A 72,089-nucleotide genomic window follows, 5' to 3' on the forward strand; every position below is an offset into this window, starting at 1 on the left:
TTCTGCGTTCTGGTCTTATCTAAAGGTTCTCAAATAGAGGCCTGAAAATGCGGCGAAATGGTTCCAGTAAAGGATGGTACGGCAGTGTTTGCTTCGCGCTCGACTTGGCGGGGGCACTGCCGTGCCCCCAGATAGTAAAATGTAGTTTTAATCCTTGTTGAATGAAAACTAAAAATATTACCCGCAGAAAAAAAAAGAGTAAAGTATTTAATATTGCTTATTTGACTAATAATAATTATAAAAAGGATTTCATGAGAGTTAAATTATGTGGAATTAGATTAGAAATAAAGTTTAAAAATTCAAATAATAACTTATAACTCGTACCCCCTATTTTGCATAAATATCCGCTATACACTTCCTTTGGATAATTTCAGACAAAAACCACATTCAACATGCTCACACGCAGAGCAGCGGCACAAGCCATTGAGCTGAAACTGAAACAGAGTCAAGAAAGCTGTAACCAACTCATTAGGGAAAGAGAGGAGAGCGAGGAGGAAATTACTTATACAATAAGAAAGAATACAGAACTAAAACTCACGTATGTAAATAGATTTTGCCATAGTACAAACTTGTTTAAAAACTTTTGAGTATTTTTTTACATATTCTACAGGGTGTTTCAAAAAAACCCCTAATAACTGAAGGGTATTTAATAGACGTCTATAAAGAGTCCCTTGTTAATTTCTTACAGTCATAGCGACATATTCAAATTTCGGGTAAATTTATGTAAAATAAAAATATCGATTATAAAAATTCCCATCACTAATTTGGGTTCATTGTCCTACCAGGAGTGACCAGGAGCAACTTTCTATGTTCACGCCCCCGGCCACGCCTCATTAAAACATTCTGTGCGCCTAGTATTTACTAGGTATTATTATTATTTAATACCTACGGAGAAAAAAATACACGCACGTCGTTAACAAAACAACAAGCATTCAAAATTATGGTTAGGTACATACCTACAAAAGTGGCTCAAAATGACGTCCTCCTTGCTGCACGCATATTCTTGCCCGTTTTGTTATTCGCGGCGCAAAGTCAGTAGGAATCAATTCCTGTGTGCGGCGGTAGTGGTACGGATGTTGACCATCTTCTTTCAGTGTTCGCCAAACTGAAACATGGTTCATTCCAAGTCGCGCCCCGGCGCGCCTTGTACTGGTCGTCGGTTCGTCTTCAAAGAGTTGCAGAACTTCTTCTGCACGCATTTCGTTTGTATTTGGGCGTCCACTAGAACCCGATCGATGAAAAGAGCCCGTAGAATGGAGACGTGTTACCATATCATGGAAACACTGATACGACGGAAGCCGTCGCTGGTCAGCCGCCGGTCTACCTTCGATAAACTGTTCCCGATAAAGTTCACGGGCTTGAGTTAAATTTCCATCAGCTCGAGCCACACACAGCATCATCTCATAATATTCGGAATTAGAAAACATTGCCATTGTAGCAAAACAACACAAAACACAAAGCTTTCGAAAGTAGTTAAACGATAGGAAAACACACCGATCACGCACGAAGCATATGAACGACTAAATCAAAGAAGAGCCGACGGCCGGTGTCGCGATCTTTCGGCGCTTCTGCACACTGCAAAGTGGTGCGAACGGGATCGTGCCACATGCCAAATTTTTGCAACTTCTTATTATGACAATGCAACATTTCAACAACATTTTAACAATGATTTTAGTACGCTAATTTTTATTTCGCAGGTAAAGGAATGTCGCAATGTCGTTTATGTACCTACTTTGTCTACCAAGTTACGTCTCATTTTAAAATAGAAGAAATGTTAATGAATTCTCAGATTTATTTTCATATCAACATTCTAAAGCGTCCCTTAATAATTTTCACTTTTACAAAAGCAGCCTAAGACTGATTTACACGTATTAAGTAGTTAAGTAGGTAACTAAATTTTAACTTAATTTTAAGTCTATGTCCAAATGTCTCATAATTAGTATGAAACTGCTTATCAAAAGGTGTCAAGTGATAAGCCCCATCCACCAACTTACCCGAAAAATGAAGGTAAAATTTAGTTATCTACTTATCATCATCAATCATCCTTTAAGACTTAATTTTAAGTGATTAAATTGCATTTAAACGACATGCAAATTCAAATTTAGTTACCTACTTATTACGTGTAAATCAGCCTTAATCATTTGTAAAACTTGATGTGAACGCCTCTGTACCTACTAATATCTAAAGATAGAACACTATTCAAATTCCGAACCTTGATGATCTCGTGTGGGAATCGAACCCGCGTTTTCCGCAATCCCGGTGGCTAACCTTTGAGCTACCGAAGCCCCAATGGACCGAACTAATCTTTAACCTCCTTAATAATAATATGATAAAACATGCAGCGTCCCATTGTCACTTGATGGTGAGTGACGTAGACAACAACGGGACGCTGCACGTGCTGTCAGCAGTTACAGTCGGCAGCTCGGTTCCAAATAGTACCTTAATTTATTCATTTAAGAAAAACACTACAAATTACAATCATGAAAAGACATTGCATTGCAGACTTGTTAGACAGTATTGTACTAGATAATAATCCTAAACGTGTTTACACGGGAACATTAATTGCATCTCTGTTAATAATAAACTTTCCTCTTAAACTTACTGCAACATCAGAAACATGACTGTTCTACAATTAATGTAAAACCAGAATCAGCTAGCCAAATATGCATTCCGAAAACAGATGAGTATGCAATTCAAATAGTTGTGCTTAGACGAAAGCTGATGCCAAGTTTGAATTACATAGATTGCGTTTTTCGTGTAAAGGTCAGTTTTTTTTTGCTATTTTTGATTTATTTTGTTTGACAAAGAGATAATTACAAAACGATTAAATACATGCCATTAAGTAGGTAGTGGCTAAACTTAAATTTAACAAAACATTGAGTGAATGTGTTCAAACACGCAAAGTAAATAATAGGCTCGGCGAGTTAAGGAACAAAGGTCACCTTCTCTTTGACTGAGCCTCAATGTTTACACGTTCTGATATCAGTGCAGTGTCAATAACGCGCACCTACTTAGTATTTCTCCCATACCATTATTCAGCCGCCTTGTTTAGTTTAAGCATATTAAAGTAATGGCATCCCGTGATTATGTTCTAGCATTACCTTTGTAATAAGTTTACGTTTACAGTAAGAGTTTGCTGAATTAGAATTACATACACAATCTTAAGAGTATTTGTACCACCAAAAGTTTAACATACAAAAGGCATAATGTTTAAAATTATTTGTGTATAAAAAAATATTGTTGGTCCGGAATTAGTACGCAATGCATATTTCGGCCCATTGTGTACCAGGCGCGCAGCGCTGCGCACGAGTTAGCCGTTAGAGTGGGCGCCAGGGCGGGGGGTGGTGGGCTCCAGGGCGGGGGGTGGGTGTTCCCTAGCCCACTCACTAATGAGGTTGCCAACATTTTCTTTGGGTATTATTTTAATTTTTCATTGATTTTTAAGATTTTAAGTTTAAAAGTACGAGACGATTTTGAAATTTATTAAAGAAAGGTTTATGAGTAAACAAAAGCATATTTTTTAAATGAATAGTTTAACAATTGGCCGCGATCTCACCTGATGGTAAGTTAGTATTACGATATTGTATCATGCATGAATCATGCCTGACTAGTAGACTAGGCATTTATGCGTTTTGAAATAATGATTATGGATGTGAGTAGTTAATGTTTTTTGATTTTCTGTTACGACAAATTTTATCGAATGGAGGGAAAAACTTACACGGAGTTGTACGATACGATGCTGCAGTATGACGTCATGTTCTTCATACCAACTTAAAATTTCATTTTTGGGATATTTGAAAAATGTAATAAGGCGCCCCACTCGCCCCCGCGAACGCGCGGGTTTAAAAGGTGCCAACCGTTACTATGCAAATGTGCAAACTCAAAACATGCCACCAAAAAAAATTCTAAGTAAAAATGTTTACAATCACTGTCTATTAGGGTTTCGTAAAAGAAACTGAAAACCCAAAATGCTTAAGCTCAAGCACTGATGTTTCCCTAGTACTTTTGCTTCCACGTTGGCCTTTCTTTGAGCACTTGCCTTACTAAATAAAATGTTTGTCAAAATGTACCTACGTTTTTTTGTTGTTGTTATTATTATTATTTTAGAATTGTTTTAAATTCTCAGCATTTTTTTAAATGCCGCTATTAATGTTATTATTATTGGCAAATTATTACAAAATAATAATAATGGTACAGATGCGTTCACATCAACCTTTTGCTGCTTAAATAAGACCCATTTTGCAAGGATTTTGTAAAATATGATGTGAACGCCTCTGTATCCAATGACTACTCAACAAATTGTTAAAATAAAAAAATGAAATAAAACTAAGGCCTCATTTACGGAGACGCCGGGCATCTTACGCTGTGCGACCAACTGAGTTCAAACATTGGCATTGTGTGTGCTTGAGTGCTTTTACGGAAAAGCGATTTAAGACGCGTATTCTTGAAATGGAACGTTATTTGCAGCCGAATCCTGCGGATGGCTTCGATGCGTCTCACACGGCGTTTATTGTTGCGGCATCCGTGGCAATACTCGCTGAAGGATTCACCGCGGGAAGAGAGGCTGGCACCACCACTTCTACCGACTCGCATCAATATTTTTTGTGTTTACCATGCGCTGCGGCTCCGTAATTATGAGGCCTTATTGGTGCTTATGGTGAACTTACAAACGGGTTACTAAATGCTTATTTTTATACGGAACACAATTCAATCTTACTCCTGGTGGTACCAGGAAAGGTACTAGGAGTAAGCTAAAGAGGGGCGGAAAGATGGGCGGAAATGCAATTTCAAAGATTAAATAATAACAGAATTCGACTAAAGGTACGGTAACGTAACCTACCTGGAATTTCACGGATTTTTTTTATTTTTTTTCTGTTGTCTAAGAATGTTTGAAAACTATCATTAGTAGTGATGTTGCTATCGGAAAAAGTTATTTACTTACGATTTTTTTTCCATCAAGTGGCCTGGTTTCGATAGATGAAGTTTTCACAAAATTTTTCAAATGTACGTACTATTGTTGTTATGGGGTTTAATTAATAAAGCGCCATGATTATTTATTTCAACTTGCTTGTTTATTGCAATCTTACACATGCAAAATATAAATTACAACGGAGCACATCAAAACAAAACTTTTCAGTCGGCCATTTTTCCACAGAGAGTGACCATAGACTTTGAACTAGCTTTTTAAACTCTAAACCATAAATAAATGTTTAGTGTTGTCATTACTCAACACTCTTCCTCAACATAAACATTTATTTACATATTCATACAGTCCCAAACCTTCAATTAAACTATAGAATACATTTTTACTTAAAGGCTTAGTTAAGATATCAGCTAACTGATTTTTAGAATTAACATAAACAATATTTATCAAATTTTCTTCAACCTTTTGTTTAACAAAATTAAATTTTACATCAATATGCTTTAATCGCTTTATATCACAACCTTTCAACGATTTAATTGTACTCTGGTTGTCTTCAAAAATAGTTACAGTTGGAACATCTACATTTAGGTCATTTAGTAATTTAATCATGAAACAAGCTTCCATTACAGATTCACACAAACTAACATACTCAGCTTCAGTTGTACTAAGTGCAACACTACTTTGCTTTTTAGATTTCCATACAACAGTATTGTTATAAACTTTAAATAAATATCCAGATGTTGACTTTCGATCATTATCTCTAGCAAAATCAGCATCTGCATATCCAACAAGTGGTTCACTTAAGTCATTTTTAGTATAAAGTAATACAAAGTTAATTGTCTTTTTAACATATCTCAATAATCTCTTTAAAGCACGCCAAAGTTCGGCATTAGGTTTTGATTGAAATCTACTTAAATAATAGACAGATGTAGCTAAATCTGGTCTTGATCCTACAGTTGCATACATGAGAGAACCTATGAGAGATCTACATTGTTTTTCATAAGACAAGTCAATTTCCAAGTTTTCATCAAATTTAAAGTTATGATCCATAGGTGTGTTACAGCCTTTACAATCTGACATATTAAACAGTTTTAAAATTCTTTTAAGATACTTTGACTGATCAATAAAAATTCCTTCAGAACTCTTTCTTATAGAAATACCCAAGTAAGTTAAATTATTATCCCCTAAATCTTTCATTTTAAATTGAGCTTTCAAAAAGTCTTTTACTGAATTGATATCTTTAATATTTTGTCCAAGAATTAATAGATCGTCTACGTATAAAAGTAAGTATGTTTCCCCTTTAATATATAAACAATAGTCATTATCCGAGCGTTTAAAACCATAAGAAGTAATAGTCTCATTGAATTTTTCATACCAATATTTAGGTGATTTCTTCAGTCCATATAACGATCTCTTGAGTTTGAGTACACAATTTTCTTTAACATTCATTCCTTTTGGTGGTTTTAGGTATACATCTTCGTCAATCCTCCCATACAAAAAGGCTCCTTTCACGTCCATTTGGTGTATAGTATAATCCCTCTTAGCAGCTACTGATAACAATGTCCTTAACGTTTGTAGTTTCAATACCGGTGAATAGATGTCTTCAAATTTCTCTTCCTGTTGGAAACCTCTAATGACTAATCTAGCTTTACATAATTTACCTCTTTCTGTCTCTTTCTTTGTAAATACCCATTTTCCATCTAATATCTTCTTATCTTTCGGTTCTGGTACGATTTCAAATGTCTCCGTTTCTTCTAAAACTTTAAGTTCCTCTTTTACAGCTTTTAACCAATCATTTTTGTCCTCTCTCTCTTCAATGTCCTCATATCTTACCGGTGTATCTTCATGTTGACTGCTTAATAATGCAAATAGAGCTTCATCACTTTCTTCGTCAAAATCCGCAACATAGTCCTTCTGCCATAATGGTTTCTGTCTTTTCCTTTTTTGTCTTTCTTGTTCTTCCTTTTCCAGTTCTTCACTTTCTTGCTCATTTTCATTGTTTTCAGAAGTTTGGTTCTTTTCTTCTTCATTCTCTATACTAGTTTCTCCTCCTGTTCTGTCTGGTTTCTGTTCTTCATTTTCACACTCTGTATAGTCAGGGATAAAAATTGTCTTTTCCGGTTTCTTTAGGTTTTCATCAAATATCACATTTCTTGCCGTCACTGCCATGTTATTTTCTTCATCAAATAATTTGTATCCTCCTACATTATATCCAATCATTATCATTTTCTTGCCTTTGTCATCCAATTTCTTCCTCAATTCTTTAGGAACGTGATTGTAAGCAATGGATCCAAATACTCTCAAATTCGAAACATCAGGTTTTCTTCCTTCCCATAATTCACTAGGTGTAGTATCTCTTCCTGCAACTGGACTCCTGTTTGTAACGTACGTAGAATATAATACTGCTTCTCCCCAAAATTCTTTTTTCATTCCTGCATCTATCAATATTGTTCTCGCTTTATCCATGAGGGTTCTGTTCATTCTCTCCGCCACACCATTCATCTCCGGATTATAAGGTACTGTATGCTGCATGACTATTCCATTTCTGTTACAAAAATCCCTAAACTCATTAGACAAGTATTCGCGCCCATTATCCATTCTCAATTTTAAAATGTTACTATTAAAATGTTTAGTTACCATGTTATAATAATATAAAAACTTTTTGAAAACTTCAGATTTATGTTTTATCAAAAATACCATAGTGAAATGTGTAAAGTCATCAATAAAAGTGACAAAATAATTTTTGTCATCCCAAGTGGTTGGTGAAATTGGACCACATACATCAGTATGAACTAACTCTAAAGGTTTCTTGGCTCTATAGCCTTTATGATTGAATGGCTGTCTAGTACTTTTACCCAATAAACAAGATTCACATAAATCACTCTGTGTCGTTTTATTTTTTAAGTCCGATAAACCTTTTACCATGCAATTTTTCGCCAATAAATTTAAATTACTTGAACCCAAATGACCAAAACGTCGGTGCCACAATTCATAAAGATTTACATCAGGTTTATTAATTAAATAACAAGATTTTACTGAAGTTACTAAAACATTCACTGTGTACAAAGTTCCAGAATTATTACCAATCATTAGTATGTAATCTTTTTCAAAAACTCTTACTTTACCTTGAGAAAAACTGACAGTCAAACCAGCATTTTCCATTTTTGATACAGACAATAAATTTTTTCTTAAGTCAGGGACATAGTAAACATTTTTAATTATGCATTTATATTGCCTGTTGCCTACCTTACTAATTACCTCTATGTTGCCAATTCCTATTGCTTGTAAATTAATACCATTTTTGGCAGCAGCAATGAGACGTGGTTTTGTTAATTGTATATAGTCCACAAAATGTTCTCTTGTGTTAACTAAATGATCTGAACACCCTGAGTCCACACAAAATTGTAGTTCGCAATACTTTTCTGCACACTTATATTTTTGCACACTTTCTTCACACTGATTATTTTCACTCACAAATGCACTAGGATTATTTTCCGTATAATTACTCTCCTCTCTCCGTTCTTGACTCTGGTAGTTTCTCCCTCGGCCATGGCTCCATCCTTGTCCTCGTCCTGTATTGTTGTATCCTTGTCCTCGTCCTGTATTGTATCCTTGTCCAGTATAGTATCCTCGTCCTGTATTGTAGAATCCTCTTCCTGAATTGTTATTTCCTCCTCTATATGTTTGTCCCGATCCAGTAGTATAATTTCGCCCTGTAGAATAATTGTTTCCTTGTCCTCGACCTCTGCACTGGTATTTCTTATGGCCTGGCTTCCCACAGTTGTAACAATTGAAGGCACTCGAGCTCGTCTCTTTGTTGTTTTCATTAAACTTTTTCTTCTTTTCTTCCTCTGCGAGAAGTCTTTCCATGACTGTGCTCAGTTTCAGGTCTCCCATTGTCTCTAATGCGGTGACTACGCCCTCGTAGCTTTTTGGCATAGATAAAAGTATGTAGTTAATTTTTTCCTCGTCTGACAAAACTGATTCTGCCTCCTCCAACTGAGTGCAGATTTCTTGAATTTTGGTAAAATGTTCTTTCAGTGGTTTGCTCTCTAGATACTTTATTTCGTTCAGCTGTCTTCTCAAAAACAATTTTCCTCTTGTACTTTTTTCTTTGAAGTTTTCCTCTAAGTTTTTGTACATTTTAAATGCACTTTCTTGGCGTACATATTGAAGATGACTATCAGCCACTGCGCTAATTATTAGAGCCTGTGCCCTTGCTTCGAGGCTCTTATTTTCGGCTTTCTTGGAGAAATTTTCGTCAATCACAGCGCCCAGGCAATTTGCCTCATTTAGCATACTTTTCATTCTAAAAGCCCAATTCGAAAATCCTTCCCCATTGAATTGTGCAATGTTATATTTGTTGTCTTTCGAACACGACATGATGACGATGATATTCGTAGATGTAATTTTCGGTACCATAAACCTTTCCAACAATGTCCTCCACTCGTGGATGCGATTGAACTTAATTTCTTGTGACAAATTCTTCTGGGCCCATAACTATTGTTGTTATGGGGTTTAATTAATAAAGCGCCATGATTATTTATTTCAACTTGCTTGTTTATTGCAATCTTACACATGCAAAATATAAATTACAACGGAGCACATCAAAACAAAACTTTTCAGTCGGCCATTTTTCCACAGAGAGTGACCATAGACTTTGAACTAGCTTTTTAAACTCTAAACCATAAATAAATGTTTAGTGTTGTCATTACTCAACACGTACACATGTAAAGTGTTAGTGAGTACCTATTTAAAATGTTTATTTAACGAACAAACATGCTTTGAACACATCGATAAAGGAAGTAGGCAAAAAATGCGGCTAATTGACATTCTGAAAAATACAAAGTCTATGATTTGCGTTCGATGAACCCCGCTGCAGCTGATCGATAGTGAGGGAATTCATATCGATATTTTTGGAAACTTTCGATGTACGTTATTTCCAAAACCGTTCAAGATATGACAATAGGAACAACGGCTTCTATTTCAGATTGTTTCAGTTTCTGTGCCCTTTCAGGCTTTAGGGGGTATTTTGAAACACCCTGTATAAAGTCCGGGTCGCTACTATAGGCTTTTCTACCATATAATTCAATCATTTTTTTCCTACTAATATAAATACCTACTGTAGCCCAGTCACTGAATTTAGTTTTATTGTTTTTAATAATAATTGTTTTCTTAGGAAAAGTTTTATTGAACTCATTTTTAATTAATTCAAATAATTGCTCATATAAAATATTTATACTACAGTTAAAGTAATGCAAAAGTGGGACCTTATTAGATATTTGAGATTTAAATTTGTCTTTCTGGGATGCAGTGACTGGTCTATATTCTATTTCCTTGCTCGATGGCACAAAATGGTGTTGAAATGACGCTATTTGACCGCAATGATCAGAATTAACAAAATTTATTATTGATTTCTCTAGCACTAAGCAGTTACAGAATATATTGTCTAAGCAAGTAGCTGATGTTGGAGTCACCCTAGTTGGTTCAGAGAAAAGATTTAACAAGTTAAAAGATTTGAATAAATTTAAAAACCGTATTGAAAGAGAGGAATCTTCTATTATATTGATATTAAAGTCTCCACATACAACTACTTTCTTTGAACTATTACACACTCTTCTAAGTACCTCTTCCATTGTGGTTTCAAATAATTCATAGTTACTAGATGGGGGTCTATATACACATACAATAACATAGTCGTCCAGTTCTGCACATGACAGCTCAATAGTTCGTTCAACAGAGAGAGTTCGTTCCCCTTTGTATTATTGAATAAAGCACTTTACGACTAGAATTATGCTAGCAGTGCTGGTATAGAATGAGTGTACTCACTTGTAATCTCAAGTGCAAGATCGGTGCTCTCAAGGGTACTTGTGATGGCGTCTATCCAGCGGGTTGGCGATCGACCGCGTGCTCTCCTGCCTTCCAGCTGGCCCTGAACTACCAGTCTCTCCATCGAGTTCTCATTTGTAGAGACGTGACCAAAGAATTTCAGTATTCGTAGTTGCACAGTTGACGATAGTCTGTCTTTAGCATCTTTAACATGAAGCTCTTTGAGGATGGATACATTGGTGCGAAATGCCGTCCACGGGATCTTTAGGAGGCGTCTCCAGCACCACATCTCTAATGCATCGATTTTACAGCGATCCTGCAATCTCAGAGACCAAGTTTCGGCTCCATAGAGAAAGATTGGGAACACAAGGCATCTCATCAATCTGACTTTAGTCTTCTTGGTAATTCTCCGGTCTCCCATATTTTACTGCAGATGATATATTATAAGACATCAACCCCAGATTCTCCCATCGCCTTGAGGACCTCGATTGGGATTTCATCGCAACCTATGGCTTTATTGCATTAAAGGTGTTTAATTGCTGCTCGTACTTCATCCCGCATGATTTCGGGTTCACGGTCATGTATGTTGTGGGAAAAACATGTGAATTTTGGTGCTAAATTGCTGGAAAATAGTGACTGGCAATATTCCTTCCACACATTCACGATATCCTATAACTCCGTAACCGTTGTCCCAACGGTGTCCTCAATAGCCCACGACTTAGGTTTAAATTGACGTGTAATGTATCGCACCTTATCATGCAGATCTTTGGTTTGATATTTATCGGAGTGCTGTTCCAATTCATCACATATCCTACTCAGATGGTTATTGAGGTCACGTCGGCAAGCGGCCTGTATGATAGCTGACTTGGCATTAAGCTTTGTAATGCTAGCACCACTGGCTCTGTTTTCGGCGCTCTTCAAATGATTTATAAAATAGTCTTAATGCCGATGGGCCATGTGTCCTTGATTTTAATTATGAAGTGTTAGCGGCCAAGTGTGCCGATGGGCTAATGCGTCCTTGATTTTAATTATGAAGCGTGAAGGTGCGTCCATAGTTGGTATTAGTTTCTATTTTTAACTTGCTGACTAACTTTTAGCCTTTTTAGTTTTTATATAATGAATACCCGCCTAATATTGAAGGGCTATGTATGCCCATTTAGGAGACGTACTGGGTGTGCTTGTAGACTTCCAGTAAGATTTTGCTGGTATGTCAAGCGAGCCATCCAGTCGACATAAAAGTTGTGTATGAAGGTTACACTGAGTAAAACACAAACATAACATCTTTATTTGTGAAGAATCAGTAAAATAGTTACATGTAACAGTAGAATTACCATGATTTGCACAAAGAGCATAAAATAATTGTCCAACAATAGATTATTAGATTCTTATGTTGATCTTGGATCAAACTTGAGTTTAATATGATGTGAACATAGCCCCAATAAAATGTTGAGTTGATGCTTGTCGTACAGTTTATTCCGTCGAGAACTTTATTTCACAGTTGAGGACAATGACGTCTGAAGATGAAACCGGTACAGCAACCGGGACGCCCGTCAGCTGACGACGAAATAAGCGAGCCAAGCCGATGAAGCTATCTTCGTCGTCCAGTAAGAAGGCGTCACCACGATCGTCTTCCATGGGACGAGGGTCGCAGCCGCTGCCAGCGGCTGGGCGCGCGGTCGAGCCGCGAGGATCGCAGCCGCAGCAAGCGGTTGGACGCACGATCGAGCCGCGAGGATCGCAGCCGTAGCAAGCGGCTGGGCGCGCGGTCGAGCCGCGAGGATCGCAGCCGTAGCCGTGGCCGGGATCCGTTACCACGCCGTGGCAGGTACAGCACTGCGTGTCGCAGCGCACGACAAGACGAGCCGCGGAGCCGGAGTCAGAGTGAACATTGCAGCCATCACAGAAGGTTAAAAGTCCATGTGTTTATAGTGGGCTCGAAATGATTCGAGCTTAATGTAAACAATGGCATGATTGTAAGGCTGGTTATTGTGGGCATGCCGGGCACTAGGATGTGCCGCCTAATGAAAATCAATAGCCAGTCCTTGCAGTGATAAACGTGGGATCGAGTGAATAATTAAGTCCATGTGTTCATAGTGGGCCCGAAAGGATTCGAGCTTAATGTAAACAATGGCATGATTGTAAGGCTGGTTATTGTGGGCATGCCGGGCACTAGGATGTGCCGCCTAATGAAAATCAATAGCCAGTCCTTGCAGTGATAAACGTGGGATCGAGTCTCAATATTTAAGTCCATGTGTTTATAGTGAGCCCGAAAGGATTCGAGCTTAATGTAAACATAATGGCATGATTGTTAGACTGGTTATTGTGGGCATGCCGGGCACTATGATGTGCCGCCTAAGGAAAATCAATCACCAGTGATAAACATGGGATCGAGTCCCTAAGCTAATGAATGATATAGGTCGGGAACAATGATGTGTCTCGTATTTTTGATTTTAGAGACTATGGCCATAATTGGGACAAGGACGTCCCGCCCAGGGATCAATGATTAATATAATGAATTATTTTAATTATGATGTTTATAGAATTATAAGTTAGTAAGGTCCAGCAGTGGACTGTAAAGGGCTGTTGATGATGATGATGATGAAGGTTATAGATTTATATTGATAATATCTCCATTTTAAAGTAATATAAACAATGGCATGATTGTTAGGCTGGTTATGATTGTTGGTTGATTGTTAGGACATGATTATTAGGATGTAGTGACGACGGTACGTACGTGTTTCGTTCGTTCGTTTCAGCCAAATGACGTCCACTGCTGGACAAAGGCCTCTCCCAAGGTTTTCCACAATGAACGGTCCTGCGCTGCCCGCATCCAGTGGGTACATCAACATCAGTACATCAACGTACGTGTTTAGTAATATTTATTATAAATGAAATATTTTCATTTGGAGCCTTGTTTTCAGATGTTTATATAATTATAAGTTAGTAAGGTTATAGATTTATATTGATAATATAATATCTATTTTTTATTTAAAGTTTATTAACCAACGAAGGGACTCGTTGGTGATCGGATGGCCGAGTTGTTACAAAAATACCTTTGTTACTAAATATCGTTGTCAAATTCCATTAGTATTCCAAATACCACTATCAATTTATTTTACTGGCAACTGTAACAAAATAGCGTTGCGGAATATTTATAATAACGATAACGTTTCCGTTATCGTTATTTCACTACTGGTAACACTTTCTCCCCTCCTAATATCACTGTTTAGACTCAATAGTCTCTGGCTGCTCGGGCATTCGATCACTGGCGGTCGATTAGTACGGTCGTAAGTGAAATACTGTGAAACACTGGGTGGCATTGAATGATTTTGTGAAAATAAAAGGTGTGGTATAACCAAACGAAGTTCTTTCTTAAACGACACCTTTCAATACTTATAACATTTGTTGCATCATTCACTTCCATGCATTATTTTGCTCAAAAGGAAATATTGTTGCTGTTAGAATATTCGATAGCAATAATGAATCGTACCTGCTCTGGGGCCATCGTTAGTCAAATTGTTCACCACTTACGTGACCACAAGCCAAGTTACAGAGGGAGTATCTTCATAATTTGCGTCCATCATTTCTCGTACTTAAATACTTTTCTGCATCTCACACCTTTGTCAGCGTGGTTTCCTTGACATTCTCTCTTCATCATATTCAATTATAACCATAGAATCGTGGGCGTTTTGTGATAACATTCGTGACAAATAACACGAAACATTGGTCACCTGGAACACTTTGAAATCACGTTTTTACTATCATAGGTTTCAGATCTCACTTCTGAACTATTAGAGGCCGGTAGATCTATTCTCATAAATAAAACACTGGATACTCATCTTTCACATTATATTGCCTTATTTTAGATACAATTCATCACTTAGCACAAAAGCGCGCGGAGTCTGTAATGGTTGGCAACACTGCGGCGGCCATATTTAATCTGAACTGAGAAGAAGCGAAGGATAGACATTGTTGATTGTACAAGTTGTGATATCTTACGAAGAATAAAACCCCAAGTGTTAATAATAAAAGCAGCATTTTATTTAAATATCAGACCTACATATAATACATGGCGCAGTCGTCTTCAAGAACCATTAAGAAGTTATGAAAACTGACGAAAATCACGATACGAAAAACCACTCCAAACACGTGCAAGAAACCGAAGAAATGGGCACTCCTCTCGAATTCAAAATGCCTCAACCACTTCAGATGGACTCTGTAGGTGACGTGCTTACGAGGTGGAGAAATTTTAAGCAACAATTATCAGTATTCCTATTGGCATCCGGTTTGGAAAAAGTCACAGAAAAAAGAAAGTCCGCCATTTTACTGAAGTGCATAGGCGAGGAGGGACAAAACATCTACTTCAATATATTAAAGAAATCAGAAGAAACACCTAAATATGAAGATTTGCTAAGAGAATTTGATACTTACTTTGAACCAAAGCAGAACGTGATCATAAGCACCTTCAACTTTAACAGCAGAAATCAGGAAGACGGGGAATCCTTTGACAGTTTCTACTCTGAATTAAGGAAATTGGTAAAGAACTGTCACTATGAAGACCAAGAAAACAGAATGCTAAGAGACAGAATTGTCATGGGTATCCGAGACAGGAACCTGCAAAGAAAACTCCTAGAAACTAATAACTTAACCCTGGAATCAGCACTGGACCAATGCAGAGCTGCGGAACTATCACGGGAACATATCAAGATCATTCAGAAGCAAGAAGAGTCACTCAAGGTCGATGCAGTTGTCCCACAAAACCCTAAAGTTAAGTACAATAGGTACAATTCACAAAATAATTACAACAAAACTTTTTATCATTGCAAAAAATGTAACAGGGAACATGGCCCACGGCAATGCCCCGCTTATGGTAAAACTTGTTCACTATGTAATAAACTTAATCACTTTGCTCAAGGTTGCAAAAACAAAAAAATTAATTCAATTGAGACAACCAGTACTGATGATAACTATGTTCATAACTTATGACTAGTTAAAGCGTGTCACTCCATTGGAAGTAAAAAGTTAATTGGTGGAAATGAGTGGCAAGTAATATTAAGAACAGAAAATAAAAAAGTTCCTTATAAATGTGATACCGGGGCTCAAGTAAATGTGATCTCATTAAAACACTTGCAACAAATTGTCAATGATGAGAACCCTAAGTGGTCTGAGACAAACATTTTATTAGAAGCATTTGGGGGTTACAAAATTAAACCAGTAGGTAAAATAATATTAACAATATTATTTGAATGATGAGTTGGGTAAAATACCCACTGAATTTCTAATAATAAAAGAAAATGTTTGTCCAATACTCGGTGTTAATTCACTACTAAAATTAAACTTGTTAAATTCAAATAATATCAATCTATCACAAACAAGTAATAACTGCATAAACAGTGTAAATGCTCAAAGCAAAGATATAATTATTAATCAACTAGCTTTCCGCCCGCGGCTTCGCCCGCGTGGAATTTTGTCTGTCACAGAAAAAATTTATCGCGCGCGTCCCTGTTTCAAAAACCGGGATAAAAACTATCCTATGTTCTTTCCCGGGACTCAAACTATCTCTATGCCAAATTTCATCAAAATCGGTTGCGAGGTTTAAGCGGGAAAGCGTAACAGACAGACAGACAGACAGACAGACAGAGTTACTTTCGCATTTATAATATTAGTTGGGATATCCCGAACTTTTTCAGGGCATAGGACAATTTGACACACCGCTTTAACTGCACACTCAACCAGATGCACAAATTGTAGTGAAACCACCGCGACGAGTTCCACAGGCACTAATGGATCGCCTAGCTCAAAAACTAAAAAGTTTAGAAGAAAATCAGATTATTGAGAGAGTTGAACATCCAAAATCATTTGTAAGTAATCTTGTCATAATTGAGAAAAGTGATGGTGATTTGAGAATTTGTTTAGACCCTCAAGACTTAAATAAAGTTTTAATAAGAGAATTTCACCTCATTCCAACTTTGGATGAAATAGTAAACAAATTAAGTAATAAATCAATTTTTTCAGTACTAGATTTATCGGATGGGTTCTATAATATTAAACTAACAGAAAAATCAACAGACTTGTGTTCATTTAGTACTCCCTTTGGCTGTTACAAATTTCTCAGATTACCATTTGGTTTGTCAGTAGCATCTGAAATTTTCCAAAAATACACTGAAAGAACCTTTGGTGACATACCTGGTGTTGTAATATACTGCGATGATTTGTTAATATGTGCTGAAAACGAAATTGAACAAGATAAAATATTAAAATGTGTACTAGAAAGAGCAAAAGAAAGCAATGTTAAATTTAATAAAAGAAAATTTCAATATAAGCTGAGTGAAGTAAAGTATTTTGGTCACATTTTTTCTAAAGAGGGAATGAAAATTGATCCGGACAGAATTAAAGCCATTTTGAACATTAAAACTCCATTAAACAAAAAAGAACTGCAAATATTTTTGGGAATGATTAATTACTTAAGAAACTTTGTTAATAAACTAGCTGACTTGACAGCACCATTAAATACCCTCTTGAAAAAAGATGTGACATGGTTATGGACGGAATTGCATGAAAAATCTTTTAATAACATTAAAAGTGTATCAGTACAGCACCAGTATTGCAAAATTTTAATTCTTTATTACCAATTACAATTCAATGTGATGCAAGTAAGGATGGATTGGGTTGCTGTTTAATGCAGAATGGAAAACCTGTATGTTATGCTTCAAGAATTCTCACTAGTGCAGAAAGAATTTTTTCCCAAATAGAAAAAGAGTTACTAATTATTGTCTGGGCAACAAAGAAATTTCATTACTTTATTTATGGTAAAAAGTGCACTATACTTAATGATCACAAACCTTTAGAGAGCATATTAAAGAAAGGTATCCATGAAATTCCGTCAGCTAGATTGCAACGAATGAAACTAAAATTGTTAAAATATAATATTGAATTTAAATATCTAAAAGGTCGTTTAATGCATATAGCAGATCTATTGTCTCGTTCATATTTAGAGGAAACTGACGATGATCAGTCTTACATGTATGAGGTAATACACTGTATAGGTCTTGCAAACTATTTACAGTGCTCTGATGAACAAAAACAAGAATTGTTGATAGAAACATTTAAAGACGTAGAATTGTCAAAATTATTAGAATTCACCCAGAATGGCTGGCCAGATAAAAACATACCAGATAACTTAAAACATTACTATAAATTCAGAGACATTATAACAATTGATCAACAACTCTTGTTCATGAATGATAGATTATTAGTTCCGACTTCTCTTAGATTAAAACTCCTACATAAAATGCATGAAGGTCACCTAGGAATGACAAAAATGAAACAACTGGCTAGAACTTTATATTATTGGCCCAATATTGATTCACACATAGAAGCACTGGTTAGGAAATGTATTACCTGTCAAACTTACCAGAATAACAACACTAAAGAACCTTTATTATCACATGATGTATGTACCTAAATTACCATTCTCAAAGATAGGCATTGACATTATGGACTTTAAAAGGAAGAGTTATTTGATAATCTATGACTACACTACAAAATGGCTAGATATAAAATTAATTAATAATAAATCTGCAAACACTATAATTAATGTATTGATAGATATATTTGCTTGCTTTGGCATACCATCTGAAATTGTAGCAGATCACATTCCATTTGATTTCTTACAGTGTAAACAGTTTGCTAGTGAATGGGGTTTTAAATTTACATACTCTAGCCCAAGATATCCTCAATCAAATGGTATGGCTGAGCGTGGAGTACAGATAGCTAAAAAAATGTTAAAAAAGTGTAATGTAGATAAAACAGATTTTAGGATTTCCTTATTACAATATAGATCATCACCAGTATCAGGCACGCACTTCACACCTTTACAGTTGATGATGAACAGGAATTTAAAAACAAAGTTACCATCCACTTATAAGTACTTAATACCAAAGTTAAATGATAATGTAGAGACTGAGATGGCTAAGACTAACAATAGAAATATAAGAAACTATAATAGAAATGTAAAGGAAAAACCTAGCTTTTAAGTTAAACCAAAAGATATGGTTTAAGAAAGATCCAAAAAGTGACCAATGGTTACAAGGTATAGTGATATGTAACAATAATTATAGATCTTATGTAGTCAAGGATTGTAATGGATGTATTTATACTAGAACCTCATATCATATTCGCTCTCAATAATCTGATGGTACTGTTTTATGTATGAGTGTGCAGTTACAGAAATTATTCAGTTACTACAATGATAGTAACTTTTATGTTTATAGAAGTATAAGTACATAGTGACAATATAAGTAAGTAAACTTAAGTCTTAGTTTGTTTGTAAAACATAAACAATGTTACATAATATTCCATAAATAGTTAAAAGTCTGATATATGATAAAGTATATAAATGTTTAAGTTTGTAGTTGCATAATATGTAATTATCTTTTTTTTTTGTAATTTTTTTTGGAAAAGGGATATGATGTAATGGTTGGCAACACTGCGGCAGCCATATTTAATCTGAACTGAGAAGAAGCGAAGGACAGACATTGTTGATTGTACAAGTTGTGATATCTTACGAAGAATAAAACCCCAAGTGTTAATAATAAAAGCAGCATTTTATTTAAATATCAGACCTACATATAATACAGAGTCATCTCCGCGCGTCCTTCTATTCTAACGTTTGATGCTAGCGTGACATTGACGTATTGTCAATGTCACTATGACAGCATCTCATTGGCCACAACGATACCGTTATTTTAACTTTTTAGATTTTTCATAATTAACAGTTATAAAATAGTTTCTAGTAAGTAAAAGGAGTTGTATTGACTGCACCGAGACAGGTCGGGCGCTACCTGCTAGCCGGTTTGGGTTGGGATGGCTGTATAAAAGAACGAGCACGACCGTAGTCGTGGCATTCTGGCCTTACCCGCCGCTCGGTATTGTTGCCTCGGTGCTGTCGTGAGACTGCTCGAATATTATTATTGTTATTATTGTATTCTCACCGAAATACAACAATCTATAGTGTAAAAGCTATGCATCGTTTTATTTACCTTCCGCCAGGCATAACAAAGAGCTACACTAACACCTATGCTGGTGAAACATAATGTCCTGCCCCTTCTGACCGTTCTCCGACAAATATTTAAATTTCATTTCAATTCATATCATATTTTTTAAATAAATTAAATTCAAACAATTCAAACAAATCAATTTTTACATTTTGCTATTTGGGGGTGTAGTTGTTCGCGTCCGTAGGAAGATTGCCCTCTGTTACCCTACACGTGTCCCCCGGGTGGCGCCAAACGAACAACAACGCCGAGCAACGGGCGGCGGTTAATTAACCTGTCAATGGCCACCACAGGCCCTGAAGAACTAAATAACTTCTCAAAGTGTGGCAATGGGACCTTGGGAAAGTACCATGAGATCTCTCCCATCTCTTTTTTAAATATGGAAGGTCTTATAAACGAATGCGATTTGTCATGCGCCCCGGCTGACCCCCGGCGCTCTCTGGTACCCGGGCCGGAGAGTGTGAAATTGGTTACCGAAGACTGCATAGAAGTGGGTAACCAGGCTTCTGTGTCAGTTACTACTACTGGTAACACAAGAAAATTTGTCCAGCAGGCATTCCACCCGAGCTTATTTCACAATCGACCAAGAAGTTCGTCAGTTGGAAACTCTCCCATACCTGGTAGATCCTACCTACAACCAACAAAAGCAGATTCAAATGAAATGCATAGTCTCCCTACAGGATCAAACACTCCGTGTCCACCAGAATGGCAAAAAGTTCCCAAAGAGAGTAACCGTAAGAGGAAGAAAATAGCACAAAGCCCTTCTCCTGAGGCGGTCAAGACCTCAAACAGGTTCAGCAACTTACCAGTTGATCTCACTGAGGATGATGTGGTTCCAAAGATTCACAAGCCCAGCAAGCCCCCACCAATTGTACTATATGGAGTGGAGGATGTTAGAAAGCTGACAGAACTGCTTGAAACAGTTGCTGAAAGAAACCAATTCACTTATAAGATTGTCAACCAAACCCAATTGAGAATCAGTTGCCAAGAACTGGATGTATACAAAAAACTCATTACACTTATTCGTGAAAAGGGAATTATAGGCCATACATTCAACAGAAAGGACCAAAAACTCTACAGAATTGTTATTCGCAATCTACACCACTCAACTCCGCACATAGCAATTTCAGAAGCTATAGAGGATACTGGAAATAAAGTAGCAGGCGAAATAATAAATGCAACGTATGGACCTGATAAAAAACCAACTTCAACTTTCTTTGTGAATATTGAACCTGGACCGAACAACAAAGCCGTATAAGATATTAAATACATACAGGGTGTTGATTTCAATACTCGCCATATTTATTTAGGTGATCTATTATGACTTACATAAACGCATTATCCACCAAAAAAAAAGGCATGTATTTAAATGATCTTTTTAAATTAGCAAAAACGGCAAATAAAAAAATCTAAATGGTCATCTATTTTAATGATTGATCCTCTTTCTTTGAGACATAAAATAAATAAAATCGATCGATATTTTAACCTCTTTTGAACTACGCAAAAAAAAATTGAGATGTAAAAATTATATCTGATCGTTACTTGTTGGTCCTCAAAAATAAAAGAAATGAGCACCAAATATTCAATATTGTGATACTTTTTTAAATAATTAGATTTGTATAAATTATTTTACATGAAATATATTTTCAAAATAACTATCAGGGGGTGATTAGTGATCGATACTGATGCCAAAAATGCAATCAGTAAAATTTTTGTCTGTCTGTCTGTCTGTCTGTCTGTATGTATGTTCCTTATAGAAACAAAAACTACTCGACGGATTTTGACGAAACTTGGTACAATTATTCTTCATACTCCTGGGCAGGTTAAAGGATACTTAGGAATTCCCACGGGAACGGGCATTAGCGGGAAAATCCTTTTGTATGAAAAATCTAAACCGCTTAAGTTAGACGCTTGAAATTTGGCAAGCAGGTACCTTAGTAGACTTAAAGCTTAGCTACAACAGGATATTGCAAAATTCTCACGGGAACGGGAGTTAGCGGGGAAAAACATTTGTATGAAAAAATCTAAACCGCGTAAGTTAAACGCTTGAAATTTGGCATGCAGGTCCCTTAGTAAACTTAAAGCTTAGTTACAACAGGATATTGCGAAATTCCAACGAGAACGGGAGTTAGCGGGAAAAAACATTTGTATGAAAAAATCTAAACCGCGTAAGATAGATGAAGGGGGTAAAACGGGATCCACGCGTACGAAGTCGCGGGCGGCCGCTAGTATCAAATAATCTTCAAACTATTTATGTTATGGTACTTATTTTTATTAAGTTGTAGTCAAAGGATGGAAACTATTTAAAGGCACTTGATGTTCAAAGATTTTTTTTTATTAAAAAAGCATACTTAACACGTTCACACTGCGTTATCGGGTCGAATTGACCTTAGGTGCTGGATGCGTTGGTGCGGGATGGATATATTCGGTCTTTTCAGTAGTACGAAAGATAAATATTGACACAGTAAATATTTGGAAAAAAAAAACTTATCAGGTCCTTACGACCCGATGTCGCACTAAAAGTAAACAAATATCGTTTAGTGCTTTTATCGTGTCTAGTCGACCCATTGACAGATGACTTTATGGTCACTGATCACGGTCGAGATCGGTATACTAAGAGAAAATCAACCTTGCGATTTGAAAAAAATAAAGATGTAAAAATTATGATGTCGGGTTCAGGGATGTTAGAAGTAAGAAATTATTTTACATAGCGCCTCTAGTCCCAAACTAAGCAAAGCTTGTAATTTAAACAAACATGGCAATGTACCATTCTGCTTGTTTATTGGCCGCTAAGCCCATGGCCAACTCAGTAACCAATGACGGACGATTGTCACTCAACCACAAAGTACCGCGTAAATTAAAAGATATTTTTTAATTAAAAATATTAACCAATAATATTTTTTGTTAGATCAAACATATTTTAAAGTTAAGTTATACATAGATCGAAATGTATTTATTAGGTGATCAATATTAAAAGGCAAACTTGATATAAAAATCATCAAATTAACAAAATTAAAGATCAATAACTAAAAAAGAGGATCAAATATTATTTTTGTTTACCAAATATTAAAAGAGTAGGATAAACATAAATATTATGTTACCTTTAATGAAGATCATTCATAATTTAGCCGTAGATCAACTAATATAGACCCAATAATTAATATAAAGATAAAATATAATAAAAAACATCATTTATTTTTAAAAGTGCACATACAAAAAAGATCAATTAGTTTTTAGAGGATCAAATAATATTGTCCCAAAAAAAAAATTACAAACAAATTGGAATTTTTAGCGAATATTTTCCGTGCAACATCAACTGTACTATGGCTCGCAATAATGCAATACGTTTACATTGTGGCACCCATCGAGCTACGCGGATCGCTCGCTTATCATATTTGATAGTCTACTGAAGGAAGCCACGTAAAGTAGGTAGTGTAAATAGGTATTTTTCTTTGACTAACTAAAGTTAAAGTTCGTTTTAAATTAGTTTGCTGTTTCCTATGTGTGTGTGAGTGTAATAGTGTATTGGAGCGCTTTCCGCCACTACCTACCGCGACGGCGGGAGTATTTTCTACACAAAATTACCAGATTATTCACTTCCTACATTAAAAAGGAATGTCTTTTAAGTTTAGAGCTAGGTACTTACCGATGCGACTTCAGATGCGTTTCCACGTGCCCTCCCGTAACAGTAAACCATGTTTACGTATCTACTCACGAGCACTGTACGTATGGTTAGGCATATTCCTAACACTCACTCACTATTACCACACTCACTATCACACGTTCACACACTAACTACTCAAAACCGCACGAGAAAACAATTCGAAAAAGCACATTCGATGACCGAAGATCTTTGTTAACTAAAGATCCGTCCTATCATAATTAATGCTCTTATAGCAAGCTTCCAAAATACTCAAATGCAAATGATTTGTAGTAGCTCAATCATTATTATTAAAACGATAAGAATATCAATACATTTTGATAGGTATTTCGTGTAAGTAATGAAATTAAGTTCATTTAAAATAATCACGAACATGATGATGAATTATTTTATGTAAGTTATGAAGAATGGCAGTTTAACCTGAACCTAACTAACAGCCTAACAGTCGTTCAGGGAATTTAAATTAAACGCCGATAGAAATTAAATTACGTTATTATTTTAAATCAAATTTTTACAGAGATAGAACACGGTAGTTAGAAGTTTATGTACTAGAAAACATTTATCAAGCAGAGAGGAAGAGAAAAGTTGAAATTACAAGGCAAGAAATAAAGAAATAGCGATTGAGTACTAGGAATTCTAAATACGAGCTAGATTTCGCGGAGCGTGCGCGCAGCCTCTCGACGTGGGAAGCAAAATCGGACTGATGAATGGAGAAAATCGATGATCCACGATTGAGCGCCGATGACGCCCGAAACACGAAGATGAGCGAAGTATGTATTGTATTGTATCAGTGCGAGCCCGATATCCGTGCGGCGGTATTATTGTATTTAAATGAAAGAAGTGCTAAATGATAGAAATTTTGTTTAGATACTGAAATCAATCGAGTTTAAAAACAAAATCTTGTCTTATCTCCTATCGAAAGTGAAGGAACAAGAGTTTGCCAGTGTGTTATTTCTAGGTGTTCAGTTTGCGGTTTTAAGTAAGTTAAGTTTTATTTTAATAATTACTATCGTAAAGACGTAAAAGTTATTAAGGTAGAGAGCTAGAAATGTAAGGAATAACGAACCTGTATGGAAGAGCATTATTGTCATCTGTTTACAGTACTTTTGAATGATAAGTAGGTACAAGCTTATCACACACATAAAAGCATGGTTTAATTAAAAAAAATGTAGGTTCTGTAAAAATTTTTATTTTGCGGAAGGAAGCAAATTCGTGTAAAAGGTTTTTTTTATTAAAGAGTACTTAATTAATTAGTTTTTAGAACAAAAAATAAACTCGTAACATGATAAGGTGTAAGTAACTAATTTACTCATTACATTTTTAGGGTAGATTTGGATTAAGCTCCGTCCAGTAGTCGTCGTTGAACTCACAGCTGATTGTGGCTGATAGTTGACTGACTCATGGGCGAGCGCGGGTAGTGGGGCGCGGGACGGGGGGCGCAGCGTTTGCCCGGGTCACCGGGTGAGCGCCGCGCGCCGTTTGCGTTGGGGGACTATTCTGCACTGTAGTGGTCGATTATGGAAATCGTAGATATTTAAAAAATAATTTTAAAAAATTTTGAAGTCAGTTTTTTTGCTGATTCGTGATCAGAATAAGCTACTTAATCAACTCCCTAAATATGGCGGGTATTGAAATCAACACCCTGTATATCACCAAACAGTCATAATAGAGGACCCAAAAAGAAAAAAAACCTTGGTACAGTGCCAAAGATGCCAACAATATGGGCACACAAAAAACTTCTGTATGCGACCATACCGCTGTGTCAAATATGCCAAACCACATAAAACATCCGAATGCCCTAAACATGACAGAAACACTCCGGCTAAATGCGCACTGTGTCATGGGGCACATCCAGCAAACTATAAGGGCTACGAAGTGTACCAAGAAATTCTTTCAAGGAAGTCAGCCCCCTCTCACATGATACGGAGGAAAAACGAGGTGAACTCTGTCAACAAGGACGCAGCTATAGTTAATCCAGCAAAAACGGAGGCATGGCCGAAACTACCCCCGCGACTGTTATGTATGTAGGTATATACTTCGCACCGCTGCGACGGTGCCCGTTGACGTTTGAAATAAACGAGTGTGAAACTAGCTACCGTGTTGTTCGTACGCGCGCCCTTCCTTCGCCTTCCTTACGAATCTAACACGTGGCGACGGGCGATTCCACGCGAAATAAAATGTCTGCAGGCGTGTCCTTCGGGCTTTTATCGGGGTTTGACCACTTAACACAAGAGTGGAATAGTTATAAATCCCGGCTGAATCAGTGGTTCATCGCAAATGATGTGGACGATGTCAAGGACAAGTGCAAGGTCAAGCGGAAAGCAATTTTGCTCAGCGCGTTTTCAGAAGCAACGTACAAATTAGCTAGTAACCTGGTATTACCGAAAGAGTTAGATGAAGTGGAATTCGACGACATCATTAAAATATTGGATGAGCATTTCACTCCGAAAAAGTGTGGATTTGCGGAGAGATTTCACTTCTATTCTGCGGTACAAAGGCCAGGCGAAAGTCACTCAATGTGGGCGGCCAGAGTCAGGGGATTGGCAGCACACTGCAGCTTTAAAAGTCTCGAGGAGGCCGTACTGTACAGATTTGTCATGGGTATGGTAGCAGGCCACGAGAAGGACAAGCTATTTGCGCAGAGTTTGAAAGAGTTAACTCTCAGCAAGGCGGTGGAGCTGGCGGAGAGCGTTCGGTGCGCGCGTGAGGCGGCAGCAGCGCTGGGCGGCGCCCGGTCAGCGGCAGCGGCGGCGCCGGCGGTCGGCGCGGGCGGCGCGCCGGTATTCAGCATCACCAACGGCGAAAAGTGCAGTGTGTGCGGTTACAGCAATCATAAAGCTGACAAGTGTCGTTTTAAAAGTTATAAATATAAAAAGTGCGGTAAAAAAGGCCATTTGCGTCGAATGTGTTCGTCAAATAAAGTTCATTACGTTGATGAAGAGTCGGTGGATGACGGTGATGATGGTGAGTCATTATACAATATTCGTTGTACGAGGGGTAAGCCGATGACAGCACTGGTAACGGTTAACGGTCGAGATTTGGAATTCGAGATTGATAGCGGTGCAGCCGTTAGTGTAATTTCAAATAAAACGTACGACTCGTATTTTAGTAGTGTACCGTTATTAGCGACAAACAGGCAGCTCGTGAATTATACGGGTGGCAAAATAGCTTGCATCGGGCTAGCGCGACTGAGCGTGGCATACGAGGGCCGCGCACGCGAGCTGAGCCCCGATTACGGTAACTTTTAACGTCAACAATCCAGACACGCTTCTCGATTCTGCGATACGATTGGTCGTTCAACAGCGTACGTCAGCTGTTTTGACCAATCGTATCGCAGAATCGAGAAGCGTGTCTGGATTGTTGACGTTAAAAGTTACTGTAATCGGGGCTCTGGACGTGTTCGTGGTGGCGGGCGGCGGGCCGCCGCTGCTGGGCCGCGACTTTATTCACGCGTTCGGACTCGAGCTCGCGCCGGCAATCCAGTACCTAATTACGGACTCTGACGATTCATTTACGCAGAATTTGTTTAATAGATTTCCCAAGTTGTTTTCCGGCCGACTAGGTTGTTTCAATAAATATGCAATTAAACTTCACCTCAAGCCAGGTTCACATCCAATATACTTTAAACCGCGCCCGGTTGCGTTCGCCCTGAAGGAAAAGATAGACAGGGAGATTGACCGTCTGCTGGACCTGGGCGTGTTAAAACCGGTAGAACACTCTGAGTACGCCTCGCCTGTGGTGCCAGTATTAAAATAAGATGGTGGAGTTAGACTTTGCGCTGACTATTCAGTGTCGATAAATAAACAGCTGATTGTTGACAAGTACCCCTTGCCCACTGTGCAGGAGTTGTTCGCCAAGCTACACGGGGGGGAGCAGTTTACTAAGCTGGATCTCTCGATGGCTTACAATCAGCTGATCTTATCCGAGGACGCGCAAGACCTAACTTGCATTAATACGCACCGCGGCTTGTTTAAATATACCAGATTAGTGTTTGGTTTAGCCTGCGCTCCAGCAATCTTCCAACGGGCCATGGAATGCATCTTGTCAGGCATAGAGGGCACGGTCTGTTTCTTAGACGATATTTTAGTAAGTGGCACTAAGGCTGAGCATAGCCCTTTAACGCACACCCTAACTTTTTTTTGAATTCGCTATATTTCTAAGTGGATATATATTCTATAGCGTTATTTATAACAACATGTAATAATAAAATTATCAGAAACTAGATATTTTACGAGAAAATCCAAAAAAACTAGTGGTCAGTATACTGACCACTGACCGTTCTGCATCACTAAAATCACCACTATTCCTGTGAAATCACTGGCCAGTAAACTGTACACTTATAAAAAAAACCGGTTATTTTTATGTAAATAACATATTAAACTAAATAAAATGATTGCGTATTTAGTTGTCAATCTTTAATTAGCCTAAAAACATAGTATTCAACAAAGTATCAAATAAAATGATTGTATTTCTTCTTCTGAGCCAAAAATAACATGAAACAAACAAAATTAAAAGTTTGGTCAACTAAATGAAACATTAAATAATAATTTAGAGACAATATTATGTTATAAAATAAAAAAATGTGAATGAAAACTCAATAAACTCAGGATTATTATATACATTATCCACAAATATACATAATTTTGTATGAAAAAATACCTAAACAGTTATAATAATAGGGTATAACTACCGAACCCGTATATTTGGGCTTATTATGTTATTGTATTATAAAAATTAATAATATACTCAGTATAAAACCATATAATTTGTGTGTAAAAATCAAAATATATAAATATGAGACGATCTCAAATTCACATGTGTAATTTCTACATAAGGCTTTTTCAACACACTAGTCTGTTTTTAATTGCAAAAATAACATGATTTTTTTACGGTTCTCGACTATATTTTCACGTGATGATAAAGTATATACTATAACATTATTATTTTACTCATCTTCTTTACGAAGACATGTTTTTACATTGAACTACACTCGGAAATATGTATCGTCTGCTTTCAATGGCAGCAAATACTAGTACGGGTGTGCACAGTGGCCAGTTGACAGGCCACCTTAAAAAAGAGCACGAATTTTTGATTGTGTGCGACGTCCTTGAGCGCTGGCTCGTTTCTAGGCCAGTGTGCTTTATTGGCAATCGTTTATGATCATAAGGTTCGACATTGTTACAAAAATCATTGAATTATCGGCCGTAAAGTGACTGTCCAGTTTACTGGCCACTTTGTATGGGCCGTCCTATAAAGGGATAGAGATAGATTAATTGCAGTTTTAGACAGGTTAGAGTCGGCAGGTTTAACGTTACAACCTAACAAGTGCGATTTTTTCAAAGACGAAATCCAATATCTTGGACATGTAATAGACAAAAATGGAATAAGAAAATGTCCTGAAAAAGTCAAAGCTATAGTAGAATCTCAAATACCTAAGAATGTCTTGCAATTACAGTCTTTTTTAGGTCTCGTAAATTATTATCGTAATTTTGTGCCAGACGCTTTTTCCATTTTAAGTCCATTATATAACTTATTACACAAAAAAAGTAAGTGGACCTGGACAACTGAACATCAACAAGCTTTCACAAAAATTAAAACCATTTTAACCTCCGACCGGGTTCTCACCCACTTCGACCCGGATGCAAAAATAATACTCACCGTAGACGCATCCCCCACGGGTTTGGGTGCAGTTCTATCTCAGATTTGTGATGACGGTGTTGAGAGACCTATTTCATTCGCGTCTAGAACGCTAACGTCAGCGGAAAAAAACTATTCACAAATTCAGAAGGAGGCTACTGCCATTATTTTTGGTGTGAGACGTTTCCATCAATATTTATACGGCAGAGTCGACCCTTTTATTTTTAAAACCGATCACAAACCTTTGTTGGCAATATTTAACCCTAGCCGTGGTATACCAGAAGTATCAGCGAATCGGTTACAGCGGTATGCCATGTTTTTGTCATCTTACAATTACAACATCGAATATGTGCGTAGCGCTGACAATAACGCCGATTATTTATCGCGGGCTCCGTTAGGCGAAAACGATAGCAGTGCGTCAGGGGAACTCGACTACGAGGAGCGAGCGGCCTACGTTAACTTTGTGGTGGAGGGCAGCCTCCCCGTCACGGTCCCTCAGCTGCGCTCAGAGACTGAGAAGGACCCGCTTTTAGGTAAAGTTATTCATTACGTTATGACCGGCTGGCCGCGGAAGATAAAAGATACACAATTAAAAGCATATTTTCTGTGTCGTTTAGATTTTTCAGTAGAAAATGGATGTTTAATGCGAGGGCATAAGGTTGTGATTCCGTTGTCCTTACAAGAACAAGTTTGCAATGATTTACATAGCTCACACTTCGGAATAGTGAAAATGAAAGCAGAGGCTCGCAAACGTATATGGTTCCCAGGCATAGATAGGTACTTGGAGCGGCTCGCGGCCGAGTGCAGCGTGTGCGCGCGGCTGCGGCCGTCCCCGCCGCACGCCCCGCTCGCGCCGTGGTCCTTCCCACCGCAACCCTTCTATAGGATTCATTTGGATTTTCTAGGGCCATTTAATAATCAAATGTACTTAGTTATTGTAGACGCTTATTCAAAATGGGTTGAATGCTATGATGTGAGCTCGTCGTATGGGTCTAAAACTGTAATTGAAAAACTTATTGATGTTATGGCTAGATTTGGGGTTCCGCATACTGTGGTCACTGATAACGGTACATCATTTACATCACAAGAGTTCGCAACTTTTTGTAAATTGAATGGAATAACGCAAGTTTTTTCACCAGTTTACCATCCATCGAGTAACGGCCAGGCCGAAAGCTTTGTTAAAATAATTAAAAAAGGTTTGCGGGGAATTTTAATGAGCACTGCGTATGGAAAAAATTCTAAAGATAAGCTTTCAAAATTTTTATTCGATTACCGTAATTCTATAAATAGCACCACAGGTAAATCACCCTCTGAACTGTTATTCGGCCGACCCCTACGTTCTAGACTGGACTTGTTGAACCCCACTCGCGTCACTCCGTCATCCACAGACCTCATTGTCCATGTGGCGCGCAATTAGTGTTCGCAGGCTAAACATTCCGTGGAAAAGTTAGACCTAACTTTACACCACAAGATCGTGTATGGGTAAAGAAGTATCTCACTAACCAAAAATTTATATGGATCGAAGGAGTTATTATAAAAAAGATTGGAGCCGTTATGTATACGGTGTACCTACCCGAATATAATTTAGAGGTAAACAGACACGTAGACCAATTAAGGTTTCAAGGCGGACAAGATGTACCAGTTATAGAAAACAAAGAACATAATTGGGATCCAGATATAGTGCCAGACATAGACGGCGCATTATCATCGCAGCCCTCAGCAGGTATCTCCGCGGGCATTGCTACAGAATCAGCTGATGACACGACATCAACAAACGATAACGTAAACATCGGAGAGGGGACGAGTGGGACCGAAGTCTCCTCGGCGGCAGCGAAGTCGCCCGAATGCCCCCGAACTACTAACACAGGTGTTCACACGCACACAAGCGACGCTAATGAACATTGTGCGGGCGCACCCATGACTAGGTCTAGACGTCCACGCGCCAAAGTAGATTATAAGCAGTTTTATTAACTATAGTTATTTTGTTCTTGTAGTCTTAAGTATATGGGGGAGGGATGTTATGTATGTAGGTATATACTTCGCACCGCTGCGACGGTGCCCGTTGACGTTTGAAATAAACGAGTGTGAAACTAGCTACCGTGTTGTTCTTACGCGCGCCCTTCCTTCGCCTTCCTTACGAATCTAACAGCGACAAAATTGTAAATTGGAAAACAGAGATAACACACATAAACCACACAGTAATTACAATCAGAACACAGGAAAAAAATCAGAATCGGACTCTGAAAATTATACAATAGAAAGAAAAAATACTTGCAGCCCAAACACAAAAATTTGAAGCAATCCTACAACAAATGAGTACTTTGCTGAGTCTCATAACAACACTTGTCAGTAAGCTAGCCTAATGGCTACACTTAGAATGGCTACATGGAACATAAACGGCCTAGCTCCCAACAAAGATGACGTAGAAATATTCCTGAATCTACACAAAATTGACGTGTTACTGTGCTCTGAAGCTCACTGCACAAGCTCCTCAAAAGTGAGTATTAAGGGATATTGCACGTACAGCACAAACCACCCGGATGGAACGGAACATGCGGGAACTGCCGTTGTAGTTCGCAATAGCGTCAAATACTATCTTCTAGAAGAGTATGCAACAGCGCCCATCCAAGCAACCACAGTGGCCATAGAGGACAACTCTGGCAGTTTCAACGTATCAGCAGTGTACTGCCCGCCAAAGCACAAAATTACCGACGCTATGTTCACGCAATTCTTCAGTACGTTGGGTTGTCGTTTCATAGCTGGAGGAGACTGGAACTCTAAGCATACTAATTGGATAAGATAAGATAAGCATTTATTGTTAATTGTGTTGATACAGTGGTGTTACATAAAAGGCACATAATGCTAAAGTACACAATTTATCCATTTCGGACGTACAATATAAATTGTCAAAAACATAATTAATTAATTGGATTATTATTTTGCAATGTCAGTTATTATAAAATTATTCATTACATTACATTAAAATATTCTTTTAAATTATAAAAAGATTTGTCAAATAACCAGTCTTTGAGCGTTCGTTTAAATTTGATTCCCTCTAATTGTTTTATATTATTTGGCAATCGATTGAATATTTTTATTCCAGTTACGTATGTACTTTTTTCATAAATGTAACTAGAGGGTTTTACAACACACATATTATATTTATGTTGCGAACGTAGATTGTGCTTAGTATCACTTTTTTTACAAAACAAATATTTATGGTCTTTGACAAAAACACATATTTCTAGTATATATATACACGTCACAGTTAAGAATTTATAGTCTTTGAATACATTTCTTAATGATACATATTTATTTATATTATACATAATACGCAGACATTTTTTTTGGAGTATAAAAGTGGACTCAACATTTACAGAGTTACCCCAAAAAATTATGCCATAAGTCAAGAGGGGGTACACATATCCATAGTAAGCGTTTTTCGCAACGTCAATTGATGATATATTTGTCAATATTGAGATAGCATAACAACTACTAGAGATTCTTTTATTAATGGATTCGATATGTGCTTTCCAATTTAAATTTGTATCAACAGTGACTCCCAAAAATCGTGTATCACTAACTTGTTCAATTTTCGTTCCGTTTATATTAACATTAAATTGTAGTGGTTCTTTTTTGTAGTTCTTAAATTCAACAAATTTGGTCTTTCCTAAATTTACTTTCAAATTTATAGATGCTAACCAATTTATAACCCTATTTAGCGTATTGTATATTTCATCAACAAAACCACCATCATCCAATCCCTCTTTAGATATAAATATTGAGGCATCATCAGCATACATGACGCACAGGTGACTGGCTATTAAGGGAAGCTCATTGATATATATCAGAAATAGGAGAGGTCCCAATACACTGCCTTGCGGTACGCCTAGAATTATTTTTTTAAAATTAGACTGCACCTGCTTGATTGTCTTAGTATTTTCATCATAAGTGTTCAGAAATCGATTACGACATCACTAGCGAGCGCGCACATCACTACGCACGAAGCTAACAGATTAACGGTTGCGATCGCGCCCGGCGCCTACCCCACTTGACTACCATTCCTCTAACCGCGAACATCAAATATTTGTATACGTTATTTCATGTTATAAACGCTGAGTATCGAAGAAAACGAGTTTCAATCACAAATACATCACATCCATCTACATGGTACTTCTACGCCGGATGCAGAGCAAGGAATCGTCGTGATCAACTGCATAAATCGGACACGCGAAACCAGCAGAGAAGGCAGCATTGAATACACGGTCAGGTCAATCATCCTTTCATTTTCCTATCATTATTCATAATCCGCAGTGTTTTGTGCTAATAGTGGTAATATCAGTGCGTATTACAAGTTACTAAACCGGTGAAAGTGACGTTGAAACGGTCAAGGTCACGTAAGTATTGCCGTGCATTTTATTCACATAAAATCAGTGTTATCTTGTTCTCTTGTGTTCCACAAACGCCAAAATGACTAAAAAGAAGCATTCTCTCACTCATTTTGAAAGTTTAGATGATAATTTAGTAAGAGATTTGACTAGAAAAAGGGGCGTTATTCGCGGTAAACTAACGTTATTTTTAAAATTTGTCGATTCCTTAGAAAATATCACAATTACTGAGGCAATTCGAACAGAATTACAAACACGCTTAGAAAGGGCGGAATCGTTTCTATCTAGTTTTTCAGAAATACAAGATGAAATAGACGTTAACGTACCTGAAATTCAAATTGAAAAAGAATTAAAAGAGAGAGAAGCCTTCGAGAATCAGTTTTATGCTTATGTAGCTAAGTCTAAATGCATAATTAACGAAAATTCAGTGGAAACACAAAATAATAAATCATTTTCTAAAGGTTCCTGTGCAATTAAACTACCCACGATTTCACTACCCTCATTTGATGGTTCATACGACCAGTGGTTGGAATATCGTGATACATATCTGTCTCTGATACATAACTCTAAAGAAATAGATAATGTTCAAAAATTTCATTATTTGCGTTCTTCTCTCACGGGTAATGCATTGATGGTTATTAAATCATTGGAGTTTTCATCTGAAAATTATGTCATAGCATGGGATCTATTGGAAAATAGATATAACAATAATCGTTTACTTGTCCAAAATCATGTCAAGGCGTTGTTTAATATTGCATCACTAAATAAGGAATCATCAGTGCAGATTCGTAAGCTGATTGATAACATTTTGAAAAATATGCGTGCCCTTAAGACCTTAGGTGAGCCAACTGAGTCTTGGGATACTTTAATTATTTATTTAATCACTTCTAAATTAGACTCATGCACTGAGCGTGAATGGGAATACTACAAAAGTACTCTCACACAAACACAGTCTGGCACACGTTTAAAATTAAATGATATTTTGGATTTTCTTAAAAATAGGGCGGATGTCTTAGAAACGATTAATTTATCTCACAGTAAAGGTAGCACGACGTCTGATAACAACATTAAAAACCGGTTGAATACTCAAAATAAATCACATAGTTTTGTAACAACACAAAATAAACAATCAAACACATTAAACAAAAATAATTCAAAGCGTTCACGTAATTGCAGTATGTGTAACGATACTCATCCACTATACGCATGCAATTCATTTTTGAATTTGTCAGTTAAAGATAAAATTAGTTTTTTAAAGGAAAAAAAGCTATGCTTTAATTGTTTACGCGCCGGCCATATTTTATCTGAATGTTGGTTCGGCCCGTGTAAATTATGTAATCAAAAACACAACAGCTTAATTCATAGTGATGACGCTTCAACATCATCAGCTATGGTGCAAGTTTCAGAGTCACAGAATGCAGTCGGTTCGCATTCTAGTAACACAAACTTATTGCATTCAGCAGCACACGCATCAAATACGCATAAAATTAATACTTCTCATTCATTATTAGAGAATGTATTGTTATCCACAGCTTTGGTTGAAATAGCAGATGCAAATAATACCTATCACACTACTCGCGCTTTATTAGATAATGGTAGTCAGCACTGCTTCATTAGTCAATCATTATGTCAAAAATTAAACGTTCCATTAATACAGTCCACTGTTCAGGTCACTGGTGTTGGTAACTCAGTGACTCATTCATCAAAATCGTGTGACATAAATCTAAAATCAAAATACACAGATTACAACTGTATACAGCATTTTTGCGCACGGGTTATGCATAGCTTATTTTTATTGCTTTGTAACCTACAAATAATAATAACAACAAAAAAATGTTCTGAATTTGCTTTTATGTGTAAAAAATAGAAAAATTCATATCAATGAATGTATGAAACATGAACATAGAGATGATTCAATTTGTTGCCAAATATTTTTTTTTCTTTCTTTCTTTCATTCTTTCTATTTATTAAAACATACCAAATATCCATTTAAGATTCATTCTCACAAGAGAAAATTTAAAATAGAGTCCAAATATTTATTAAAAATGAAAAGTTCTAATTTCCTGTCATGTTCCATAGAAGATTTTTCTCATAAAAATCTAACCCTATCATGCTTTCAGTATACTGGCCTTGGTAACGTCGTTTCTCAAATCCCACTATATTTTGATGAAAGCGTGCCCCTTGTTCTTGCGAATAAGCCCCCATAATTATCTATAAATATAACCCAATGAGAATGGGACGTGCATCTTTAGAGACATTCTACTATGAAGATGGAAAATTCAAATCGTTATAACTTCTTAAAAAGCAAATATTTTCGATTTGTAATCGCACTTTTTTATATAAATTTGCTTATATAATCAGAATATAATAAGTAAAATCCATGCGCAAAAAAAATATTTTTTTTTGTCGACCGGTGTTATAGTACTCGCTTAAAATGTTTAGTTTTGTCTCAAATCACGGCCCAATTACCTGCACTAAATAGTAAATTGCAAATTAGTGTTCCAAAAAATATACAGTTAGCCGATCCGTATTTTCAATCTCAAACTGAAATTGAGTTGTTAATAGGTGCAGATAAATTTTGGGACTTATTAAACGATGGCTTAATTCGCTTAAATAGTGGCCCGTATTTGCAAAATACTAAATTGGGATGGATAATATCTGGTCCAATAAAAAATAAAACATTTACTCGCATAAATAGGGTTCAGTGTAATTATTCACAATCATTAGATACTCAACTTAGAAAATTTTGGGAGTTGGAAGAAATCACTTCATGCAATAAACTCAAAAAAGACGAATTAATATGCGAAAAATTATTCAATGAAACGACGTATCGAGACGATGCGGGCAGATCTTTTGTGCGCATTCCATTGGCTAAGGCCAGCGACACACTAGGAGATTCATACGCACTCGCACAAAATAGATTTTTCGCTCTTGAACGTAAATTAGATCATAGTTCACCTGAATATAAAAAACTATATTGTGATTTCATGAATGAATATATACAATTGGGACATATGACTCGCATTAATAATTATACATTTCCAAATTATTTTTTGCCTCATCATGGTGTGTTGCGCGAACACAGCACCACCACAAAACTACGAGTTGTATTTGATGCAAGTGCGAAAACTACATCAGGTCAGTCGCTTAACGACATACAATTAATAGGTCCTTGTTTGCAAAATGACGTTTTTTCTATATTATTGCGTTTTCGTCAGTTTAATTATGTAGCATGCGCTGACATTGCGAAAATGTACAGGCAAATCAATATTCAATCAGACCAAAGAAATCTTCAATTAATTATTTGGCGTGAAAATAAATCAGATGAACTCGGTGTATACCAGCTTAATACCGTTACATCATGGGTTACGGCACGGCGTCTGCGCCGTACCTTAGCATTCGATGCATCAAACAGCTGGCGTTAGAATGCGAGGATGACGTAATTAAACGCATTATTGACGAGGATTTTTTCGTTGATGATTTGGTAACAGGTCACGATAATAAAGACACTTTAATGGACATTTGTGGTAAAGTTTCAGACATTTTAAAGTCGGCGTGTTTTCCCTTACGTAAATGGATGTTTAATCTAGAACCTTCCCATAGTAATATTACAAAAGAATTATCAATAGATAAAAATTGTTCAACAAAAACTGATGCTTATGTGTATGAGATTAGAGTTGACTATCGAATGGCAGGTACAGAGTGTAACGAAAAGACGTGTGTTATATACGGCGACTTTATTGGGACTGTTTTTACACTGCAAAATTTGCCTAGCTACTCATTCAATGAATGAGACCGTGCGCTTGTCTATTATAAACATAACATGCCGCCCACCAAAGTACGACAGGACTTTCATTAAATTATTAACATGCACATAGTATAGTTATACAATACAATAGCAAGTTACTACCAATATATCACACAACTAAGTAAATATTATGATCGCAAGTTAACATAATTACACAAAGAAATTAAACTCACGAAGTAAACAGTAGGGGAGAGGGGGGCAGCTTTGAACAATTTTCATACTTTATTAAATATCTTCCAAATTTGAACGATTTCATTAATTTTTTCTTCCTAGATAGAGGTCATGGTTATCACACAACAAAATAATGATGTTCTTCTTAATTATTCATGAACGCTTATTAAGATATTTAGATTTTTGCACAGACCTGTAAACGTTCAAAACTGCCCCGTAGTCGGGGCAGCCTTGAACACGCCTGGGGCAGTTTTGAATTAGTATTTTTTTCAATGAAATAAAACTGAATATTTATGAATGTGTATTTTTAAAATAATTAATAAACAAAATTTTAAATGATCAGTGTCATTTGGGATCAATTTAACATGTTTATTTTATTTTACATCACTCTGTACAAAGTAACACAAAACTTAGGGATATTATTTTAAAAAAGTAAATATAAGATATATCAATTAACTTAATACTAATAAACTTTCTGTTTAATGACACATCAAAGACAAAACTGCATAATTTAAAAAATATCAATCAACTACTATAACTAGCTTTTGCCCGGACTTCACCCAGCTTGAAATTTTATCTGTCACAGTAAAGCAATCTGCTTATTTTTTATGTAAAATCCTTCTACGAAGTATTAGAAAACTTAAGGTTTCATAATACCACTTAAAAAAGAAAATTGATAAAGTTCAAAGGTGCCCCAACCATTTCGTTCAAAGCTGCCCCATGGGTATATTTCCAGAAAAAAACATAAATTTAATAACGGAACATACTTTTATATCGCAATTTCTTATCAAATCTTCATTGAAACTATTTAAACTTCCATATAGTAAACAAACCACTCACTATTTTATAAAACTATGTCCACAAAATCCTTAGAACCAAAATAAAAAAGTGCGAAATTGGCAGTCAAAAACAAAAAACCACTTTTGCCGGTTAACCTACAGTTAGATATTAAAAATGAGATGTGACGGCTATGCGCATCAGTGCTGGCAATATAAATTATGATTTATACTATTGTAGCCTAAACCAGTGATTTTTAAATTCATTTGTTCTAAGCTGCCCCTGTCCAAAGCTGCCCCCCTCTCCCCTAGTTAAGAAACAGTGACACAATGTAAGTATAATCCAGTAGGCTTTCTCAACATTGACATTTACTATTAAAATTAAATATTCGTACAAACTGAATTAATCTTCAACATAGATAAAGAAATTTACTGCATCATCATTAATAGGTAGTTCACACAATTTACTAACCGAACGTTTTACAATTTCATTACGATACCTAACACTGTATACTCTGGTACAACCGTCATTTCCAGGGTGTTGAGCTACTATCCTACCTAATGGCCACTTGCCGGGTGGTAATTGTTCGTCCTTAAGTAACACAACGTCACCTACTTTGAATTCTGATTGTTTTTTATGCCACTTAGGTCTAGTTTGCAATCTAGTCAAATATTCAGTTTGCCATCTATGCCAAAAATCTCTAACTAACTTTTGAGTCATTTGCCAACGGTTTAAACGGTTAATATTTATGTGTTGTAAATTAGGAGAGGGTACGTTAATTGGGGCCTCGCCTATCAAAAAATGACCAGGCGTCAAAGGTTCTGGTGCATCTGGATCTAAATTGTCGATTGGAACCAAGGGTCGTGAATTCAAACAAGCTTCTATGTCACAGAGTGTGGTTGTCATCTCCTCGAACGTGAGACTAGCTGTGAGTATTCTTCGAAGGTGGTATTTTATAGATTTCACGCCTGCTTCCCACAAGCCACCGAAATTAGGGCTGTAAGGCGGAATGAAATGCCACTGTGTTCCTTCTTTTGCGAGATGTTCAGTTAAATGTTCTGGCAGTTCTAATTTTGTGGCGTTTAATGCTTGTGCCAATTCCTTGTTAGCACCGACAAAATTTCTGCCTTGATCACTCCACAAATGTGTACATCTACCCCTGCGAGCAACAAAACGACGAAATGCGCCGATGAAAGATTCGGATGTTAGATCCCCAACCAATTCAAGATGGATAGCTTTAGTAGCCATACAAATGAATATGGCAATGTACGCCTTATTTTGTTTAGCTCCACGTCCTCTTGACATCAAAACATATAAAGGACCAGCAAAATCAACCCCACTGTGCAAGAAAGGACGTGCTGGTGTTGTGCGCACACGAGGTAAGTCACCCATCAGTTGTGTTTTAACAAGGGCCTTCTGCCTAGCACATATTACACACTTATGTATGTAAGCCTTAACCGTATTTTTTGCTTGCAGGATCCAGTATTTCGAACGCAGGTAAGTCAACACTAGCTGCGTTCCACCATGCAGTGTTCTTTTGTGTGCATCAGCAATAATCAGGTAAGTTAATTTACTTTTGTTTTTCAGGATTATAGGATGTTTGCTGTGTTCCGGTAGGACAGAGTTACGCAATCTGCCGCCCACCCTGAGGACATCATCTTCGTCAAGGTAAGGATTCAATGTTTTTAATTTACTATTTCTCTTTACATTTTTGTTAGCTTTTAAATCTTCAATTTCATCATTAAATTCTTCTTGTTCAATTTTGATGCATTTCTTCAAAGCAATGTCTAATTCTTGTGTAGTTATTGGCTCATCTATCCCTTCTGGATTTGTTTTACTGTGTAAAAACCTTATGCTGTATACTATTACTGTTAAAAGTTCATTCAAATTGTCAAATTCTTCAAATTTTATTATCTTTTCTTCATTTATCTTCAAATTTGCATGTATGTTTCTTTGTTCTAAGTCTGTATGTGACACATTTGGTTTTGTAAATATGATTTCTTGTTGGCTTAACCATTTTGGTCCATCCCACCATAGCTTGCAGGTTTTCAGGTCTGAGACTAGAGCGCCCCGAGAAGCAACATCAGCAGGGTTTTGCTCTGATTTCACATGATGCCACTGCTGGTGATTGACATTGTCCAAAATTTCGACGACGCGGTTCGCAACAAATGTCTTCCATCGAGTCGGTTCTCCACTTAGCCACGACAACACTATCGAAGAGTCAGTCCAAGCAAATATTTGTGAAGCAGGTATTCGCATTGCTTGTGCTACATGCCTCAGTAATTTGGACAATAGCACTGCTCCACAAAGTTCCAGCCTAGGTAACGAAACTGGCTTAACAGGAGCGACTCTTGTTCGAGCTGCAAGCAGTTTAGTGGTTATAGTGCCATCGAAGTTACTTATTCTGCAATAAATAACTGAGGCGTATGCTTTCTCAGATGCGTCTGAAAATCCATGCAATTCTATCCTCTTGGTTTCTTTGTTTGAACATCCAATCCATCTTGTTATATTGATGTCTTTAACGTTTTCAAAGTCTTGTCTTAATTTTGACCATTCTTCTTTCAATGCCTCGTCAAGTTCTTCATCCCAGTCTACCTTCTTCAACCACAGTTTCTGTATCAGTATCTTCGCGTTAACTATGCAGGGTGCTATCCATCCAAGTGGATCAAACAGCCTTTGAATTTCCGCTAGTATGTTTCGCTTTGTGATTGAGGTATCCAGAATGGGAGGTAATTTTATGTCATATTTGAATTGATCGTTTGCTAAATTCCATAGGATGCCTAACGCTTTAATAGTTCCATCAATTTTCAAATTTAGCTGTACTTTAGTTGAACGGTCTTCCGGTTTGATAGATTTCATGAATTCGGCACTATTAGACGACCATTTTTGCAATTCGAAGCCACCTCTTTTTAGTATTTCAGTCATTTGTTTGCATGCTTCTATGGCTTCGGCTGCACTGTCAAACCCAGATAGTACGTCATCCATATAAAAGTCTTCTTTCAGGATCTTTGCAGCGACAGGAAATTCTTCACCTTCATCGTCAGCTAATTGTAACAAGGTCCTGACTGCGAGGTAAGGTGCTGGTGCGGTTCCAAACGTAACGGTAAGTAAACGGTATTCTTTTATATCTTCATTAGGATTGTCTCTCCACAGAATACGTTGGAAATCGGCATGTTCTTTCTTTACTAACACCATTCTATACATTTTTTTTAGGTCAGAAACAAAACATACGGCGTGCATTCTCCACCGCAGGACTATGCTTCTCAGATCCTCCTGCAAAACCGGTCCAACCAACAACTCATCGTTCAGAGATATCCCGTTCGTGTCTTTACACGATGCATCGAAAACTACACGAACTGGAGTAGTCTCGCTTCCGCTTCTTATGACAGCATGATGACTCAAATAAACTGCTTTGTTTTCATGTTCTTGTTTTGGTATTTCTTCTGCATGATTTAAAGTTACATATTCTTGAATAACTTTCGCGTAATCTTCTTTTAATTCTTGTTTCTTCTGTAATTGCCTTTCAAGCTGTAAAAATCTTCTCAATGCTATCTCTTTGCTGTTACCATCTAATGATTTCTGAACTTCTGCTTTAAATGGTAAGTTTACTATGTATCTACCGACTTCATTTCTTTTGTATGTTTTCTCGTATATGTCTTCGCATTGTTTTTCTTCTTGTGTAAGCTTTCTTCCTCTTCCAGTATCTAATTCCCACATTGCGCTGAGCATTTCATTAAAATCAACCTGGTGATGCATTACAAGCAGTGACGGCGTTTCAGGTTCTCTCTCACCTATTTTGCCAAACAAAATCCAGCCAAGATCAGTCTTTTGAGCACACGGAGTTCCAGGGGGCCCTTTAATGATGTCAGAATGGACGATTTGTGCGTACTCGTTGACCCCAAGTAACAAGTCTATCGGTGCTGATTTGTTGTAGGTTGGATCAGCTAATTGCAAGTTGTATAGGTGAGGCCAGTCTCTCACCGCGATTGATGAAGAAGGTAATTTTGTCGTTAACTGTTTAGATATAACGTAAGCTTCTGATTGCAGACAAAATTCCTTGTTATGTGTTGAAAGTATATGAAGTTGAACTTTGCTATTTATCTTCGTCTTTGTAGAACCAACTCCAACAATGTTCCCTGTGATTGATTTTCTTTTCAGTTTCAGTAGCTGAGTCGCCCGTTCGCTTATAAAAGATGCCTGCGATCCTGGATCTATTAGCGCTCGAAAAATCATGGTATGTCCTGTTTCACTCTTCACTTTTACCATTGCTGTGGCTAATAGAGCATACACCTGGTTTGTCTTGCAGTGTGACGTCATCAATGTATTGACTTGGATTTCATCCTCTTCTACATTTGTATTAGTAGCATGTGCAGTAGGTTCATTCGACTTAGTTTGATGCAGAAGGGTATGATGACGCCTGTGACATATGCGACAGGACATTTGTAATCGGCACTTCATAGCGGAATGTCCTGTCCACAAACAATTGAAACACAGGTTTTGATTTTTTGCATAATTACTTCGTTCCGTAGTTGACATCTTTGTGAACTGTTTACAATGACATAAAGTATGATTTTCGTTACATAATATGCATGTTCTTACTGGAGAAGTTGCTGCGTGGAAGGTTTTCTCTCTTGTGGTCTTCTCTCTTGCTCTCTCTGATGCTCCCGTCGTGATTGGATTAACTAACTCTAACGTACGAAACCTTGATTCCAAAAAACACTTCAAATCAATCCACGACGGTAACACGTCCGAGTCACTCTTGAAAGCGAAAGTCTCCCAATCTTTACGTGACTCCTGATCCAATTTCTGTACTACAAGAAATATAATTATAGGATCCCAAGAATCGGTTTTAATATTTAAGTTATTTAATGTATTTATGCATTCGTTAGTATTATCGAGTAACATTTTAATTTGATTGGCAGACTGAACACTTAACTTTTTATATGAAAACAAAACAACCTATTTATAAGAGAGTGCACTATTATACGTTTATTTCCGTAACGATTTTTCAAAGTGTCCCACGCATCCAAATAATTGGCTTCTGTCACACGAACATGTCTGAGGAGTGCTTCTGCTTCGCCCGCTAGGCTGGTCTTCAAGTAATGAAGCTTTTGTACGTCAGAGAGTGCGCTGCTGTTGTGTACTAAACTCACGAACAAGTCTTGAAATGTCGGCCACTCTTCATAGCTTCCATGGAAGGTAGGTAATTGTATACTAGGTAGCCTAACTTGCGACTGAAACGTTGATACATTGGGCGAATCATTATTCATAATGCAAGGCGAGCTTCTTTGTTGTTCCAGACTTTTCTTCTCATCTATCGCCGTGATCGCATCACGAATGTTGCCTTTGATACAGATATACATGTCCTCAAACGTTCCATATTGATCTTCCGCAAAGTAAGCTATGTCAGCTCGTTGTTCGCGCGGCGTGATCTTCACGAGTTCATGATGTGTGGTTGTAAACAACTTCCAGTATTCGTCTATACACTGCATTCGAGCTTGTAAATATCCTTTAGTCAACCTTGCTTTAGGACATTTTCTTAGATTACTTTCCGTTTTTCTTATCAAACAAGCTGTTTCTTCAAGTTGAAGTAGTAATTGTTCCATATTTGTAGTAATTGATGTTTAACTTCACTCGTAAAAATGTCCGATGAATAAGTTTTCTCTAAAACTCAGTCCGGCATTGATATGCAAATTAGGCAGATAACGCTCAACTCGTAAACAAGTTAGTTGGAATCTTCATTTCTCCTTCGATATCTTAACTGCTTCACCATAAGGGCTAATTTGCAACTTCACGTAGCACAAATAAATCGGCACCTTCCATTAGCGCGCAGCGTATTGTATTCGATCGCTCCCAGGTGCACGAATATTTTGTTTATTCCACTGCAAATATCCGGTTCGTTACGGACCACTATGATGCTTATGTGTATGAGATTAGAGTTGACTATCGAATGGCAGGTACAGAGTGTAACGAAAAGACGTGTGTTATATACGGCGACTTTATTGGGACTGTTTTTACACTGCAAAATTTGCCTAGCTACTCATTCAATGAATGAGACCGTGCGCTTGTCTATTATAAACATAACAAAAACGCTTGGGTTGGGTTGGTCTCATTCTGAAGATTTATTACACTTTACTACAAAAATTGATCCTAACTTTACCAATGTTACCAAGCGCATAATTTTATCTGTTATCTCACAAATCTATGATCCGTTGGGTTTATTATCGCCAGTAATTATAATAGCAAAAATATTATTGCAAAGGCTATGGCTTTGCAAGCTGGGCTGGGACGACTCCGTGCCTAATGATATTTGGAATGAGTGGCATAATTTTATTAACACATTTCAGTGCTTACAAAACATACGCATACCACGTCACGTGAGGGAACCCCATTCTAAATACACGGATTTGCACATATTTACAGACGCATCACAGGACGCGTATGGGGCCTGCGCGTACGTGAGTACTTACAGCGATGATTCACCAGTGCTAGTCAGGTTACTTTGTGCGAAAAGCAAAGTCGCTCCTATTAAGCCAGTCACTATGCCACGGCTTGAACTTTGCGGTGCCTTAGTCGGGGCTAAATTATTTAAGAAAATTAGTGAGCCATGGAGAATAAGTTTTAATGATGTTTATTTTTGGTCAGATTCAATGATTGTCGTCAGCTGGGTCAAAATGTCTCCAAATCTATTGAAACCTTTTGTTCAAAACCGAGTGGTACAAATAAATGATTTGACCGGTGAGTTGCCGTGGCGACATGTCGCGGGCAAAGATAACCCGGCCGATCTGTTGTCACGTGGACTACCACTCGATGCATTACAACAATCGGATATTTGGTGGCACGGGCCAGAGTTTTTGCGTGAAATTAAAAATGAATCTAGTCAAAATGATGTTCAAGTTCTTGATTTGTGTGAAATACCGGAGTTAAAATCAAATAATTGCACAATATCATGTTTAGCTAAATTAAATAATGCATTTCCTTTTGAACGTTTCTCTAATTGGAATCGAATGAGACGCACAATGTGTTATGTGTTGCGATTTATTAATAATTTGCGCATAAAAAACAAATCGCAGCGCAGCAGCGGCCCATTCTCATCGGAAGAGCTTACTGAGTCGGTAAGTGTTTTAGCAAAATTTGCACAACAAGAATCACATCCAGATGTTTACCACGCTTTAGTAAATAACCTACCTATAAAATCTAGACATATTTCCGGTCTGGACGTTTTTTTGGACAATTCGGGTCTTATTAGAGTGGGAGGAAGATTGCAAAATTCTGAACATTATTCTTATAATAAAAAACACCCTATACTGTTAAGCTCAAAGCATATTTTCTCTCAACTTTTGTTTCGATTTGAACACATTCACTTACTTCATGCTGGACCTCAGCTGCTTCTTGCCACTATTAGAGACAGTTGGTGGGTACTCAGAGGGCGAGATTTGGCGAAGCAAACTGTACATAAGTGCATTTCGTGTACACGTCAAAGAGGAAAGACATTAAATATAAAAATGGGTAACTTACCATGTGAACGACTAGAGCCAGGGTATCCATTTCAGCGTTGCGGGGTTGATTACGCAGGACCTGTGTTCATTTTAAATCGAAGGGGAAGGGGGGCAAAATTGAGCAAATGTTATATATGCCTATTTGTTTGTTTTACTACTCGTGCAGTGCATTTAGAGTTAGTAACGAGTCTCAGTTCTGAAGCATATTTATTAGCTTTAAGAAGGTTTTTGTCTCGTCGCGGAAAGCCAGCGGAAATATTTTCCGACAACGGAAAAACCTTTGTAGGCGCATTAAAAGAATTATCTCAGTCATTTATTAATAATCAAACAGATATCATAAACTATACGGCCAATGAGAATATGAAATTTAGCTTCATTCCACCGTATTCGCCCCATTTTGGTGGTTTGTGGGAGGCAGGGGTCAAGTCGACCAAACACCATTTGCGTCGGTTAGGGAACGCGAACCTCACTTATGAGGAATATTCAACATTATTGGCACAAATCGAGGCAATCCTTAATTCCAGATCCATGTATCCCATGTCGACCGATCCCAACGACCTACTTCCACTCACTCCAGCCCATTTCCTGGTTGGCCGACCGCTTGTTGCGCCTGGCTACAAAGACATCACGACTGCATCTACGCCTCACTTGAACCGGTACGAGCGCGTCGAACAAATGCGGCAGAACTTCTGGAAGCGCTGGACGAAGGAGTACATCGGGGAACTGCAGACCAGAACCAAATGGCAGATTAACCAGGACAACTTGGCGCCTAACACTCTGGTGCTCATAAAAGAGGACAACTTGCCACCACTAAAATGGCGACTAGGAAGAATAACACAAACCTTCCCGGGAGAAGATGGACTAGCTCGAGTAGCAGACGTGAAAACTGAAAGCGGAATCATAAGAAGAAGCTACCAGAGATTATGCCCATTAATGCCAGAAGAATAACCGTTGGAGGCAGCTGCTCCAAGGCGGGGGGCATGTTCAGAAATCGATTACGACATCACTAGCGAGCGCGCACATCACTACGCACGAAACTAACAGATAACGGTTGCGATCGCGCCCGGCGCCTACCCCACTTGACTACCATTCCTCTAACCGCGAACATCAAATATTTGTATACGTTATTTCATGTTATAAACGCTGAGTATCGAAGAAAACGAGTTTCAATCACAAATACATCACATCCATCTACAATAAGTGTCTAAGATTGTCGCTTGAAATCTGTTTGTCAGATAAGATTCTAAAAGATTAAGGGCATTCCCTCGTATACCTATATGATTGAGTTGTTTTAATAATATGTCATGTACCACACAGTCAAAGGCTTTAGACAAGTCTAGGAACAATCCAATGCAGGTTTTTTTATTGTCAATATCTGTCCATATTTTCTGTAAAATGTTATATATAGCTATTGTTGTATTTTTTCCTTTTTGGAATCCAAATTGGTTAGTACTTAATATATTATTTTTATTTAAATATGCTGTTAACCTTTTTGCTATTATCTTCTCGAATAATTTAGAAAAGTTAGGTAATAATGCTATAGGTCTGTAATTTTCGTGTTCGTCCTTTGGTCCTTTTTTGTGGAGAGGTTTTACCAGAGCTTTTTTCAGATCATCTGGAAATATTCCCGTTTCAAACATTAAGTTTATTATATGGGCAAGAGGTTCAGCTATAAAGTCTATACTGGATTTAATTAATGTCATTGGTATTTTATCGTAACCTGTACTTTTTTTGTTTTTAAACTCTCTTACGATGTTTTTTACTTCAGAGACAGTAACAGGAGTCATAAAAATGCTGTCTAAACTTGAGTTGATTAGAGGTTTGTATGTACAGTTTGATTTAGTCAATTGTTGATTATTTGTATTAATAAAATGGTCATTTAATGATTTGGCTATGTCATATGGATTGTTAATTAATTCATTGTCCTTTTTTATAGTATGCAATTGTTTCATTTATTGTATTTATTTTTGTTGTGTTTTGTTTTATTACTTGCCACGTAGCTTTACTTTTATTCTCACTGCGATTTATACAGTGTGTCCGGGCATGTAGTGATCAAACTTTAAGGGCGTAATCTATGGACAATTTTATCGGTGAAAATACTTTAAATTTGGGGCTTGACCCATTTCTCGCATATTTACAAGGATTTAAGTTTTTAATTTTAAGTTTTCACCTCTTCCTTCAAAAACAAGTGATAGCGTGGGTAACTTAACATTAATAAGCAAATATTTTGTATCATGCGATAGCCAATAAAATTATCTTTTAGTAGAAGTAGAAAACAGACACAAGTTTCATACATTTTAAGGAATTAAGAATGGATTTAATCAGAAATAAACATGATTTTTTTCACACCTTTTTCAGTTATTTCCCAACACAAGAAAAACCAGGTCGTTAAGGTATGTTTTATTTGCATTGTATTATTAGTATTTGAGCCATTCTACAAAACGAATGTAAATTTATTAGTCTACGTCTATTAGTTTCGACGTAATTGTTGAACAGAGATACCCATTCCCAGCGGTTTCCATAGTAATCGGAATAGGTTGTGTGATTCTTTCAGGCAGTGCATTTTCGCATGTCGCGTGCGCTATGGAAACCGCTGGGAAGGGGTATCTTTGTTCAACAATTACGTCGAAATTAATAGACGTAGACTAATAAATTTACATTCGTTTTGTAGAATAGCTCAAATACTAATAATAAAATGCAAATAAAACATACCTTAACGACCTGGTTTTTCTTGTGTTGGGAAATAACTGAAAAAGATGTGAAAAAAATCGTGTTTATTTCTAATTAAATCCATTCTTACACCCTTAAAATGTATGATACTTGTATCTGTTTTCTACTTCTACTAATAGATAATTTTATTGGCTATCGCATGATATAAAATATTTGCTTATTAATGTTAAGTTACCCACGCTATCACTTGTTTTTGAAGGAAGAGGTGAAAACTTAAAATTAAAAACTTAAATCCTTGTAAATATGCGAGAAATGGGTCAAGCCCCAAATTTAAAGTATTTTCACCGATAAAATTGTCCATAGATTACGCCCTTAAAGTTTGATCACTACATGCCCGGACACACTGTATATCTATTATTTGTATTTCTTTTTGATTGTCTTGTTACTGATTTCAAGATTTTACAGTATTTTTTATAAATGATTTTTGAGGCAATTTCTTTTCCTATTCTGTAAATATAATTTTCTTTTATTTTTGCTAGTTACTGATATTCCTTTTGTTTTCCAATTTGGAGATTTATTGTATGTCATTTTTATTTTAGCGATTGGAATACAGAGTTTAAAAACAAGTTCAAATATATCAAAAAAAAATTTGTATGCATAATTTGGATTTACTAATTGGGGCTCTCGTATAACCTTAACTAGAGGTAGACAACTGCAAGCCAGTATCACAGAAAACAAACTGATCTCGATATCTGGCCTGGAACCAACATACTGGCCAACTGACCCAAACAAGACACCTGATCTGTTGGACTTTTTTATCATCAAGGGACTATCAAGGCACTACTTAAAACCTAAATCCTGCCTGGACGGATCATCCGACCATACTCCGGTTCTGCTGACTGTTAGCACAATGATAATAGAGTGTGATAGACCAATTGTGCTTAGTAACAAACACACCGATTGGGAATGCTTTCGGGAACATATCTCGGGAAACCTAAATCTAAAGGTAGCTCTGAAATGCCCTGATGACATCGACGAGGCAACCAAAACCTTGACGACACTTATACAGGAAGCTTGCTGGAAATCAACGCGAACCCTGGAACTTAAACCACAGACTACTAATCTTCCACTGGACATAAGACAGAAAATAAATGAAAATAGAAAACTCCGTCGCGTCTGGCACCAGAGTAGATGTAGAGAAGACAGACAAGCATTCAATAAAGCTATACATGAGTTGAGGGTTGTTTTGGAAGAATGGCGAAATACAACACTTGCAAACAAATTGGAGTCTCTAACAGCAACCGCGGCTACTAACTACTCGCTATGGAAGTTCACAAAGTCATATGATCGACCCCAGGCTGCTAAACCACCTTTGAGAAATAAAAATGGCGGGTGGGCCAGAACTGCACAAGAAAAGGCAAATTTATTTGCGGACCATCTAGCAACAGTCTTTCTTCAAAATGACACAAGTGATCCTGACTCAGATGAAGACGTCAGAAGTGTTTTGGACCAGCCATACCAGATGTCATTGCCCCCAATACCTGTGACGGTAAAAGAGGTGATGAGAATGATTAGGAGCCTGAAATCTAAAAAAGCTCCCGGATATGATCTAATCACAAAGGAAATACTGCTGCAACTTCCCAAGAAGGCCATTGTATTTTTAACCACACTGTACAATGGTATACTCAGGGTCCAGTACTTTCCGGCCATGTGGAAGATATCCCAAATAATTCTGATTCACAAAGCTGGAAAACCTCCAACAGATGTTGGTTCATATAGACCGATTAGCCTATTGCCAATTCTTTCGAAAATCTGCGAGAAGATCATTCTCCACAGAATTCTTCCCCTGCTGGATGAACGCAAAGTAATCCCCAATCACCAATTTGGATTCAGACAGCGGCACTCAACCATAGAGCAGGTACACCGCGTAACAGACAAAATCAGAGGAGCTCTAGAAAGGAAAGAGTACTGTTCCGCAGCCTTGTTAGACATCCAACAGGCTTTTGACAAAGTGTGGCACAAAGGCCTGCTTAGCAAAATAAAAAATGGTCTCCCTCACAGCTACTACGAAGTTCTTCACTCCTACCTAACAGAGAGATTGTTCCAGGTTAAAGAATCGGGAGAAACATCTGACTTCCATGACATCAAAGCAGGTGTCCCGCAAGGGTCTGTGCTAGGTCCAGTACTGTATACGCTATTCACTGCGGATCTACCGGATGTGGAGGGGGTTACCATAGCTACATACGTAGATGATACTGCGATAATCGCCTGCAATAAAGATCAAACGGCTGCATCACAGGACTTACAGAGGGGACTGAATGAGATCAACACCTGGCTAAACAAATGGCAAATAAAAGCAAGTGCAGCTAAATCCATGCACATAACATTCACCCTCAAAAGAGGGGATTGTCCACCGGTTCATCTTGGGGATAATACTCTGCCTCACACCGACCGAGTAAAATATCTCGGTATGCACCTCGATCGCAGATTGACATGGAAATAAATGCCATATTAAGGCAAAGAGAGAAGAACTCAATATTAAATACAAGTCGCTGCTCTGGCTTCTCGGACGCAACAGTAAACTCTCCACAGACAACAAGTTGCTAATCTACAAATGCATACTGAAACCCATCTGGATGTACGGAATACAGCTGTGGGGTAGTGCATGCAACTCAAACCTCTCCATGATACAGAGGCTTCAGAATATAATTCTGCGTACCATATCATGTGCCCCATGGTTAGTTACAAACACCGAGATCCACGAGGCCCTGCAGATGAACACAGTGTTGGAGGAAATACGATCCACTGCAGAAAACTACCAAGAACGGCTGGCCCTGCACCCCAATGAGCTGGCTTCGGAACTGCTCCAAAAAAGCTATAGTAAACGCCTCAAGAGGCATGACATCCTGAGTCTGCACTGGAGAGTGTAGAAATACATAAAGAAGTAGTCTTCTCAGTGGAGAAGACACTTATCATGCAAAGGGCACTACAACTCATCCGCTCATAGTCGGGAGACTGATTGCAGATGAAGCACAGAAGAAAAAAAAAATTTTTGCTATTTGTTCGTTAGTCAGTACATTAATCATAGAGCAATGATTAATGTACTGACAGTCAAATCTTGCGGAGAGCGCGTTTAAGATGATGTTGGGGCTGCCCCGGACCCTGCGCACTGGGGATGCGCACCGTTTCCGTAGCGTCGTATAGAAACAGTCGACGCGCCACTCAGCAAACATCCCTGAAGCGCTGCAGTACCGCGGCAGCCCCATCAGCATCCTGAACGCATTATTATATTGTACTCGAAGGGCGTTGAACTGTTTCTGCGTATATGCCACCCACAAGGCACTCGTGTAGAAAGACGTACAAAATGCTCTAAACAGAGCGATTTTGAAACCTAAATACTTTGGTCTTAATCCAGATTTCCAAAAAATCCGCCTATTAAAGAAACATGTTTTGAAATTCTTCACGTCTTCACGTTTTTACAAAAACAATAATAATAGTAGAAGTGATTAGTACCTGTCAACTAGGTAGGTAATTACTATACGAATACGAGCTAGTTGAAAGCCTAATATAGGCATTATTTTTTACTAGCTTTTGCCCGCGGCTTCACCCACGTGTTATGTATGGACCTACCGTGACGTCACAGCAAGAAGAGCGGGCGGCGAAGTACAGAAATGCTGACTCCAATGGAAACCTCACCAGAGCTTCGCAGCCCAGGCGACAGAAGTGATCGAGCATCCATCCAAATCGGTACTCGCCCTTTTTAATTAATTAAAAGCTTTTTAAAAAGTTAATTTTAAACCTGAAAGTTATAATTGGCGCAGTCTTGTGGATGACGAAAAATCCGCTTCTTTCGACCATCAAAGTTGTGAATTTCGTCTGAAACCTACGAGCTAACATCGCTGAGAATGCAGCCGCAGTCATTGTTCTGTAAGTGCCAGATTCCTTACATTATCCCATCCACATTTTATTAATTATTTTATTGTATTTTGTGTTAGAAAGACCAGAATCGTTCGAAGTTTTCCGACTCTACTGTTACTTTTTGTGATTTTATTAATTTACGTTAAACTGAAACAAACTCTTTATTTGTGAAAAATGGAAATCGATTTATTTAGAGCCGCCATTAACATCGTTCCTGATTACGATAGTAGTCTAAATCAATTACACAAATGGCAATGCCAGATTTTGTATGGAAAGTGGCGTCTTTTTTTTTTCGCGCGGCCATAGACCAAACTTTGTTTTTTGATTACAAAATAGTGTAATAAACCAAACTTACTATGGCATGTATGTATACCTCTAAACTCAGTCTGAACTGAGTTACGAGCATTAGAAGTTTGATGATTTTCATACTAAATATTGCGCTATTTTTTTATTGCGCTGATTCTGCTCCATACTGATGTCTGGAGCCTTTAATGGATGGTATTGTTTGTTTACACATACAATCTCACTATTTTGTTGCAATTTCTTACAAAACTTTGCGCGCAAAAAGCAAATCTAGTATGAAAATCATCAAACTTCTAATGCTCGTAACTCAGTTCAGACTGAGTTTAGAGGTATACATGTCGTAGTAAGTTTGGTTTATTACACTATTTTGTAATCAAAAAACAAAGTTTGGTCGCTGGCCGCGCGAAAAAAAAAGACGCCAATTTCCGGCATTCTTTTATTACTACATCAGAAGCTATTTTACAGCAATATTATTATGACCAGCAGGCAAATGCCTTTCAGAGCCAAATGGTTCTCTATTCTTTATTAGGAAAATTGAAAGGCAAGGCCGAGGAGGTTGTTACCATCAATGGAGCCTCTACTTGGCAAGAAATTACGCGTGTTTTGTTACAAATTTTTTCCGATCAACGCGATGAAAATTCACTAACCAGGGATTTAATAAACCTTCGTCAAGACAATAGCTCTCCTCAAGATTTTTATGACCGCTGCATGCATCTTTTACATACTATAATTAATTATGTGAATTTACATGAAGTCGATCCAACTGTTAAACTGTGTAAACGCGAATTTTTTACCTCGCAAACCCTTAAAACATTTTTAGCCGGTTTGCGAGAGCCACTAGGCTCTACTATCCGAGCCATGAGGCCCGCCGATTTACCAACAGCAATTGAATTAATTAAAGAAGAGCAAAATATTATGTATCTACAAAATAATCGTCCAAATTACAACTCGTTCGTTAATTTTAACAAACAACAACAGTTGCATCCACCTCAAAGCAAACCAAATAATTTCGGTAAAAATGTTCTTTCGCAAAATAATCCGTTTATGAACCAAAATCGCCAAGTTAATAATTTTTCATATCAAAACCGGCAAAACAACCCATTTTTAAATCAAAATCGCCAATTTCAATTCCCAGAAACAATCAATTTAATTTTGGTCAAAACCGTCAAAATGCATTCAATAACAATCCGTTTAATTTCCCAAGGCCACAATGGGTACAAAATTCTCAAAATAAACACAATTTCAACAACTATAACGGCCAAAATAACTCTAACATCAATCGTTTAAACGCCGTACCACAGCCAATGAGCGGATTATCTTACAGATCTAGAGATATCCCATTGAGACCATCGAATTATAATCATTTCCAACCAGTTCGTCAGAATCCTAATTTCGTATTTGAGGAATTGCATTCCGAGGAACACAGCGGAAGCGCAACTGCAAATGCGGAATATCCGGAATGTCCGGAATACCCGGTAAACGAAACATATTATGAAGTAAATCAAAACGAGAACGACTCGTCTAACTTTGTTGAGGATATTCCCAATGAAAATTTTTACCAGGCTCCGGAGGAAATAAACCACGGATAATGGAAATTAATGTTCACATAAAACGGGAGCTTCCCTACATTCAAATTAAAAATCCCCCGCTTAAATTATTAATTGATACCGGTGCAAATCAATCGTTTTTGTCACCCGAATCCATACAAAAGTTTTACCCACATTTTCGGTTAAATTATGAACCGTTTACCGTAACCAATTTACATGTTACCACCCAAAATAACTACACAATCGATATTCCAACATTTCCCGAATTCAAAGAGGATTCGATGTCTAAATTTTATATTTACAAATTTCATAATGTATTCGATGGACTCATTGGACTCGACATGTTAGAGCGATTGCAAGCGAAAGTTGATCTCTGCAATAAACAACTGATAACGGCGAACGGTACCAATGACATAAACATGCTAAAGTCAGGAGTGAAAAACCGTTTCGAGGCTTTAATTCGAGCAAATAGTAGCAAACCAGTTAAGATTGGTGATATCTTTTTACCTCAAACATACATAAATCAATGTTATATTCCCGACGTTGTCACAAGAGCAGTGCAAGGTTTCGCACACGTCGAAATAAAAAATCCGACTAAAAACGACACCACAATCAGCCTAGCATCTCCAGTGCAAGCTCAATTAATAAACAATAACTTTTCCATTCATAACTTTGAGTGTGTCACCCCTGAACATGACATCGACCTAGAGTCGTTATTATGGACTGACCACCTAAACTGCGAAGAAAAGGCAAACCTCCTTCTTTTGTGTAAAAATTATAGCGACACATTTTATACGGAAAACTCACCTTGACTTTTATTAATAAAATAAAACACAATATCAAAACTACCGATAATGAGTCAGTTTTCACTAAAAATTATCGTTACCCTGAAATACATAAAAATGAGGTATCCGAGCAAATAAAAAAGATGCTGAAACAAAACATAATTAGACCATCAGATAGTCCATGGTCGTCCCCGATTTGGATTGTCCCGAAAAAGGCCGACGCCTCAGGAAAAACCAAGTGGCGTCTGGTCGTCGACTATAGGAAGCTTAATGAGAAAATAGTTAGTGACAGGTATCCTATACCTAACATAAACGACATCCTAGACAAATTAGGCCGCAGTCAATACTTTAGTGTGCTAGACTTATTTTCTGGGTTTTATCAAATTGAGCTAAATTCTGATGACATTGCAAAAACGGCATTCAGTGTAGACTGTGATTATCGCGGTCATTATGAATTTCTTCGAATGCCGTTCGGACTAAAAAACGCTCCGTCGACATTCCAACGTGTCATGGACTCGGTACTGCGTGGGCTTGATAACGTCATGGTGTACATGGACGACATAATTATTTACAGCGTATCCCTACAGGAACACATCGCTAACTTGGAAGCCGTATTTCAAAGACTAAGGGAAGCCAATTTAAAATTAAAATTAGATAAATCCAAGTTTCTGACTAGAGAAACCGCGTTTTTAGGCCACATTATTACGCCAAATGGTGTAAAACCTGACCTTAAAAAGGTTGATGCCATACTCAAATTCCCGATTCCACAGACTCAAAAAGAAATCAAATCATTTTTGGGATTACTGGGCTACTACCGGAAATTTATTCCAAATTTTGCGCATTTGACAAAGCCATTTACTAGATGTTTAAAAAAGGGATCTAAAATTGATATCACTTATCCGGAATATGTCAATTGTTTTAAATTATGCCAGCAAATATTAACAAATGACCCTGTATTACAGTACCCAGATTTCTCAAAAGAATTTAATCTCCGTACGGACGCTTCGAACGTCGCTGTAGGTGCAGTTCTATCCCAAGGAACCATAGGCGCAGATAAGCCCGTCGCCTACGCGTCGCGTACCTTGAATGATAGCGAGCAAAATTATAGCACGATCGAAAAGGAATTACTCGCCATCGTCTGGGCGACCAAGTATTTTAGACCCTATTTGTTCGGCAGAAGCTTTAACATTGTAACAGACCACAAACCATTGCAATATTTATTTAACATGAAAGACGCCAATTCTCGACTGATTAGGTGGCGCTTAAAATTGGAGGAATTTGAATATAAAATCACTTATAAAAAAGGTAAATCTAACGTAAACGCAGATGCATTATCCCGGATTCAGATTCAAAATAATGATGTTACGCCCTTATTGGATTCCGACGACGAGCAAGTAGGTGAACAAAATATTTCTATTATTGCAAATCCGCGAACCGAGATGCCCGAACTTGCAGATTTAGAGGAACTAATGACCGTACATACCGAATTAGAAAACCCGATTTTAGAAATCCCAATATCTGAAAACGCAATTAGGTCATGTAATAATTAGTTACTTATCTATTTTGTCCATCACTCGCCATCCAAACCAGTTATATCAAATGTATTTCCCGGAAAACGCAGAATCGTAGCTCAGATTTTGGAAAACAGTATAAACCCCGAAATAATATCACTGTTTGAAGAATTCATTAGACCCAACATTAAATACGGCATTTGGCTGTCAAATCCATTCTATTACGAATTGTTAGTATGCAGTATATTTATTGATGCCTTTGCGTGGTGACAACCTAAACTGTAGACAAGTTTAGCTCTCGTTCAACTTCCGGTCTCTCTCTTCCTGTTTGCGATGTGAGCAAGCACGGTGTGCATTTTTACTTTGTGCAATTTCTGTACTTACAATTAAGTTTATAGTAAACTTTATAAAGCTGCAAACTGAATTTCATTCAAGAAACCTTAACAGGTTATGGGCCCAGTTAGGCGAATTGTAAAGTCTGTACAGTGACAAAGTGCAAAAATAGCAAGCACAGGACGCCGACAAAAATGGCTGCTGCACGCCTAGACAAAGTTTCCATAGAAAAGTTGGAGGGCGAATCGAATTGGATCTCATGGAAATTCGATGTTGAACTGCAGTTTACTTTGCACAAAATCAATATCAGTGCACTGACCGAAAAAGGTATAAAAGAATATGACGAAAAAGACGCCATAGCAAAGTTCATAATTGGGTCGTCAGTAAACAACGAACCCAGGCAGCACATTTTAACATGCAAAACTGCAAAAGAAATGTGGGACACTTTACATGCGGTTTATGAGCAGAAAAATGAACGTCGTCTTGATCTCTTATATTGCGAGTTATTCTCTTACAAGAAATTAAAAGAAGATAACATAGCACTGCACGTGAGTAAATTGCAGAGGTTATTTACTCAGTTGAATCATGAATTACAAAGTGAGGGCAAGCTGCCAGAGTCTTTATTGATAAACAGAATTTTGAATACTCTACCGACTGAGTTCTTAGAATTTAAGAATGCATGGGAATCAGTGCCGCTCAGTGATAGAAAAGTGAGTATACTCATGGAGAGGCTGCGCTTGCATGAGCAAAGATAATCTGAGACAAATAAAGAAGATACAGAAGTAGCTTTAGTTGTCAAGAATCACAAGCCAAATATGTCTAAGGGACCGATCTGCAATTATTGTAAAAAGCGTGGGCACATCAAAAAGAATTGTTTTAAATTGAAAAATTTGAAAGAAGCAAAACAAGGTCAAGCTTTTATTGCTAACCATGCCATACTAAGTGAAGACTGGATTATTGACTCCGGAGCGAGTCACCATGTGACCAGTTATAGAGAATGGTTTATGGACTACTCTGAATTTAAGGAACCCCTGCCATTAAAACTCGGCGATGGGAGACAGATGTTTGCTGTTGGAATTGGGTCCATACAAATCCAAATGTTGATTAATAACAAGTGGCAAGAAGGTTATCTAAAAGATGTGTGGCATGTCCCAACCTCAAAACAAAACCTATTTTCATCGGGTTCAGCGTTGCAGAACGATTTGATTGAGTATGCAGATTTGAATAAAAGGATTTTCAAGAACTTAAGAGGTGAAGTGAAAGCTGTTGGCATCAGAAAAGGCACCTTATATTGTCTACAAATGAGAGTTATATTACCTAATAATTCATGCATGTTTAGCAAAGAGCAGACTGATTTACAAACATGGCATGAGAGGTTATGTCATCAAAACATGCACCATGTTGAGAAAGTTCTAAAGGAAAATGGTGTACAAGTTCAATCATCAAATAAAACAATTTGTGAAGGATGTTTTTATGGAAAAATGACACGTTTGCCATTTAATTCAAGGGAGGTAAGAGCAACATCTCCAGGGCAAATTATACACAGTGATGTTTGTGGCCCTCTTGCTGAGAAGTCATTAAGTGGCAGCAGATACTTTGTTACCTTCAAGGATGATTACTCCAAGTATAGAACTGTATATTTTCTCAAGGAAAAATCAGAAGTTAAAGACCATTTTATGAAGTTTTTACAAGAGTCAAAGAATAATGGACATATTATAAAGGAACTGATATCAGATGGAGGAAAGGAATTTGTTAACAAAGAGATGAAGGATATACTTAACCTACATGGCATTAACCACAGAGTAACCATGCCATATTGTCCGCAACAAAATGGTGCAGCGGAACGTGAGAATAGAATATTAATGGAAGCAGCAAGAAGTATGTTACATTCAAGTCAACTAAGTAAGAGTCTATGGGCAGAAGCTGTAAATGCTGCGGCATATGTACTAAATAGAACTGGTCCCAGTGGCATAGATAATAACACACCTTATCAACTGTGGTTCAAGAAAAAGGCAGATATAAGTCACTTGAAGATTTTTGGGACAGAGTGTTTTGTACATATACCAGATCAGAAACGCAAGAAACTAGACAAGCGAGCTATGAAAGGAAAGCTTGTTGGATACTGCGGTGACAAAGATGGATACAGAATATTGACAGATGAAAGAAAGATTATCCTGTCTCGAAATGTGAAGTTTTTGCCAGAGAAGACTTGTATTGATATATTTCATAATTCTAATGATTTTCAGGTTTCAGCAAAGGATGACCCTAATCAATCTACAATGACATTTGAGTTGTCACCCGATGACTCGATGAATACTACTGATCCAGCTGATGAGGTGACAGAAAAGGGTGAATGTTGTGAGTCTGACTTTGTGGACTGTCACGACTTTGTGGACTGTCATGGTGAGATCCCTAACATCTCATCTCCTGTGAGTACTTCTGAACATTGTAATAGGTATTCTTCGCGTGATAGGAAAAAGAAAGTTTACCAAGATTATCATATGTATTCATGTATAAGTGATTTTGATAATATAGATAACTTACCTGAATGTTGGAAATCTGCTATTAATGATGAATTGTTGTCATTGAAGGAAAATAATACTTGGTCTATTGTTGACTTACCATGTGATGTAAAGCCTATAGATAGTAAATGGGTGTTTAAGATTAAGAAAGACAGTGATGGTAATGTTATTAAATATAAAGCCAGATTGGTAGCTCGTGGATATAATCAGAAATTTGGGATTGATTATTTTGATACATACTCACCTGTAGTTCGTGCTAGTACATTGAGAATATTGTTTAGCTTGGCAATTCAATTTGACTGGTTTATAGATCATTGGGATGTAGTTACTGCTTTTCTTCATGGTACTCTTCATGAAAATGTTTATATGTATTTACAAAAAGGGTTTAAATGTGAAAAAGAAAACAAATATAATGTATTGCAAGTTTGTAAGTTAAATAAGGCCCTCTATGGTCTGAAGCAGGCTTCTTCAAGTTGGAATTTGGAAATACATAACGCTTTAATAAACTTAAACTTCAAGCAATCTGCTTATGAATCTTGTGTTTACATGCTCAATGAAAAAGGATTGTATCTAATACTTGCTATTTATGTCGATGACATATTTGTATTTGGAAATAATAATACTTTAAAATCAAAGATTTTCACACAGTTGTCAGATAAATTTAAATTGAAAGATTTGGGAGCTATTCAATATGCTTTAAGCTTAAAAATTGATAGAGAAAATGATGAAATGTATGTCAGTCAAACTAATTATATAAAACAAGTTCTTGAGTTGTATGGCATGTTAGATTGCAAACCTGTAGGCTGTCCTATGGTGCCAGGCACAAAATTATTGAAAGAAAAAGATGTAGATCCAAAAATACCATATCAAAATCTCATTGGTAGCCTGATGTATATTGCTATAAATACAAGACCTGACATACTTTACTCAGTTTGTGTACTTTCTCAATATAATAATTGTTATTCGCAAGAACACTTTATTTGTGCAAAAAGGGTTTTAAGATATTTAAAAGGCACACTTGACTTATGTGTAGTTTATAAAAAGTCGGAACAATTGAAGTTGTATGGTTTTGTTGACGCCGATTGGGCGAATTCAGATGATCGCAAATCTTATTCAGGTCAGATTTTTAAGTTGGGTGAAAATGTAATTTCATTTGAAAGTAAGAAACAAACTTGTATTTATTTATCATCTACAGAGGCTGAATATGTAGCTTTGGGTTTAGCAGCCAGAGAAAGCATTTATTTGAAAAATTTAATCAAAGAACTGTATAATGATATGACTGATGATCCAATTGTAATTTATAATGATAATCAGCCATGTCATCAAATTGCTTCAGGTACTTGTAATTCAAACAGAACCAAACACATACATGTAAAGTATCACTTTATTAATGAGGCTGTAATAAACAGAAAAATTATTGTAAAGTATTTAGCTACTGATAAAATGATTGCAGATCTTCTTACAAAGGCACTAAATAATAATAAAGTGAAACAATTTGTTAAATATCTATCGTTGAGTGTTAAGAAATAATATTAATATGTAAAATGTTTGATAAATATTTTTAGTTTCTTTTGTACTATAATTGTAATAATGTAAATCTACAGTTTAGTTTGAGGGGCCGTGTTAGTATGCAGTATATTTATTGATGCCTTTGCGTGGTGACAACCTAAACTGTAGACAAGTTTAGCTCTCGTTCAACTTCCGGTCTCTCTCTTCCTGTTTGCGATGTGAGCAAGCACGGTGTGCATTTTTACTTTGTGCAATTTCTGTACTTACAATTAAGTTTATAGTAAACTTTATAAAGCTGCAAACTGAATTTCATTCAAAAAACCTTAACACGAATCAATAACAAACACGTTGCAAGAAACCTTTAGTAATTCTGCTTTTAAACTAACATTTCATAAAATTTTATTGGAAGACGTTCTTGACAGGGATCATCAGTTTTTAATAGCAAAAAATTATCATGAAGGGAAAACAAATCATAGAGGCATCCAAGAGGTAGAACAGCGAATCAAAAGAACATATTATTGGCCAAAATTAACAAATTTCTTAACCGAATATACAGGGTGACAGGTAAAGCGATACATTACTTGATAGGGGTTAAAGTAGAACTTATTTGCAGTCATTTAAGTCATATGACACCATGTCCGAAACTTGTTCATTTCCAAGTTATTCAAGATTTAAGTATTTTTAAAAAAATCTCCAGTTTTTATATTAAAATGTACCCTTGTAATGAAGAATACGGAATAATGTTAACTTTTTTGTTGTATTCGTATAGCTAAATAATAGGATTAACATTTTAAATTAAAATTTGCAAGAAATAATCGTCATTACTCAAGTTAAAGCTGAAAAACCATGTATCATTTTGCAAAAAAAAAATGTTTTAGGTAAATAAGCGAAGAATTTCCAAGAAAAAATGTAAAGAATGTTGTGTACAAATTACAGAATTTAGTTCCTTGATTCATTAGCTATTCAAAAAGGTACAGGTTTTTAACAAACACTACATCATTATTTTTTTATTTGAATTTAAACGTCTAGTAGATACTTTCATAAAAAAATAATTAAATAAAAAAGCCACACTAAAAACTATTCTTGGGTCTCAATAAATGAAAAACTTAGTATTTTAATAATAATTGTATCACCTAATTTTATCTACGTACATTATTTTAAGTCCTGCTCAAACTGTGAGCCCCGTCTTCTAATACAAGCTCGTAGTCTGTTTCTCACTTCTGTTTTTGTGACTCTTGTTGACAAACTGCTGAATATCTTGAGCTTCCCTCCCTCGAGCAGCAAGACTCCAAAACTCCTGTTAGGCAGATTGGGCTTCTGAAAAGACCCGATGGAACTTTCACTTCATGTGAAAACGACACATTGGAGCTGCTGGCAGCAACACACTTCCCTGGATCGGTGGGCAGCAATTGCTCGGCGACTACACATAGCAACCTTCGCAGGCCGAAGAATGACGACTGGCGGAGGGCTGCTATAATCATAAGACCCAACCAGGTAAAATGGGCCATCAGCTCCTATAAACCATATAAAGCGTGTGGCGAGGACAACATATTCCCTGCTCAACTGAAGGAGGGGATGGAAATCCTCACTCCACATCTGGTCAAAATCTTCAGAGCCAGCTTGGCCTGGGGACATATACCGGAACGATGGACCACAGTAAAAGTCATATTCATTCCAAAGGCTGGCAGAAAGGACTACGCCTTGCCAAAGTCCTTTAGGCCAATAAGCCTCTCATCCTTCCTTATGAAGGTTATGGAAAAGGTAATTGACATCTATATTAGGGACGTAGCACTAAAAACGAAACCTATTCACCACACACAGCATGCCTACCGCAGAGGTAAATCTACGGAAACAGCCCTGATCAGCCTGATTGACAGGGTCGAAAAGGCACTGGAAGACAAGGAAATCGCGCTTTGCGCATTTCTAGACATAGAGGGAGCTTTTGACAACACTCCTACTACACTGCTGGTCTAAGGTCTGGTTGCAAAAAGCCTCGACCTGATGACCACGAGATGGGTGGAGTCGATGCTCTCCAACAGGAGAGCTAAGGTATCTCTGCTTCAAACCACTATGGAAGTTACAACCACCAGAGGATGCCCGCAAGGGGGCGTGCTTTCGCCCCTTCTCTGGACTCTCGCGGTTGATACACTACTGTATAAAATAGCCGACCTCAACATTGACACTCAAGGGTACGCTGACGACCTTGTTGTCATAGTAAGGGGCTTCTGCCAAAGTACAATATCTTCCATAATGCAAAGAGCGCTAAACACCATAGGTGGGTGGTGCAAAAGAAACAGTTTATCAGTTAACGCTGATAAAACTGTCATTATTCCATTTACCAGGCGTAGACAGTTGAACAAACTAGTCAAACCCTCTCTAAATGGAAAAGAGATCGAGTTTTCCACGGAAGTCAAATATCTGGGCGTCACTATCGACCAGAAACTAACATGGAATACTCACCTTAAAAACATCATACAAAAGGCAAAAATTGCCTTAGGCTCCTGTAGCCGCATGATGGGCAACAATTGGGGCTTAAATCCCCGATCTATCTTATGGCTGTATACCACTATCGTGAGGCCGAATATATCGTACGCCTCTGTAGTGTGGTATCACAAAACCAGCCAAAAGACAGTAACAGATAAACTAGGTAGTCTGCAAAGGCTTGCCTATCTCATGGCAACTGGGGCAATGTCAACCGCACCTGGGGCGGCCCTGAACGCACTACTGTGCCTAACGCCCCTAAGTATGCACATTGCTAAGGAGGCGGAGGCAAGTGCCTACAGGATAGACGCTCAGGGGGGCTTCCATTGCATATCCCAGAGAATGAGAACATTACTGGAGGCTATAAAGAGCACACATACTCTTTGCATGACTTCTGACATCATGGTTCCAAGTTGTAGCTTCCAAAAGAACTACAAAGTGGAAATACCGCACAGGGAGGACTGGCTGAACAAACAAGTCACCTGTGAGAAGGGCAGCCTTATATGGTTTACCGATGGGTCAAAAATGGGCCCTAACGTAGGCTTTGGCGTGTATGGAGAGCAGCCGAAGCTTAGGCTATCTCAAAGCCTGGGCAAATTTGCCTCTATCTTTCAGGCAGAAGTCTACGCCATTATTGAATGTGCGGAAGCTAACCTGCGAAAAAATTATGCCAACCACATAATTTACATTAACTCAGACAGTTAGGCTGCGCTGCTGGCCTTAAACTCCAACTTAATCACCTCAAAGTTGGTAGAAAACTGCATGAGTCGACTAAATACTCTAGGAGAACGGAACAGAGTAACGCTGAGATGGGTTCCAGGTCATGCGGGAATCGTAGGCAATGAAAATGCCGACGAACTAGCCAGAGCGGGAGCGGAGGGAATATGGTCCAGAACCCTTTTGTGGTGTTCCTAAAAGTCTCGCTCGAATGACCCTGGAGAACATCTATTTAAACAAATCCTTTATGGCATGGTCAGACACGCCAGGATTAACTCATTCCAAAGCTCTCATAAAAGCCTATGATCAAAAAAGCTCTAAGCAGATCATAGGACTGAGTAGGACCAAAATGCGCATCTTAGTTCGAGCCCTCACTGGACACTGCAGCTTAAACAAGCACTTGTCCACTATGGGACTGTCCGAAACAAGTACGTGCAGGATGTGCCAAGAGGCAGATGAAACGCCACTACACATTCTCACGGACTGCGGACCTCTGATGCGCAAGCGGAGCTTACACCTGGGCAAACACATCCTAAGCCCACAAGATGTAAAACATATCGCCCCCCAAAAGATACTGCACTTCCTAATGGATGCAGGACTCGGAGGCGAACTGTAAGGAAAACAGCGGCGATCACAATAGATCGATAACGGTCGCAGTGATACTAGGACTTTATTGAACTAGAACTAGAATAGCCGCTCAACACAAATAAAAAAAAAAAAGGAACCTACAAACCAAATTTCAAGCATCTAACTTAAGCGGTTTTGATTTTTCATACAAAAGGATTTTTCCACTAATTCCCGTTACCGTGGGAATTTCGGGAATTCCTTGTTGTAACTAAGCTTTAAGTTTATTAAGATACCTACATGTCAAATTTCAAGCGTCTAACTAAAGCGGTTTAGATTTTTCATACAAAGGGATTTTCCCACGAATTCCCGTTCCCGTGGGAATTAGTTTACTAAAGTACCTACGTGCGAAAAGACAATGCCGGAAATTGGCGTCTTTTTTTTTTCGCGCGGCCATCGACCAAACTTTGTTTTTTGATTACGAAATAGTGTAATAAACCAAACTTACTATGACATGTGTATCTCTAAACTCAGTCTGAACTGAGTTATGAGCATTAGAAGTTTGATGATTTTCATACTAGATTTGCTTTTTGCGCGCAAAGTTTTGTAAGAAATTGCAACAAAATAGTGAGATTGTATGTGTAAACAAACAATACCATCCATTAAAGGCTCCAGACATCAGTATGGAGCAGAATCAGCGCAATAAAAAAATAGCGCAATATTTTGTTGCAATTTCTTACAAAACTTGCGCACAAAAAGCAAATCTAGTATGTAAAATCATCAAACTTCTAATGCTCGTAACTCAGTTAATGTACCATCCTGCTTGCTTATTGGCCGCTAAGCCCTTGGCCAACTCAGTAAACGACCAATGACGGACGATTGTCACTCAACCACAAAGTACCGCGTAAATTCATTGTCATTCATTCATTCTCGTCCAAGTCACTGAGCGAGCAAGACGTACACCCGGGCTTGACTAGTGCTGCTAAAACCTATCACTCTATTTTGACTTCTACTCGGTGCATACAAAGTTGATTTTAAAGTGGAAACCTCCTGTCGCTTACTACGTTCATCGCGGCACAGCACGGCGAAACAACAGGCAAGCTACCCACTTCTTATATTTGCACGCAAAGTCATTCTAAGCCAAATATAGTATAACCAAAATCTGCAGACAAAACATGCAGCGTACTCCAAAGGCTAGTTATCAAAACATATTCTCCTCTCAGCCTGATCTCAGTTCTGGGAGTGAATTGAATGACATCGTGAGAAATATTAATCTCAGGAAGCGCAAAAATCCGGAAATGAGTATAGATATAAATGACCTCCAGGACACTTTAATGCAATCCTTTAAAGAGATGCTTAACAACGAAGTTTCTGAAATGAAACAACAAAACATACAAATACTACAATCAAATGCTGAAATCATAAAACTACTACAAAGTAACTCCGCTAGCCTGATACAAGCAAATGAAAAGATAGCTGCTCTCGAATCAGCGCATACTGCGGCTTTGGAAAGAGTTAGTGAACTTGAATCACAACTGCATGAAGTGCAGAAACAGCAAATCAAGAACACTGTGGAAGTCAGAAACGTCGTGAGAGATGATAATGAAAATCTTAGGGACATATACAATCAGCTGTATACTAGCCTAAACATACAACCTGAGGTCACTGTTCCGCTCATATATCGAAAAGGCAAGAACAACACATCTCCTATCGTGATTGAGTTCCAGGATTCCAACAAAAGAAATGAACTTATAAACGCCGTTAAAAAATTCAACGGGAAGGAAGTTGAAAAATTGAATACTAAGCACTTAGGTCTAAAAGGCGAAGAGAAAAGAGTCTATGTCTCAGAGGCAATTACTTTCACGACCAGGAGATTATATGCAGCTGCTCGTGAACTTGTGAGGGGTGGTTACTTTAAGTATTGCTGGATATCTCGTGGTAACGTTTTGGTTCGTAAGGATGAAGGTCTACCAGCCGTGTTAGTCAAATCACTTAATCAAGTGGATGAACTACGCTCCACATGACTACTAAATGTATTACTACTAAGTCTTGTTTATACTCTTAAGTTAGTTGGACATATTTTTTTTGTCTATTTTTTGTTTACATATTATATACAATCAATTTATTTAACTGATATCATGCCACACATAAATATACATAAATGTAACACTCTTATAGTACTATACACCACTAAATTTTTATCACCGAAAAAAAAAATTCTGGGTAATGAGTTATTGATACTAATCCTATTTATGCAAAAAAAAAAGTTAAATAAAGCTACTCAAAATATCATCCCAAAATTGCTAATATTTGGACACACGCGTCGCTAGCACTATTTACGCTCAACGCAAGGCCGCCCGTTACTATGGAGAGAGATGCGACGTTGCCGGCCCGACGCTTCCTAAAGGCGGCGGTGTAGCGTCTTTCCATTCTATACATAGCCAGAACGCAAGGGTGTGAAACTAATCGAGTATAGTTTGGATATGACTTTTTTTACTAAGCTCCTCCAAACTATACACGACCAGTACGCATACGCTGCGTACTGCTCGCGTATACTTTGTAGTGACTTAGGTCAATTATCTTCCTCCAAAATATACATCTCCAGTACGCATACGGACTAATCATGTATGTATTGTAATAAGTGCGTGATTACAATTTATACGCGAGTAGTTGCATGCTAGTCATTTTGACTTATTGACCTCTCTTTCTATTACATACTAGCTTTCCGCCCGCGGCTTCGCTCGCGTGGAATTTTGTCTGTTACAGAAAAACAATATCGCGCGCGTATTTGCTCACCGTTTAGACCTACCCTGGACTACGATAAACATTTTAAAACCAAAATCAGCTCAATCGGCCCAGCCGTTCTCGAGTTTTAATCAGACTAACGAACATCAATTCATTTTTATTTATATAGATAGATTAATTCATATCTGCGTGTCTACTTTAAACATTGAATCATCTTACGACACGTGTCATTGTTTTGATAAAGGATTTTTTGGTGTTTCTTATTCTGCCATAGAAAAGATATTTGTTTTGGGGCTGATATTTCACCAATTGTAGGTATGGAAATATGTCAAAATGATTTTGTTCTTGAGATAAAAGTTAATAAATAAAATAAATAATAAATAAATATCCTTAGACATTTTACACTGCGCTTCTAGTCCCAAACTAAGCAAAGCTTGTACTATGGGTACTAGACAACGGATATAAACATAATTAAATACTTTTTTTTTGTAAATACATACTTATCATACATAGAAAACACCCAGTCCAATACAAACAAATAATGTTCTTGCACACAAATGTTTGTACTGTGCGGGAATCGAACCCGCTACCACTTCGAACCACTACACCAAACGGCCGACAATACAAACCTAGCATTTAAAGTCTCGCATAATATTGTATTTAATGCGCGTTGAACTTTCTTCTCTCACTCTCTCTCATATTAATTAAATTGTTATTTAATTTGAAATCTACCTAATCAATTTAATTTCAAAAACCACTTACAATAGTTTTAAAAATCTAGATTTATTATAGATTCAGTAAAATAATAATAATATTTTATGTAATAATATCAAATAAATGTAATTTTAAATATAGTTCCATATTTTACTGAATTTTACTAAATCAATATCAACTAAACACACTCTAGTCAAGTGTAAGTGGTGTAGTAGAAACTAATCGAGTATAGTTTGGAGATGACTTTTTTTACTAAGCTCCTCCAAACTATACACGATCAGTACGCAAAATTCGTGTATAGTTTGGAGTCATAGATTTACAAACAGGCACTCCGAAATATACACGAGCAGTTTCCTATGGGTGCGTTCTGGCCATGTATAGAACGGAAAGACGCGGCGGTGTACGTTTGCTGTGCGGCCATTATCGGGCGGGTGCCCGCGGCCCCGCGCCGCCGTCTCGCTCGCCCGGCGGTCGGCCGCGGTCGGCCGCGGTCGGTCAGTTGCGCGCGCGCGAGCTCTTGATCGGTCGTGAACTGTCTTGTTAACATTGTATCAATCAAGTCAATAGTGTCGTGCAATTATTACGTTGTCTTACCAATTCACCTCACGTGAATACGTGTTAATGATACGTGCATTATTATTCTTGGCCGGAGAAATTGTGTAGTGCAGTTTTGCGACTGTACCGGGACAGCCACACTTCAGCACGATGCAGGGTGCTTATCAAAGCATTGAATTTTGCCGGTCCTAAGGCCGATCCTAAGCCCGGGTAAGTATGAAGGGAAAGTTGAATTATTTTTATTATTTTACCTAAGCTGCTACTAAAACCACCATCTAAAACTGTTCGCACCACTCAGCTGTTATGGCGGATCTTAAATTCACGAACTACGAACGACGTGCGATCTCAATTGGAGTTACACAGTAGGTATTATTATTAACTAGTGTTAAAAACTCACAGAAATACAACGTGACGTATTACGTAATTACTAAATTATTGTTTTCGTCCTTTGCCCTGCGTTCAATTACAATTCTAATTACCTACTTGAAATGTTGCAATAAAAATAGCCTAGGATAGGTAGCTAAGTAATACATTATTATTATTCTGTGATGATAACACTGAAAGCCGCTGTTTTGGCAGATCTTTGAATTACATATTTCTTTTAAAGTCGTAGTAGCCTCGTGACGACACATTGGTGTGTATTTGTAACGTATTCACAGTAGGTAGGTATTTCATTGTATTATTAACTTACAATTAGTGTTAACAGTCAGAATACCACGTAAAGAAGTACGTAAGTGTAATGAAACACTTATTAGAACTCAAAATTACTTGAAATGTTGCATTAAAATGGTCTAAATTAGTAATAATAACACTGGAAGCGTGGTCAAGGCGTGAGCGAGACAGACAGATCAATGTGCGAGCGCGTACGACTACTCTAACTGAATGAACGAGCAGCGGAGTGGCCCAGCTGTGACGCGTAAAATAGGGACTAAAGAAAATTTAATAAAAAAATTAACTTTATAAAAATTTTAATTTTTTTTTTACTTTATAATTTTCACACATTTCTACATAACCTGTTAAAAATTTTCCGGTGATAAAAAAGTAGTGGTGTATATCGCAACTGTTATATTTTTATACAATAATATTATCTTTACTCATAATTTTTATGTTAACACAAATTTATCTATTGTATTATATTCACTCAGTGCATCACATTTCCACAACTGCCCTTGCATCTGTCATTTCTGTGCTTGCAGCATCATGCATCAACCGAAGAACCATCACCTTTTTTTTATATTGAATCTAAACTCCGAAAATGGTTAATGATCTAATCTTAGTTTCCACCGACGTTGATCACGAGGTCAACGCTGGGGAATCACTTTTGGTTGATGATGCTTGTAATATCTGCAAGTTGGATTCTGAACCTGGAAGTTCTGTCAAGGTTATTGCCCAAAACATTAGAAGTATCAACAAAAACTTTGATAACTTTAATGTATTCTTGCAAATGTGTAATATTGATTTTGACCTCATCGTGTTGTCAGAATGTTGGTTGCAACATTGCGATAATATACCGACTATGGATCATTATACCAGCTACCATACCTCGAAACTTATAAATCAAAACAGTGGCGTGGTTGCCTTCGTACGTGATAATATATCTGATGTAAATGTATATCAGCCTGCCTTAATAAAGGACGCTGATTGCCTTGTCGTTAAGTTTGGAAGCCATCATGCCTTTGTCTGTGTCTATAGATCTCCATCATTTGCATCATGTTCTAATTTTTTCCAATCTTTAGATGATCTACTGACAAAACTTAAACACATACCTAACATTTATATCATCGGTGACTTGAACATTGATATCAGTATTGATAACTATGATCCACGATTGGATGAATACCTAAACTTACTTGCATCTCATGGACTTATACCAAGCCATACAATATATATGTCGCCGCAAAAGTATTTAAGTTATAGTTACGTAACACAAATTATTAATTGTAAACACATTTTTCCATCGCTAATAATAATCGTGTAATTGCGTTGGTAATTACTTTGTATTTTTAGTGTCAATTTAAATTTGTTTATTAGTGCACGTTTCATAAATGGATAACATTCAGACAAGTAAGTCGATTTATTTTATTATTGGCTTTTAAAGCTTTCCAAAATGTTTTAGAATAATTAAATGTGTAGACATAAATAACCAGTTATTTATTACTTGCTTTTGCAAATTAATAAGTAACTCAATTTGATTGTACTGCAAAAGCAAGCTGTTGATTTTAAAAAACAATTCGATTATTCATTTTCTAAAGCTTTTAAAATTAACAAAATTATTAAAAATAGTTACGCATGCCAACAAAAATAACCGGTTATTTATTAACTCATTTTAAAACTTTATAAGTAACTCAATTGACTGCGTGCGCAACGCCATTGGCCGGCCGCACCGAGAGGTGGGAGGTTGAGTGGGGGCGCTGCGTACTACCGAGCGACAGCGGAGCAACTCGCTCACTTCTAGGGCATGTAATATCGGAAGGTTTTCAATTCCGATATTGGATTCCGATATTAGATCTCAATATCGGAATTCCGATATTAATATCGGAATTGAGTTCATGTGCTATAAAATTAATATTTGGTTATATTTTTACGTTATGGGCATCCATTGCATTTGGTTTTTTTATGTGACAAGAGGCAAACGAGCAGACGGATCACCTGATAATGAATGGTTACTGATAATGAGCCTATATGGACTAGCAAATAATTAAAGTGTTTTTATAAAATCACAGGTATCAAACAAACTTTTACTCCTTCATTATAATATTACCCTGTTTTATGTTGGCGGAACGAATTTTAGAGTCATTCAAATCACGTGTTACAAAAATTGTAGAGAGTGGTAAAAATCTTTAATATGCTTGTTATTTGTTCCTTTTTGATTATCGATGTACAACTTACAAAACCACGAGCCATCATCATCATCATGTCAGCCATAGGATGTCCACTGCTGAACACAGGCTCCGATGCTGATTTTCACAATGGCCAGTTGGTGGCGGCCTGCATCCAGCGCCTTCCTGATACCTTTATGAGGTCGTCGGTCCACCTTGTCCTACGCTGCGCTTTCCGGTACGTTACCTCCACTTCAGAACCTTGCTGCCTCTTCGTCCGCCTGTTTTGCGTACTAAGGCAGAACCGTTGGAAGACCTTATCATAAAGCTCGAAGACCTTAATCGAGTTTCCCAACAGGTAGGCCTTCGGATGAATATGGAAAAAACGAAGCTTATGTCGAATGCCCATGTTGCTCCTTCCTTACCCAGTTTCGGTTAGGAGCTCGATTCTCGAGATTGTTGACAAGTAAGTATGTCTATCTCAGTCAAACAATCAGCTAGGTAGTTAGATGCAATTTCGAGAAAGAGTCGAATACGAAGACGAAAGTCTTCAATTAGTGTGTGTTACCAGTGATGATATACGGCTCGAAAACGTGGCCTTTGAATATAGGGCACAACGTGCTATCATATGGAGAGGGATAAGCTT

General features: G+C 37.4%; 1 pseudogene; it reads left to right on the top strand.

Moving 5' to 3' along the window:
• The first annotated feature begins 25,567 nt into the window (after positions 1 to 25,567).
• On the top strand, positions 25,568 to 27,613 carry LOC135086429 (uncharacterized protein K02A2.6-like; annotated as a pseudogene).
• The last annotated feature ends 44,476 nt before the right edge of the window (positions 27,614 to 72,089 follow it).

The sequence above is a fragment of the Ostrinia nubilalis genome, chromosome W, assembly GCF_963855985.1.
Source record: "Ostrinia nubilalis chromosome W, ilOstNubi1.1, whole genome shotgun sequence".
NCBI lineage: Eukaryota > Metazoa > Arthropoda > Insecta > Lepidoptera > Crambidae > Ostrinia > Ostrinia nubilalis.